We start from the raw sequence: 71,307 nt of genomic DNA on the forward strand, positions 1-71,307 counted from the left end.
CATTTGAGAGAGGTTTGCTGAAGATGAAGCTAAGCAAACTATTCAGTGGATACAATGTGATATTTTATTAACATAAATCAAATATATCTTATCAACTATGATAATGTAGAGAGATAAACAAAACAATCCAAAACAGAGTGAATCAAACTAACATGGTTCAAACTCAATGTTTTATAAATCATTTCCTAATTTCAACATCAGCCAATGCACACACATTGCGTAAAAATCCAAACATTTGATGTAAAACCCAGGCTTCTCTCCACCTTCCATCATTGAACATAAATTGCAATGGTCTAACAGTGCATGATGAATCTATTTCACTTGACTGCCCATTAATCTTGTAGAATACACAGACAATTCACCCATGGTGAATGAGTGATTGAAGTGTGATCCGTTTCTTACCTTTGACTGTAGCGTTGGGAGGGTGTTCTGCTATATCTTGCTCTTCTCTGGTGTTCCGTCAAATATCTACACACTCACTGAGGTATACTGTTGCCAACCATCAACGCTGGATCCTCTTGGGAAAAAAACTGATACTGAAATATATAGGTTTAGGGACATGAACCCCAAAAATATGTCAAATGTAAATAAATAACAGGGTCTGTTTTTGTTTTTGAAATATTAAACAGCCTGTGATTGTATGGTTGTCTGGTAACAGTGGAGAGGTGATTGTGTTGATGGATAAGAGAGGAGCCCTCAGCGCAAGAGAGAGAGGAGAGAGAGGAAGGAGAGAGAGGGATTAGGATTGAGAAGACACCCCAGAGGGACCCTTATCGTCATGTCGGAACCCCATGCAGGCAGCAGATCGCTCAGCCAGGCGAGGCAACGACACGATTGTGCCCAGCGATAATGAATCTGTTGACGGGGATTAGGGCTCCGTCCACTCTCAGCTCACACAAATGATGATGCTGCTGGGCGATACAGACACAGCTCTAACTGAAACCCCCATCAACACCCAGTCACACACACAACATACCAATCTCTGCACTCTCAGATTAGGAGGCAAAAATCTGACCAAAATCAACAAATCAGCACAAAAAAATCCACGATTGTCTAAATGCAAACATACAAAACGAGAAAAGGTCCAATTATTCGAGTTTGAGTCACATTTCAGATTTCTGCACAAAAAATCCACAAAATATTTGTTGAAGAAATCTCCTGTGTGGTTAGGCAGGGCAGTGTTTGGCTGTGTTGTGCAGAGAGGAAGGGAGAGGGAGAGGTAGAGATGCACATATATTTAGGCAGAAGCAAATAAGCACACCACTTAGATGGATACTGAGAGCAAGAGAGAAGGGGAGGGAGGGCCGGATGGAGGGTGAGCGATGAATAGAGGGAGAGGGAAGTTGCAAAACCAGTTTGTGAAGTGAAGACTGCAAGTGAAGACTGCAAAATAGTATCAACACCATGATTCAACAACAAGCAGAAAAAGCAGAGATGGAGAGAATGAGAGTGATGGAAAGATGATCTTCCATGACCGTGGGTGATTGGACTGAAAAAGAGGGGGATTACAAATAAACAATAAAAACAAAGAGAGAGCGGGTGGAATGAGAGACCAGGGTGTTTATGTGCCATTGGAGGATGGGGGAGAACGAGAGGGAGGGGTGGCGTTTGTTTTTCTGTGTCACTGAAAGGGAGTGGGGGAAGGGAGTCAGAGAGATAATGCGAGCAAGGGAGCGTACGGGAGTGAGAGAGAGAACACACTAGTGTGCGTGTATCTAGGAGGAAAAGGGGGGAGAGACAGAAAATTGTATTACGTATGCAAGAGTTACTCAGAGAGAGTTAACCGTGCCTCCATGGCTCTCATTCAGACCCAGCACTATACTGTAGCAGCCATCCTCTCCCCTCTATCTTATCCTCCCTTCGTCCCTCTTTCTCCTTTATCATACATCCTTCTTCACTCTCCATCTCTCGCTCCTCTCCATCCCCCTCTCTCCATCTCTCGCTCCTCTCCATCCCCCTCTCTCCATCTCTCGCTCCTCTCCATCCCCCTCTCTCCTTTGTCCATCCCTCTCTCCATCCAGCTCTCTATCCCTCTCCTCTCTCTCTATCCTCCCTACATCCCTCTGCTGTTACACAGAAATATCACCACTCAGACATTCACAAAAATTACAAGTTCAATATTTAATGTCCTTGGCAATTCAAATCCAAAGGTCATAATTCTTTGTAAAAGCAGACATTTTACATGATCAACGTAGCAGCGATCAGTGGGTTTCTGTTGGATTATATTAAAATATTCATATTAAATTAATCTTATTACAATTATAAAATCATCTATGTAGACGCAAAGTAAGAAAAGATTGGTTGAGATGCAGTTACCCTGATGGAAGTAAAAGACACAACAAATCATTGTTGCGTCTTTTACTTCCGGTTTTGTACACCAGCTTCAAAAAGCTGAAAATACAATATTTTGGTTATTGAAAATATATTTTACGGCGGTTTAGATGGTACAATGATTCTCTACACAAAACCAGGAATGATTGCTTGTTTGGTTACAAACTGAAATTAGGCAAACTATTTGAATTTCAGCAACCAGGAAATGGTGGAGCGATTTCTGCATATTGCACCTTTAAATGTAAAACTATGGAGACTGTGAGGTGTGGAAATGTGGGTTCTGTGCTTTGTAAAATAGCACCTCCATACCTAAACAAACACACACCTACATCTCACCGAAGATTGACCAAACACAGTGTCTCATAAAACCCATCCCCAGTCATCCCCATGCTACACAGGTGTAGCCTATTTATAGGCAGTCGCCCAAAATTCACCCCCTTCCCCACCTTCAGCTCCCCCACCCCCTCAAAAACCCTCGCCCCCTCCCGGTCCTTCACCTTGGCCAGGGTGAGATGGTAGCGTGGGTTGAAGGAGTCCCTGTGCAGCCAGCCCTGCTCTCTGAAGGCCTCCTGTAGGCCAGCATTTAGCTGCTGGAGGTGGGGCTGAGGCTGGGGGCTCAGGTAGAGAACCTTCCCACCAAAGTGCTTCAGTTTCAGGGGTAAGGAGACGGCCACAGTGGGGTTGCGGTCCAGGTAGGCGAAGCGTTGGAGCATCTCCCCAGCGGCAATGACCTCGGCTGGGCCGGAGAGGACCAGGAGACAGAGGTTGACATGGAGGGAGGAGGGGTGCAACCAATGAGGGGCGGATGAGGGGAGGAGGGAGGTGAGCTCCTCCTGAAGGTGCTGGAAGGAGGAGAGGATGGAGGGAGTGTTGGCCCGGAAGGTGATGAAGTGGGTGGGCTTACGTTTGGAAGGCCGGCCTCCACCCCTCTCTGTTCTCTGCTCCACAGGCACAGGCACAGACGGACACTGGGCTAGGTCTGGGCCATTCTCTCCATCCCAGTAATCTTTCCATTCTTCCTCCTTCTCACCTTCCTCCCCCCTGCTCTCGCTTTCTCTCTGGGATAGAGACATCTGGTCTGCTATGACGACTAAAACGGAATTCTTCCCAACTTCCTCTTCCGAGGGTTCTGATTCTCTTCCTTCTTCCTGTTGGTTCAGTGGAGTACTTCCTGTGCCTGGTCTGGTCGACTCAGGCATCTGAATACTTGTCTTGCTCTGATTTCTTTCTTCCAAGTGTCCGTTTTCAACATCCTGTTTTATCAGGGATTCTTCTCCCTCCTCTGTAGTGATGACGCCATCTTGTTCTTCTCTTGATTCACGGTGGTCGTTTTTTTGGTCTTGTTGTTCAACATCTTGTGTCCCTGTCCCTGCCAACAAGCAGATTTTGAAGCTTAACCAAACATTATGACAAAAACATGTTATAGACTAACAAAGTGAAGTAGAACAATATGTTAATCCAGGTTCTAGAGCTGTGGAAATCCCTCCCTTCCTCCCTCCCCCTCTCTCCCTACCGCCCCTCCCTCCCTCCCCCTCTCTACCTCCCTCCCTCTCTCCTTACATTCCTCGCACTCTCTCCCTACCTTCCTCACCCTCTCTCCCTACCTTCCTCGCCCTCTCTCCCTCACCCTCCCTCGCTCTCCCTCGCCTTCTCTCCTTCCTTCCCTCCCTTCCTCGCCCTCTCTCCCTACCTTTCTCCCCTCCCTCCCTCGCCCTCTCTCCCTACCTTCCTCCTTCGCCCTCTCGCCTTCCTTTCCCTCGCCCTCTCTTCCTCCCTCGCCCTCCTTTTCCTCTCCCTACCTTTCTCCCCTCCCTACTTTTCTCCCCTCCATCCCTCTCCCTCTCTACCTTCCTCCCTCCCTCCCTCCCTCCCTCCCTCGCCCTCTCGCCTTCCTTTCCCTCGCCCTCTCTCCCTACCTTCCACCCTCCCTCGCCGCCTCCTCGCCCTCTCTCCCTACCTTCCTCCCTCGCCCACCTTCCTCCCTCGCCCTCTCGCCTTCCTTTCCCTCGCCCTCTCTCCCTACCTTCCTCCCTCGCCCTCTCGCCTTCCTTTCCCTCGCCCTCTCTCCCTACCGTCCACCCTTCCTCGCCCTCTCTTACCCTGCTCCTCCTCCTGCCCAAAGGGGGGCGCCAGACACTGTCCAGTGGATCCAAACACCCTGTCAGTCCTGTTGTTGCGGTCCCAGACTCTACGCCCTCTATGGGTGAAGTACTGAATCCTGTGTCTGGGCAGGGCTAGCTCAGAGGAGTAGTCACAATCGCAGGGGTCGGTGTCCCAGTTGAACTCAGAGAAGGGCCGCTCCAGCACCCCAAGGAAGCGGTCCACGTACCCCACCACAAAGTCCGCCGGCTCCACTGACGGGTCCCACAGAATCCGAGAGATGACATCATCGGCTGTACGCATGCGGGGCTTCTTGGTTGATCCTGAGGGGAGAAACACTTTGTTAGTTTGTTATACTTAGTTTGCAGTAAACAGGTATTTTAGTGGGTTCTCATATGTTCAGTTAGATTTAATGGAGGGAAATTGTACCTTTTCCCTCTGTGTCTTTTGGCTGGTTTGTTTTATTCCCTATTGCTTTCTTCTTGAGTTTTCCCTCTTTTTCTCCCTCCTTCCTGTTTTCCTGGTCTATAACAGCCTCTGGGTCGTCTAATGTTGGAGTGCTGAGAAAGAGGGATTGTATTCATCACTCTGGTCAATGTAAGAGCTAACCTGTTAGTTCTTCCTCCTACTGATAGGACATTCACCTTCAGATGGATGTATTTTAAGAAGTTTATCTAGATGTCTAAACAGATACATTCATTTAACTCTGCTATTCTACCTCTTCACTTTCTTATCCTATGGAATTAACTACCTATCTATTATATTTCTACTGTGCTACATGACTTGATTCCCACTTGGTTCAGAGGCTCTGTTTGCTGTGAGGGCAGACAGAGCCAATACCACAGATGCTGCTTCTCACAGGAGGAAAAACAATATATTCTTCTGAAGATTCCACTGTCGCCAGGCAGAAGGATTAGCGATGAGAGGGAGGACTCTGAGATTCTGAGGGCCATCTGTTTAGGGCTGGCAGCTATATGCTTTGAAGATTTCTGTCTTTCAGTCTTATTTAGTTGTTCAAGTGGTTAGAAGTCTGAAATATACTGAACATTGAGTAAATATTAGCCCCTAACACCTGGGCATTTTCAGTTGTTCTAGGGCTGCACAAACATTATGCATCAGACAATTTAATTAATGTTTGTTAAACATTGCATGAATGTTAAAGGCATGTTTAGACATCCCAGTTTTATTTGATTTTTATTTCACCTTTATTTAACCAGGTAGGCTAGTTGAGAACAAGTTCTCATTTACAACTGCGACCTGGCCAAGATAAAGCAAAGCAGTGCGACACAAACAACAACACAGAGTTACACATGGAATAAACAAGCGTACAGTCAATAACACAATAGAAAAAAAGAAAGTCTATATACAGTGTGGCGTGAGGAGGTAGGCAATAAATAGGCCATAGTAGCGAAGTAATTACAATTTAGCAGATTAACACTGTAGTGATAAATGAGCAGATGATGATGTGCAAGTAGAGATACTGGTGTGCAAAAGAGCAGAAAAGTAAATAAAAACAATATGGGGATGAGATAGGTAGATTGGGTGGGCTATTTACAGATGGACTATGTACAGCTGCAGCGATCGGTTAGCTGCTCAGATAGCTGATGTTTAAAGTTAGTGAGGGAAATATAAGTCTCCATCATGGCACCATCAAAAGTTGAAATGCAATGTTACTTAGCCATTGCCCTGTCATAGTTTCTGGTATATAACATAATTTTCTTACAGGTCGGTGGTGATCGTGTTAGCTACAGACCTGTGAGATCGACGACACCTGTTTCCAAAACGACACTTTCCCAACAGGAAGAACTGACAGACACCTGCTCCCTCCTCCTGGCCTGGTACATCAGAGAGGGGGGGGGGGGGGGGGGCAGTTATTTAGCAGCATGCCTCACCCAAAGTCAGTTACAAAACAACATATAATATCTGTATGGCCTTATATAATATCTGTATGGTAGTTTGTCCTTCCCAGTGTTCTCTGTGTTATCAGTGTCCTTGGATTTACCTAGTTTTACATTGAGAACACATTTTAAATTCCCGTGTATTGGTCAAGACCAGTGTGTATATACTGTAAAGTAGGGGACTGAGCCCAGTAAACTAGATTAGTTCATGGGCTCATGGAGAGATTGGAGCAGTCAGGGAGAATGACATCACTCAACAAGGTCATGATGACCCCGAAATGAGCCCCAGACACGCAACTTGCCAGACCAGCCAACCTGACCAAGTCTTTACTGAACTGAAGGAGCTGAGAGAGATGGTGGTGGAACAGAGAGTGGAGCTGAGGAACATGGTGGTGGAACAGAGAGTGGAGCTGAGGAACATGGTGGTGGTGGAACAGAGAGTGGAGCTGAGGAACGGAGAGTGGAGCTGAGGAACATGGTGGTGGAACAAAGAGTGGAGCTGAGGAACATGGGGGCCAGAGTGACAGCTAGTGAGAGCCAGGTGAAGGAGCTGAAAGGAGAGGTAGAGGAGCTGCAGAAAGAGGTGGTGAACCAGAGAGTGGAGCTGAGTCACTAAGACTGAACTGCACTTCCACAAGAACAAGGTGGAGCCAATGCAGGTAAGAAAAATTGATTAGCTAATATTTAAATTGAACAGACAATGAACAAAATAGCATATTGTTCTGTATGTTATTGCAGTCTCTGAAATAAATATTAAAGAGCTGAAAAGATAATATAGAATTTGTATTTATTTATCATTCTAACAGTTTAAGGATCTACAGCTCTCAAAATATGTTCTCTGTTTTTGTTCTTTTTAATTCCAGGCCAAGCAGCAGAACTTTCAGCCATGCAGGCCAGGGACAGCCAGTGAGAATGAGAACTCAGGTACAGTATTCAAAGAGCTTAATGATGACAGATCATTGAAGAGTTCATATTTGCTCTGAAATGTCTCTCTAGCCCAGGAGGCCAGACTGAGTGCCAGTGAGAGAGGTGGAGGAGCTGAAGAAGGAGAATGCAGGTTAGAAAACACACAAATGTAGTCACTGCGCGACATTCACATTTTCTTCACAGGTGTAGGATTACTGTGTATACTATATCATATAATGTGAAATAACATACATGAAACTGTATTCACAGACAGGCAAAAAAGTGTCATTCTACGCTGCTTTGACTTACTCTGGGAGGATAGGACCCTTCAATGCTGACGTCCCACTGGTCTACAGTAAAGTCTTCCCCAACAAATCGGAAAGGCCTACAACTCACTTACAGGTAATAGCTACAACTACCGACCTACCTACATGTATGGACATGAGAGTACATTCTGGGCCAGCTAATGTTACTGAGTGCTGATGAAAATTGTTGATCTCTTCCTGTTTCGGTTTCTGCTCTGGTGCAGATATAAGTGATAAAAGTCGACTAAATCAGATTCACTGCCAGTGATGCCCCTAGCCCAGGAGACATTGGTGTTTACATATACAAGAATGACAAGAGAATCATGTTTAATTATGCACACAGTCCTTGTGGAAATGGTAGATTTGTGGTAAATGCAGTGACTCTAGAGCTGCAGGTGGGTGTGGTCTACATGAGTCTCCCCTCAGGCAGGGGGCTGTATGATGATTCAGATAACCTCAATGTCAACAGTGGCTTCCTGCTCTTCCCTATGTGAGGGGAATCATTTCAAATCATAGGCCCAATAAAACAATGTAACTGTCACGCCCTGACCTTAGCGAGCCTTTTAATGTCTCTATTTGGTTTGGTCAAGGTGTGATTTGGGTGGGCATTCTATGTTCTTTATTTCTAGGTTTTGTATTTCTTTGTTTCTGTCCAAGTGTGGTTCCCAATCAGAGGCAGCTGTCTATCGTTGTCTCTGATTGGGGATCATACTTCTGTGTGGGATCTTGTTCTTTGTTTGTGTGCAGGTAGTTTGCACGACGAAGCTGTTCGGTCATGATATTCTTTATTGTTTTGTTTTTTCTAAAGTTTCACTTCGTTAATAAAATATGTGGAACTCAAAGAACGCTGCGCCTTGGTCTCATCCTTCCGACGACACCCGTTACAGTAACTACCAATGAAAACTCTTAATACAATTATATTTCTAAAAACTGATGGGGGTGATATCTAATCTAAATCACATACCACCACACCTTGAATGATGTCATAGTTGAGGATTTAATGAGCCTGTTGTTGTGCAACTTCTGATTAGGACAACCAGAACTCATTATGTCAGGGGTGTCAAACTCATTCCATGGAGGACCTAGTGTCTGCTGGTTTTTGGTTTTTCCTTTCAATTAATACCTAGACAACAGGGTTGTTAATTCATCAACAAGGGAGGAGTGAAAACCTGCAAACACTCGTTCCTCCGTGGAACGAGTTTGACAAGTGCATTATTGCCTTTCCATTCATAAATCTCCCAACGTATTAGCTGTCACTGATTTCCCAACATGAATGTTACACAGTATATGACACACATCTGCAGTATTACTGGTGTGTAAGGCACATATGTTGTCCTTACAGGAGGGGTTTCCCATAAGAAGTATGATAGTGCATAAAACATTGCACGTGTAATTCCATCCATTCTTGGCACTGACAACATTTGGACTGGACTGACTTGGCTTGCAACCTAATGACACTAGAGGGGGTACACAGACAGTTTGGTTGGATTCTCCCTTTCCCAAAAGTAGGAGTAGGAAGAACCCAGCCCTAGACACTGACCTAGGTTAGTTCTGTGTTTTCCTTAGAAGTTAGCGACAGTGAGCTGATACTCTGTGCTTCAGAACAACTTCTACCAGGAGCTTTCAGAGAGAGTGGAGGGGTAACAAGTGGGAAAAACACTGCTTTCTCCCAAATATCAAATCAAATGTTATTAGTCCCGTGCTTGGTAAACAACAGGTGTAGACTAACAGTGAAATGTTTACTTACGGGCCCTTCCCAACAATGCAGGGAAAGAAAATAGAGAAATAATAGACAGGTAATAATACAAGCAGATCTCAGAGAGATCATACTGTCTGATGAATACACTGTTAGATTCTGGGTTAAACTTGGAACATTGTTATACTCAGAAGTATAGTATCTGAGGAGTGATAGAGACTGGTTTTAACATCAGAAGTTAATGGTTATCTGTAGGAGCCAGATGGCTTTGGAATGTGCTGGGTGGACAGGAGGAAGTCACAGGATTGCTATAGGGGATATGGGTGGAGATCTTTGGATTAGGCATCAAGGGGGCTGAGGTCAGGTCAGATCCCCTTAAGGGAGAAACAATGGTTTGTCACTATCACTTCGTCTCCCTGTCGAACCATAAAATATGTAAGGATTAGAGAGAAGGAGGAGTGCCTAAATTGGAGTATATATACTTGTGTTGGTGGAATCATGTTTTGTCTGATGCAGCTGTATTGATCCTCTGGGAAGAAATAAACTTGGATAAGCTTTCATGGTGTCCGTTGATTTATTTACTCTGAGAATTAGAACCTAACAACACAAATCAAATCAAATTTTATTGGTCACATACACATGGTTAGCAGATGTTATTGCGAGTGTAGCTTAAGATACAATCAGTGTGGAATTTCTGTGGAACATATCGTTACTCAGGCAAACCCAGACTTCCTTTACAGAAGATGAGGATGGGGTGAACACCAGTGGAGGCTGGTGGGAGGAGCTATAGGAGGATGGTTACATTGACAGGGCTGGAACGATATCAAGCACATCGCACATATGAAAACCACGTTTGACTCCGTTCCATGTATTCCATTCAAGCCATTACAATGAGCCCGCCCTCATATAGTTCCTCCCACCAGCCTCGACTGGTGAACACCCAACTTCCTCGGTACCTCGATATTAAAAACGGTCCTTCATAATTTGATCATACCTTGATAAACTTCAGTGTTGTGTAATTATCAAAATATGAACATTCTCTTTCAGCGTCATTTCTGCTCTGCCTCTAAAGAAGCGTATATGCCCTAGTTAGGCCTACATCTCATATGTGTACACATACCAGCAGTGCACACAGAATCCAACTGAATGACAAAACATTACCTGCCGTCACCTGAAGTCCATCTTGGCTGGGACTGGCTGGGACCTCTGTCTTTGGCCCCTCTGTAGCTCGATGCTCCTGTGCTCTCCTGTTCTCCAGGTTCTCAGCTGAGTCCAAAGGCACACCTGTCTCCTCTGACGCCATAGTCAATCAACCTGTGGGTGTAAAAGATTATTATACAAAAGTGTTAACTCTGTTTCTCACTGTTAACATAGCAATACAAGCACAACCAGTTAATAAATCAATCAATTAAGCAATAATTGATTTTGTAAATATAGTAGCTATATATTTAGAAGTAAGTTGTGCTAAAGTAGCTATAGTAGCTACCTAAGCTAAGGAAAACTGAGAGAGGTAGCCTTCCCTAACGAGGATGTAGCTACAACACACCCAAGAGTCAAGTTAACAAGTTATACAATGCCACCAAAATGTTAAACATTAATAAAACGATAATGTAGTACTGTATAATATATGGATTATGATACATTGTTGTTGTTAGTTACCTGAATGTACACCCTCTGACTTACAAACAGATATATAACAGATTCTGTCTGAAAACTACCGTAAATGTGCACTTTAACCTTTGGTATGTTTGTACTGAGGGGGCTTGTGGGAAATGTAGGTCTATGTACCTCAGTGATGAGAACAGGCTTTCTTCTCTTCGTTTAAATAATTATTCAAATCCTCAAAACAATTGATACTATAATATTTTCTATACTAGGCCGTTTATAAATTGACGATAGTTTGTTATAATTTCTTACCGAAGAGAGTATACCAAAACTGTGCGTCATCTGTGCGGTCCTCCTGGATCCAAAGCGCGTGACTCCCCTCATCACATGACGACTACCACTAACCTGGAGAGCGAGCGTACCAGAGCAGTGAAAAAGTATAAACAAAGGCTAATACAGCAACAAGACTACTTTTGTGAATTAACTAGAAATTAGAACTTGCGTGTGCATTGGCGACTTATTTCCCATGCTTTTAAGAAAAATGTTCATGATCTATTTTCGAGACATTTGTTAGTGCTGTGCTAGGGGTTAGCGTGTCAGTAATGTCCTTTTGTGATGTTTTGATGCAATCTGATCGCCTGTAATTTGTTGCAGTGATTGTCCACGCTGCTTTAATCAAGGTAAGTGTGCTTGACTTATAGGTTTCCATTTTGAAAGGTTGTAGGAAACTTTCCCCAGCAATTCAATTTGAGTACACAGAAAGGTAAAACATCATCAATGTTTACACTGAATCCAAAGACAAAGCATTGACAATAACACACCTCTGATCACCAGTCATCTCTTCCCGGGCCAGGTGTTGGCCGTTCTCTCCCGGGCCAGGTGCTGGCCGTTCTGCCGCTATAGGCCAGGCAAAACAAATTGTCGACCTCCTATACCCCCGCCAAACTAGAATGGTCAAAGTAAACAAAATTACGTTAAAAATCCATTTACATATTCATTTTCCAGACGTTGAAATTAGGTTTATTTTAGGTTAGAAATTAAAAGTGAAAAGACGTCTTCGGTGGAGTACATTAGAGTAAAGTAGGGTACAATGCAGTATACTATACTGTGCTCTGCTGTATTGTACTGTATGCTACTTTTCTTTACTGACCAAACTTGTGAAACATAGATGTCTATGATTGGTACAGATTTGGTCTGGTAAAATGTTTGGGTCCGGACCGGATCTAATCTGAACCAATTGTAGATGTCTATGTTTGGGCCAAATATAGGCTGGTCTGGACCATATGTCCATGGAGGTTGAAATCAAGCCTGGACCAGACCAAATATAGATGTCTATGTTTGGTTCAGATTTGTTTTGGTCCATGGATGTTGAAATCAAGGCTGGTTCTAAAAAAATTTTTTTTAAAGATGCTGGTCCGAACAGCAACCAAAGAAGACGCTCAAAAGACATTGGCCCGTGCTTACTGAGGTGTAGCCTACAGTTTAGGCCCCCATTACATTTTAAGAATGCCCATCCATGTGGTAGGCCTACCTTTTGTAAAACAGGCAATTGCATTGGCTTTATTAATCCTGATTCCTGTGACTAATCATTTTGTTTCCTTAAGCTCTGAATATCAACTACCCAAGTTTATCAGAAGTTGTCCTGAGCCTATATGCAATGAGAATCAATGTGTTTACAGAGCGGGAAATGCAGAAGTATTTTATTTTTCGCTATGATCATCAAAAATGTATGGATACAAACATGAAGCCACTGATTATCATGACAATTTAGCTCACTTGGTGAAACTAGACAGTAAGTAGGCTTGGGTGGTATCCAGATTGTCACAACTTTGTATGGTACCGTGTGGCTCAGTTGGTAGAGCATGGTATTTGCAACGCCAGGGTTGTGGGTTTGATTCCCACGGGGGGACCAGTATGAACAAATATGAACATATATGCACTCACTACTGCAAGTTGCTCTAGATTTATTTTATTATTTAACTAGGCAAGTCAGTTAAGAACAAATTCTTATTTACAATGACGGCCAAACCTGGATGACGCTGGGCCAATTGTGCACCGCCCTATGGGACTCCCAATCACGGCCGGTTGTGATACAGCCTGAAATCGAACCAAGGTCTGTAGTGACGCCTCTAGCACTGAGATGCAGTGCCATAGACCACTCGGGAGCGTCTGCACAAAAAAAAAGTTTTTATAAATACCAACCTTGTGCCATTCCAGGAAATTTGGTAATAGCGGCATTGAACACCGGGGGTGCTTTTTTCAAACCACACTGATACACTGAAATCCGAAGGTTAGCGTGTTGTTGGTACTTCTTGGTCAGTTTAGCTTTGAAAATGCCGCCCTCGTCAATCTGCCACCGTCAATCTGCCACCGCCTAATACAGTCTAATGGGTGGGCCGGCCCTGTTCTCTCCCCCTTCAGATGAATGCTCTGGTAGCTCTCTGTCATTTCTGTGAGCTCCATGGCCCCCGGACCCTGTTCTGCACCGAGGCTCTGCACCCCCCATCCCCCACACCCTCCCAGGCTGGTGCACCCATACCCGGGGACAGGGAGTCGGACAGAGAGGGAGAAGGACTCACCATGAGGGCAAACAGCTCAGCTACACAGAGAGGAGACATGTGCGAGGTGAGTGGGAGATGTGTGTGAGATGAGTGAACGGCTGAACGGACAGAATAGAAATGACATTGACTCATTTGTTTTGTCTAATAACTATTCTTTCTGGCCATCTCGTTTTCTCTCCCTCTTCCCCTCACTCTCTCTTACTCACTCACTCTCTCTCTCATTCACTTCCTGTCTCTCTCCATCTCTTTGTCAGGGCTGCCGGTCTCTCCCAGCGTCTCACCCTGGCTTTGTCAGTGTGGACAGTGAGACAGGCATCCGGTTTCTCAGCCACCAACACCCCAGACAACCCCAGCTCTTCAGTGTGGTCCGCCAGGCCTGCGTACGCAGCCTCAGCTGTGAGGTAACCACCTGTGTGTTCGTGTGTATGTGTGAGCGTGCGTGTTGCCATTTTTCTGTTTGTCAATACACAAGCCTTTAGTTAAGGGCGGCAGGTAACCTAGCGGTTAGAGCATTAGGGCAGTAACGAAAAGGTCACTGGTTCCAATACCCAAGCCGACAAGGTGAAAAATCTGTCAATGTGCCCTTGAGCAAGGCATTTAACCCTCATTTTCTACAGGGGTGCTGTACTATGGTTGACCCTATAAAACAAGACATTTCACTGCAGCTATCCGGTGTATGTGACAATATATATCAGGGGTCTACAACCTTTTCTAGCGTGAGAGCTACTTAAAAAATTAAATAAAAATTCTAGCTTTCAAATAGGCACATTCTTCTTCTCTCCCCTGGAACTCTTCCCCGGGTCCTTTGTGTACAATAGAAAGTTGTGCACTGTGTTTTCTGTCAATATACCTGGTAAAATAATGGTTAAACAACTCTAAGGGGGGCCCTATAAAATATTTTATATACAGTTGAAGTCGGAAGTTTACATACACTTAGGTTGGAGTCATTAAAACTCATTTTTCAACCACGCCAAAACGATAGTTTTTTAAACAAGAAATTTGTGGAAAGTCGGTTAGTACATCTACTTTGTGCATGACACAAGTAATTTTTCCAACAATTGTTTACAGACAGATTATTTCACTTATAATTCACTGTATCACAATTCCAGTGCGTCAGAAGTTTACATACACTAAATTGACTGTGCCTTTAAACAGCTTGGAAAATTCCAGAAAATGATGTCATGGCTTTAGAAGCTTCTGATAGGCTAATTGACATAATTTGAGTCAATTGGAGGTGTACCTGTGGATGTATTTCAAGGCCTACCTTCAAACTCAGTGCCTCTTAGCTTGACATCATGGGAAAATCAAAAGAAATCAGCCAAGACCTCAGAAATAAATGGTAGACCTCCACAAGTCTGGTTCATCCTTGGGAGCAATTTCCAAACACCTGACGGTACCACGTTCATCTGTACAAACAATAGTGCGCAAGTATAAACACCATGGGACCATGCAGTAGTCATACCGCTCAGGAAGGAGATATGTTCTGTCTCCTAGAGATTAACATACTTTGGTGCGAAAATTGCAAATCAATCCCAGAACAACAGCATAGAGCCTTGTGAAGATGCTGGAGGAAACAGGTACAAAAGTATCTATATCCACAGTAAAACGAGTCCTATATCGACATAACCTGAAAGACCGCTCAGCAAGGAAGAAGCCACTGCTCCAAAACCGGCATAAAACCAGACTACGGTTTACAACTGCATATGGGTACAAAGATCATACTTTTTGGAGAAATGTCCTCTGGTCTGATTAAACACAAATAGAACTGTTTGGCCATAATATCCATTGTTATGTTTAGAGGAAAAAGGTGGAGGCTTGCAAGCCAAAGAACACCATCCTAACCGTGAAGCACGGGGGTGGCAGCATCATGTTGTGGGGGTGCTTTGCTGCAGGAGGGACTGGTGCACTTCACAAAATAAATGGCATCATGGAGGCAGGAAAATTATGTGAAAATATTGAAGCAAAATCTCAAGACATCCGTCAGGAAGTTAAAGCTTGGTCGCAGATGGGTCTTCCAAATGGACAATGACCCCAAGCATACTTCCAAAGTTGTGGCAAAATGGCTTAAGGACAACAAAGTCAAGGTATTGGAGTGGCCATCACAAAGCCCTGACCTCGATCCTATAGAAAAATTGTGGGCAGAACTGAAGAAGCGTGTGCGAGCAAGGAGGCCTACAATCCTGACTCAGTTACACCAGCTCTGTCAGGTGGAATGGGCCAAAATTCACCCAACTTATTGTGGGAATCTTGTGGAATGCTACCTGAAACGTTTGACACAAGTTAAACAATTTAAAGGCAATGCTACCAAATACTAATTGAGTGTATGTAAACTTCTGACCCACTGGGAATGTGATGAAAGAAATAAAATCTGAAATAAATCATTCTCTCTACTATTATTCTGACATTTCACATTCTTAATATAAAGTGGTGATTCTAACTGACCTTAGACATGGAATTTTTACTAGGATTAAATGTCAGGAATTGTGAAAAACTGAGTTTAAATGTATTTGGCTAAGGTGTATGTAAACTTCCGACTTCAACTGTATATTCCCAAATTATGGTCTCAGTTTGAATTTTCACTCTGAAAATTACAATTGTTCATAGAGAAACAATGAAATTGGATGTGCTGAGCCCATGTCAATGCTTAAATCACAGCAGAAGACAATTTTTGGGGGGGTCTGGAAGAAAACAAAAAACAAATTATTTTGGAGTGTAGTTCCACTTTGCGCCTCTGGCCCTTTTAATCGTGCATCTAGGGAGTGAGGGATGTGCCGGTCTAGCGATGGTTCTGTGCTGCTGCTGCTCATTTCATGGTAAAGTTTGCAAATAACCAAATAATAGATACAAATGATATACTTACTCATGATATACTTCTGCCAGGTAAGCCTACTTTGCAGTTAACATTTAATTGAGAAGGTTTTGTGGGAAGTGTTACTATCAACCCACGAGATGGTTATCACATCAACTGGCTACACGCGGAGTGATGAACAAATGTGTGCCCCACACAGACAGACAGGTGCAATATTGCTGGAAATTCATTGGCAGCTATTGGGTGTGGCTTTTTAAGCCAACTAGGCATAACATTTACTTTTTAAGCCAACAGAGCATAACATTTACTTTTTAAGCCAACAGAGCATAACATTTACTTTTTAAGCCAAAAGGTATAACATTTACTGTTTGGGCCACCAGCCACTGTGGCAGGTAGATAAAAAAAATCTACCAGCCACTCAGAATTTTTACCAGACAAAATATTTTTCCCCCGCTAACATTACACCAACAAAACACTCAAAAAGAGAGCGCGCAACAGGACACTGTACTGTCTACACTCAGTTTGTTGTTTACATAAAAAAAAATAAAAAAAACGATTTTAATCCGAACTAAAGTTTTGTTACTAAGGATTCCACAACGCGGTTAGCCTTTACGGCTGGGACTGCAAGTTTGTGTTCCTTTTTTTGTTGTTGCGTGGATTACGCGAGTGCTAGCTGGCTGTATTACAGACACCTGTCGTCGTCGTGGGAAAGACTCATTGTAATCTTTTCGTAAAACAACTGGTTGCAGTATAGAGCCAATCTGGATACCAAGCAGATCCTGAGGGAAATCGACGAGTACCAACAGCTTTACGCTATGGAGGAACAACATACCCCTTCGTGGAAAGATCCTACCACACAAAATAACTTTAACCCGACAAAAAAAGAAAAACAGATTAATCTACAGACACGGACGATTTACTTATCATTGAGGTAGAGGCTAGTGCTCTGGCTGGAATCCATGCAACAATGGAAAAGTTGTGTGAGGCGGTAGCAGGGCTGAGGGGGAGTTTGGAGTTCAGCCAGAGTGAAATTCTCAAGCTCCAAAGAGAAAACAAGACACTCACAGCCAAGGTAAAAATACACGATTCCAACATGGATTGTCTACTCAGGGAAAACAGGGCGATGAAGGAGACTCTACTAGACATACAAAGTCGTAGCATACGTGAAAATAAAAAAAAAATCTGGATTCCTGAGGACGCATCCAATAATCCAGAGGGCGCGATCAGAGAATTAATGTAATTGAAACTTCCTATAGAGACTAAACAAGGTGGCTTTCCACCGAGTACACAGACTTGGAGCTCGGAGCGACAAGACCAAGGGTCCCCGACCGATCATCGCAAAATTTGAACACTACCAACAAAAGGAGCTGATCAAAAGCAGAGGAAGGGAGCTTAACTTCTCTAGGATAGGGGGCAGCATTTTCACGTTTGGATGAAAAGCATACCCAAATTCAACTGCCAGCTACTCATCCCCAGAAGATAAGATATGCATATTATTAGTAGATTTGGATAGAAAACACTCTGAAGTTGTTAAAACTGTTTGAATCATGTCTGTGAGTATAACAGAACTTATTTAGCAGGCGATACCCCGAGGACAAACCATTCAGATTTTTTTATTTTGAGGTCACTCTCTTTTCAATGTGTTTTCTTTGGGAATACAGATTTCTAATTGACCTTCTTGCAGTTCCTACCGCTTCCACTGGATGTCAACAGTCTTTAGAAATTGGTTGAGGTTTTTTCCTTTGTGTAATGAAGAAGTACGCCATCTTGAACGGGGGGTCACTGGAAGTGTCCTGTTAGTTAGAGGCGCGTGACCAGAAAGCTAGCTACAATTTGTTTTAATCCTGTATTGAACACAGATCATCCCGTCTTCAATTTTATCGATTATTTACGTTAAAAAATACCTAAAGTTGTATTACAAAAGTAGTTTGAAATGTTTTGACAAAGTTTACAGGTAACTTTTGAGATATTTTGTAGTCACGTTTCACAAGTTGGAACCTGTTTTTTTCTGGATCAAACGCGCCAAATAAATGGACATTTTGGATATATATCAACGGAATTAATCTAACAAAAGGACCATTTGTGATGTTTATGGGACATATTGGAGTGACAACAACAGAAGTTCATCAAAGGTAAGGCATGAATTATATTCTTATTTCTGCGTTTTGTGTCGCGTCTGCAGGGTTGAAATAGGCTTCTCTCTCTTTGTTTACTATGGTGCTAACACAGATAATAGCATCGTTTGCTTTTGCCGAAAAGCCTATTTGAATTCTGACATGTTGGCTGGATTCATAACCAGTGTAGCTTTAATTTGGTGTCTTTCATGTGTGATTTAATGAAAGTTTGATTTTTATAGTAATTGATTTGAATTTGGCGCTCTGCATTTTCTCTCGCTTTTGGCCAAGTGAGACAGTAGCGTCCCGCCTAAACTCCGATTTATGGATAGAAATATGAACTTTACCGAACAAAACATACATGTATTGTGTAACATGAAGTCCTATGAGTGTCATCTGATGAAGATCATCAAAGGTTAGTGATTAATTTTATCTCTATTTCTGCTTTTTGTTACTCCTCTCTTTGGCTGGAAAATGGCTGTGTTTTTCTGTGGCTATGTACTGACCTAACATAATCGCAAGGTGTGCTTTCGCCGTAAATCCTTTTTGAAATCAGACATGTTGGTTGGATTCACAACAAGTGTAGCTTTAATTTGGTGACTTTCATGTGTGATTTTATGAAAGTTTGATTTTTATAGTAATTGAATTGAATTTGGCGCTCTGCATTTTTACTGGCTTTTGGCCAAGTGGGACGTTAGCGTCCCACATATCCCAGAGAAGTTAAAGGGACCAAATTCGGTCTCAATGACCAATTTCCAAAGGAGATAAACGAACATCGTAAGAGACTGTATCGGTACAAAGACAACAAAGGATGGATGGTAGGCATGCCTTTATCATTGTGGACAAACTCTTTATAGATGGACAGCTATTCCGAGACAGCTCCATCACACCGTGGCTGTACTAAATTCTACAGGGACTTCAGGTTACGAAAAAAAAGAAGGTATGGGAACTGTTTAAAATATCTGAACATTATGAAGTGGATATGAACACACACGTACTCAACTACATGCTTTCTTACACATACGGACTTATACATACACACACACCTGATCTCGCTCTCTTCTCTCACTCTCTTTTCTCTTCTCTTCTCTCTCTCTGTTGTCGAGAACTGTTTTATAATTTAATGTGTTTTATTGTTTGTCTATCCATTTTATGTATTTGTCTACAAGTTTATATATGTTTACAACAAGCAAGGGGAAGATATCAAAATAGGGGCATTGGGGAATAATAACATATTGTACGGAATACATTTGTACTGTAGTGAAGCCGTCTCTAGAGTAATGCAAGGTCTCTTTCATGATCATGTGAAACGTCAATTGCTATGGAAATGCTGGGATGTGTTTTTCAATTATGTTAAAGGTAATTATGATGCAACTATGATGTGGATACGATATGGATTACAATTATGAATATTAAGGATATACGCACTACATGTTACACACATAGACACTCAAACATGCAAATTGGCAGAGTTATTATTTATTTGGACATCACACATTATAGTCTTACTCTTATACAGACATCATGCACACTCTCATTATATCATATCCAATATCATACACATCAACCTACTCAGATTTGTTACACACATAATTTGTCTCAATTTTCTAACATCTGTGGCATTGGCTCGCTCACAGGCAAACAGGCAAGGGAATAAACAAAATATTGCTAGAACCTATTTCTTGAATTCTAAATATCAGACATTTGAAAGCTCTAGTTTTGACCTTCATAATACCTAGATAGCAATAGAAATGATACTACAGAGATACAAAATAAGTTAGAGGAAAAACAAAAAGAACTTGAGGAACTTATTCAAGAAGGATCTAATGTAATCTATTACAAAAATAAAGCAATGGATGGAATATGGAGAAAAATGCACAAAATTCTTCCTGAATCTCCAATACAGGAACGCTAACAAAAATAATTTACAGAAACTCGTTACTGAAGACGGAGTCATCTATGATTCTCCAAATGATATTTTAAAAGAGGAAGCTAATTATTTTAAGCAGATGTTCTCTTTTCCGTCTCATCGTCTCCCACTGAATGAAGATTACGGTAAGGAATTCTTTCCAAATAATATAAAACATGGAAAATTAACAAATGGACAGAAAGATTAGTGCGAAGGCCAAATTACAGAGGAAGAACTTTTTGAGGCTATTAAATCCTTTCAGTCTGGAAAAACCCAAGGGCTTGATGGCATACCGGTAGAGGTATATCAAGTATTTTTTTATATACTAAAAGCTCCATTGTTAGATTGTTTTAACTACTCCTATACAAATGGTAGTCTGTCAGGTACTCAGCAGGAAGGTCTGATTTCTCTATTATTCATACAAGACCCAGATGGCAAATATAAAGACTCGGTCTATCTAAGAAAACTGGAGGCCCCTTACACTTCAATGTTGTGATGCAAAAATACTAGCAAAATGCATAGCACTCAGAATTAAAAGGGTTTTACCAGGTATTGTTCATCCTGATCAGACAGTTTTTTTACATGGACGATACATTGGAGATAATATACGATAACTACTAGAAATAATAGAACATCATGAAACATATAAGAAGCCAGGAATGGTATTTATAGCGGATTTTGAAAAGGCATTTGATAAAGTAAGACTGAATTTTATTTATAAATGCCTGGATTTTTTCAATTTCGGTAATTTTCTTATAAAATGGGTAAAAATAATGTATAGCAACCCCAGGTGTAAAATAGTAAATAACGGCTACTTCTCAGAGTTTTGAATTGTCAAGAGGAGTTAAACAAGGGTGTCCGCTGTCACCATATCTATTCGGTATGTCCATCGAAATGCTAGCTATTAAAATCAGATCCAATAACAACATTAGAGGATTAGAAATCCAATGCTTAAAAACAAAGGTGTCCATGTATGCCGATGACTCAAGTTTTATGTTAAGTCCGCAAGCTAGATCCCTGCAATGTCTCATTAAAGATAACTTTTCTCTACTCTCTGGACTAAAACCTAATTATGATAAGTGTACAATATTACGTATTGGATCCTTAAAAAATACAACTTTTACATTACCTTGCAGCTTACCTATAAAATGGGCTGATGGTGAAGTAGACATACTCCGTCAATACTTATTTTCCACCATAATTTGCAAATAAATTAATTAAAAATCCTACAATGTGATTTTCTGGACAGGCCTCTCATCTTTTTACGTGGGAGAACTTGCACAATTGGTGGCTGACTAAATACTTTTTTGCCCCACTGTACATGTAATAGTGCCAGCCATGTACACAAACATATAAAGTAGGCATTGCTGTTATGATTTCAGTTGTCCTTGATGTCTTTTGTTTTAAATGTATTATTTTTATTTTTTTAAATTTGCATTGTTGTTTGCTGTTTTCTTCTGTCTTTTCCTTTTGTCTCTTTAGTTCATTCTCTTGGTTGTTGGTGCATTGGGGGGTTCTTGGGGGTGGGGAATGGAATTAATTGTTGTTTTTTTCCCCCGGGGGGGCGACTGTGGGAGGGGTCTCGAATGGTTGAGAGACAGCTATTGGGGAACTGTGGGGGGGATCTTGGCGGGATCGGGTTTCACAAGATTGTGATCATGAAAAAGGAAACTATGACATATTTTATATCACTATCATGCACACGCACCCTCACACATAAGGATGGCTCTGTGGCGGAAAGACTGATACATATTTGATAGTGTCTTGATGCTGTAGTGTTTGTCCTTCATGTTCTAATACGTTAATGTTACCCCTTGTGTTTTTTGTAATAAATAATTATAAAAATTTTAAAACACTCAAACAGATGACATGCTTTTTAATGTTTGTAAAGCAATAAATGTATTACTAGTAAGAAGCAATTCAATTGTTTAATTTCATTATTTTAACCAAAATATCACAGATGAGACAAAAATGTTCACCTGCACATTTAGGGTAACTTGACTTTAGGCCCTGGTGACTACCGTAATTGCTGGACTATTAAGCGCACCTGAATATAAGCCGTACCCACTGAATTTTTTACAAATATGTATTTTGTACATAAATAAACCGCACATGTCTATAAGCCGCAAGTGCCTACCGGTACATTGAAACAAATGAACTTTACACAGCCTTTAAACGAAACACGGCTTGTAACAAAAATAAATAGGCTTTTAAACGAAACACGGCTTGTAACAAAAATAAATAGGCTTTAACGAAACACGGCTTGTAACAAAAATAAAAAATAAATAGCAGTAAACAGTAGCCTACCAAGAAAGTCAAACTTCATTGCGGTGGCGATTGTTATGGCTTTCAGTCGGATCTGCACAGTTCCAACGTCTTATCATCGACTCATTAAGGCCAAGCTCCCGTGCAGCAGCTCTATTTCCTTTTCCAACAGCCATATCGATCGCCTTCAACTTGAAAGCTGCATCATATGCATTTCTCTGTGTCTTTGCCATGATGAGGGTGACAAAATGACTACCGTAATCAGAATGATGGCAAGTTTGAGCACGCTCGATTTACGTCACATTATGTGACGGTGCTCAGTTTTTTGGCGGCATGAATCTTGTGAAAAAAATAAAATAATAAATTAGCCGCGTCATTGTATAAACCGCGAGGTTCATAGCGTGGGAAAAAAGTAGCGGCTTATAGTCCGGAAATTACGGTAACCAGAGGTGGGATAATGTCAATGTTGCGTTGATTAGATAGTAGCTGGGAGCTTGCAGTGCCTGAGTCTACTTGAGATTTGTTTGCGGTGGAAAATTGCATGTACTTTCAGAATTGTTTGGCGTGCTACTCATTGGTGGGCTGCGAGCTACTGCGTGATCTACCTGTTGGAGACCCCTGATAGATAGATAGATAGATAGATATCACAGGAGGTTGGTGGCACCTTAATTGGGGAGAACGGGCTTGTGGTAATGACGGGAGCGGAGTCAGTGGAATGGTATCAAATACATCAAACATGATTTCCAGGTGTTTGATGCCATTCCATTTGCTCTGTTCCTAATGTCTGTTCTCCCCTCAGTACCCTCCCTCTCTCATCTGCCTCTCTCCCTCCCTGCCTCTCTAGGTGTGTCCAGGTCGTGAGGGTCCTATCTTCTTTGGGGATGAGCAGCATGGTTTTGTGTTCTCTCACACATTCTTCATCAAGGACAGCCTGGCCCGGGGCTTCCAGCGGTGGTACAGTATCGTCATGGTAGCCATGGACAGGATCTACCTCATCAACTCCTGGCCCTTCCTGCTGCGCCACCTCAGACTCACTATACAGAGTCTACAGAGCACAGCACTGAAGGTAAGGACACACACACAGACTAACACACCATGTTAAATGTATGGGACATAGATATATACACACACATTAAAACATGCTTACTATTCATAACGTGAACATTAAACATAAGACAAATAAACATGAATACTAACTCTTACTACCAGACAGAATAGGGGGGCCATGTTTGACTTCTCTCCCTCTAATTTCTCCCCCCTCCCCCTATCCTCTACAGGTGTTTGACAGTGAGCAGTGTGTGTGTCCTCAGAGGGCGGTGAGGATGAACAGTGTGTTCTCTCCTGCTGTCTTCCCCCACCAGAGGAGTGGTAACGCGGCCCGCTCCCTGCCCTCCCTCACCCAGCACACCAACCTCTGGGCCAGCCTACACTCCTCCTTCAGCTGGTGAGACAGCTAACTGTCGCTAACGATCACTAAGGTTACTAATCTAAACAATAGCAGACATACAGTCAACATCAGGGGTAGTCGTACAGTGTTCTATCTGTCTATCCCAGTTGTTTGATACACTCTCTTGTGTTTTCTCCTCTACTGCAGGTTACTGAAGGCCTGTGGTAGTCGTCTGACAGAGAAGCTGCTGGAGGGAGCTCCCACAGAGGACACACTGGTTCTTATAGAGAGACAGACAGGTACACACGGGTGCTCATAGAGAGACAGACAGGTACACACTGGTTCTTATAGAGAGACAGACAGGTGCGCACGGGTGCTCATAGAGAGACAGACAGGTGCACACGGGTGCTCATAGAGAGACAGACAGGTGCGCACGGGTGCTCATAGAGAGACAGACAGGTACGCACGGGGGCTCATAGAGAGACAGACAGGTACGCACGGGGGCTCATAGAGAGACAGACAGGTACGCACGGGTGCTCATAGAGAGACAGACAGGTACGCACTGGTGCTCATAGAGAGACAGACAGGTATGGGCTGGTGCTCATAGAGAGACAGACAGGTCGCCCGAATGTTAAACGGTTAGACAGGTACACGCTGGTGCTCATAGAGAGACAGACAGGCAGACAGACAGGATAACTCTAGAGGTGGGAGACACCGTGAGACCAGTTTAACACTAGTCAGAGAGACATATTACCCCATATGGCTCAAGTTAAAAGAAGTAAATAAAAAGGGTGTAATCTGATATCTGGGTAAAGCATTCCTGACAGCATTATCATGAGAAGTCATGCGTTTGCCCAGTGTGTCAGAGTTGAACAGGAGTCCGTGTTTACAGTAAACGTGTGATTAACACGGTTAGACCATGAGGACAGAGAGCTACAATGTGATTCACTCAACCATATCACACAAATTCCATTCTGATTACCATTTTTGGGACAAAAATGTTTCCATTGCTCCCCCCTGTTCAGCTCTGATATTGAAAGTCGCTATGACACTTGAATACTTCCAATCAGGAAAATAGTTGCAATTGTTACTTTGTTCACTATCCTGGCTAAATCAATTTAAATAAAATAACAGTATATATACAGTATATATCTTGGGATAAGTCCCGATATTGGGTGTTTTGTATGTCTTTTTAACAATGTCCTGTTGTCTTCTCAGAGCAAGAGGAGGAAATGAGTTGCTGGGAAGGAGCAGACGGGGGCGGAGCTAGACCCCAGTGCCACCAATCGGAGAGCGAGCTGTACAGAGACTTCTTGTTTGACGAGGGGATAGCAGAGGGGTATCCTGGTCCAAAGTTCAGGTCCTTGAGACATTTAAGACAGGTAAACATTGGTGTGCCTTTCTCCCTACCACATCATGAACACTTTCATTTCTAGCACATCATACGCCATACTTAATTCTGTTAACCACTTGGTTTCAAAAGAAACAACTTTGTGAACCAATTGGTTATAGAGGGAAACCAATATCCTCTTATTTTGTGAATGCATTTCTTGTCTGTTTCCTTGTGATGATATCTGTTATCTGATTGGTACACAGGTGCTCGGGACCACTGATTTCCGCCAGCTAGCATGGCACGTGCTCATGGGAAATCAGGTCATATTGAGAGGGGCTGACCCATGGCTCATCCATTCAGCATTCACCATGTTGAAGGTCAGCCAATCAAAAGTTTACTCATCGTATCCCCCTTTAAAGAATATTCCTCCTAACATTCATCGCTAATCACATGGTTTGGTATATATCCCATCAGGCCTTGCTCCCGGTGGGCTGTGTCCGCTCTGTGACGTACAGCGCCCAGTATGAGGAAGCATACCGATGTAACTTCCTGGGCCTCAGCCCTGACGTGCCCATCCCCACACACGTCAGCTCCTCAGGTACACAAACCCAGAATACATCACTGTGGTTACTGCTTTATTTGAAGGTCTGCTTATAATCACTATTACGTATGATAGTAATATGCTAATAATAAAATACTGTATGATAATGATATTAGTTATAAGTGCGAACAGAACAAATAACAAATAAAAGGTTTTCATAAGGTTTCGAATCCTAAAATATCCATAAAATATGTCCATCTTGCTGTGTCCCTTCCCAGAGTTCTCAGTGTTGGTGGATGTGGTCAGTGTGGAGAGGGGCTCTCTGTACTCTGCTGCTTGTGGTGAAGACATCCTCTCACTCTACCAGTTCAACATCAGCAGTACCAACTCACAGCCTACAGATAAAGGTGAGGATATACCCCATCTGGACAATATACTGTATACATCATCAACATGAAGGTATACATTATACATGTCTTCTTCAAGGCATCTCTAGTTGTTAACAATCATGGCAAAGGTCAAAGAGATGCAATTAGTCGTGTGAAATTTCCCTCCATTAACTTTCCAGTTTCAATCTATTGACCTGCATCTCTCGTGCTCTCTCCCTGTCTCTCTTCACCCCTGTCTCTCTTCACCCCTGTCTCTCTTCACCCCTATCACCCCCCCTCCCTTGCTCTTTATTCCTCTCTCTCTTCCCCCCACCCCTCTCTCAGGTCCCACGTTGTTGAATAAGATCGAGGTGGCGTTGTCCAATGAGAACCTGTCAGTGGACGTGGTCTCTCACTGTCTGCTGTGTCTGAAGGAGGAGTGGATGAAGTGAGTAACAACAACCCCTCTGATAAGCAGGGAATTTCCCTAAACTTTGACGTTTCATTTCTTTGGCTTTTTCTAAACAGAGGTATGTAGGTATGCAACTGTAGATAGTGGCATTAAAGAGTCAAATTAAAGAGTCAAACAAGTCCCCCTATGAAACCCCCCAAAGCCCCAGCCTGGTTACATTGGCTGTGCAGTACAGGATGATGTGGAATGCTTAATGTAGTCCAGAATCATTGGGAAATTCCAATAACTCCTCTCCCTCCCACTTCTATCCATACCCATCCTCCCCTTAACCCCCCCCTCTATCCCTTCAATTCCTTAGTAAAGTGAAGGTGCTGTTTAAGTTCTCCAAGGTAGATGGGCGTGGGAGGGAGGACACCCAGAAGGTGTTGGCCCTGCTGGGTGCCACGGGGCCTGGGGAGGAGGACAACGTCAGGCTGCTCAAGTTCTGGATGACGGGACTCAGCAAGACCTACAAGAGCCATCTGATGACCGCTGTCAGAGGAGGGGAGAGGCCCCTTAGCCAGTGAGAGAGCAGTGGAGGAGAAGATGAGAGGTAGCGGGAGAGACCATACAGCTGGAGTGAAATATACTGTACCTCAGTATAGGAGGCTGGTAGGCGGAGGTATCTTAGGGTGGGCTCATTGTAATGGCTGGAATGGAATAAATGGAAGAGAATCAAACGTGATTTCCATATGTTTGATGTGTTTGACACCGTTCCATTTATACCTTTCCAGCCATTACAATGAGCCCGTCGATTAGCTCCTCCTCCCAGCACCCTCTGCGTGTATCTACTACTGTATTTGGACAGACAGAGAGAAAGGGAAAGAAAACGAGTGTGAATGAGTGAGTAATGACAGATAGACTGACTAAGGGATATGTGTGTGTCCAGGTGCTGACTTGATTAAAAACCATCCTTCACCATAAAGAACAAAAAGCCACTTCATGGGTCAGTTTTAAATTAATAATTTATTCAGATACTAATTACTTATTACGTTTTACATAATGTATCTTTTTTTTTTTTTTTTTTATCAAATGGAATTATTATAGGAACACTATCCACAATTTTATGTCTGACTTATTATAAAAATTTCAATAGTTTGTTAACACATTGTACAGAGATATTCAAATAAAATAACTGCTTGAGCTGAAACTGAAATATTGGTGTGGCATTCATCCTTTTTCCCAACTGGCACCATCTTTTGGAGAATCATTAAATCAAAGAAAGATGGGAGAACAAAAAAGAGTGGAGGGGAAAAAACTTGTGTCCTTTGCCAGTTCCCTCACATGCTTTTTTTTACAATGAGTGGCTGTCAGCCAAGAGACCTCAAGTGGTGTAAAACAACAGTTCTAGGTCTTCGGTGACACGCAAAACCCTTGCATAATGAGATCTCAGTCCCTCAACATATCATTGTGTTGTACACTACCACATCAGCAGGGGGCTTCTTCACTGACGAGCTAATAACTCATTATTAAAACTAAATTGTTGTTTTCGCAGTTATTTGATCCCTTTCGAAAGACTTTTGGTGAATTCTGCAGACTTGTAAAATCCACTGGCACGAGGCTTTGTTTTTATTATTTTTACCTCGTATGTACAGTACCACTCAAACGTTTGGACACACCTACTCATTCAAGGGTTTTTCTTTATTATGACAAATTATGAAATATAGATTTTAGATTCTTCAAAGTGGCCACCCTTTGCCTTGATAACAGATTTGCACACTCTTGGCATTCTCTCAACCAGCTTCACCTGGAATGTTTTTCCGACAGTCTTGAAGGAGTTCCCACATATGGTGAGCACTTGTTGGCTGCTTTTCCTTCACTCTGCGGTCCAACTCATCCCAAACCATCTCAATTGGGTTGAGGTCGGGGGATTGGAGGCCTGATCATCTGATGCAGCACTCCATCACTCTCCTTCTTGGTCAAATATCCCTTACACAGCCTGGAGGTGTGTTTTGGGTCATTTTCCTGTTGAAAAACAAATGATAGTCCCACTAAGCGCAAACCAGATGGGATGGCATATCGCTGTTGAATGCTGTGGTAGCCATGCTGGTTAAGTGTGCCTTAAATTCTTACAAAGACACGGCGGTTGGAACCAAGAATCTCAAATCTGGAATCATCAGACCAAAGTACAGATTTCCACAAGTCTAATGTCCATTGATTGTGTTACTTGGCCCAAGCAAGTCTCTTCTTCTTATAGGTGTCCTTTAGTAGTGGTTTCATTACAGTAATTTGACCATGAAGGCCTGATTCACGCAGTCTCCTCTGAACAGTTGATGTTGAGATGTGTCTGTTACTTGAATTGTGAGGTGCAATCTGAGGTGAAGTTAGTTGCCAATTTCTGAGGCTGGTACCTCTAATGAACTTATCCTCTGCAGCAGAGGTAACTCTGGGTCTTCCTTGCCTGTGGCGTTCCTCATGAGAGCCAGTTTCATCATAGCGCTTGATGGTTTTTGCGACTGCACTTGAAGAAACTTTCAAAGTTATTGACATTTTCTGGATTGACTGACCTTCATGTTTTAAAGTAATGATGGACTGTCATTTCTCTTTGCTTACTTGAGCTGTTCTTGCCATAATATGGACTTTATATTTTACCAAGTACCACCCCTAACTTGTCACAACACAACTGATTGGCTCAAACGCATTAAGAAGGAAAGAAATTCCACAAATTAACTTTTAACAAGGCACACCTGTTAATTGAAATGCATTCCAGGTGACTACCTAATGAAGCTGGTTGAGAGAATGCCAAGAGTATGTGTGCAAAGTTGTCATTAAAGCAAAGGGTGGCTACTTTGAAGAATCTCAAATATAAAATATATTTTGATTTGTTTAACACTTTTTTTGGTTACTACATGATTCCATATGTGTTATTTCATAGTTTTGATGTCTTCACTATTATTCTACAATGTAGATAATAGTAAAAATTAAGAAGAATACTGAAATGAGTAGGTGTCCAAACTTTTGACAAGTACTGTATATAATGATTGTGCATATTATAACATACATTTTTGTGTGTATTTCTACTTATATTATAGTTCTTAAAAATAGTGGGAGAAATTTGAGAGCTTGTTTTTATTTATTTTTATAAATGGTATGTACCAGTGAATCATACTTACTTAAAGTGTGTTTTCAACACAGAACAAAGGAATACAGTTGGTTACACATGACCCAGTCAATGTTTGATTTGATATTGTAAACTGTAGGCCAGCCCGCTGGTGGAACGTTAGGTCTTATAATATAGTAGAGTAGACAAAACAAAGTTACAGACGCAGAAATATCATACCCCAAGACATGCTAACCTCTCACCATTACAATAACATGGGAAGTTAGCATTTTGGGGGGGTATGATATTTTTGAGTCTAACTTTGTCCATCATTATTTACGATTAATTCAGGACTATCCGTAATCATGGTAGCATCCACATTAATGTAGAAGTGTTTAGAAACATGTTATATTCTTATTTACAATAAAAGTGACTCCTAGTCACAAGCTTGATGTAATCATTGCGTGCTAGGAATATGGGGCCAAGTACTACACTTTTGACTACTTTAATACACATATAAGTGAATTTGTCCCAATACTTTTGGTCCCCTAAAATGAAGGGACTATGTACAAAAAAGTGCTATAATTTCTAAACTGTTCACCCGATATGGAGGAAAATACCTTGAAATTAAAGCTGCCAGTCTGCACTTTAACCTCATAGTCATTGTATAATTTCAAATCCAAAGTGCTGGAGTACAGAACCAAAATAATTTTAAAAAATGTTTCGCTGTCTCAATAATTACAGAGGGCACTCTGGGTAGAAGCTCTTACACACAGATCTCAGACCATCTTATCCTTCCCACTTCTTAACCTGAACCATAAAGGAAGAATATGCTAAACTGACCTGAGGGATCAGGGATCATCCTACTGCCCTATGCAGAGGACCAAGGTGAAAAGAGTTAGGACTGAGGGTGAAGAATGTTGGTCTGTTGGACTGCAGAACTCTGTCTTCCTTTTCCTTTTGGATCTCTGGAACATTCACTGTTTCTCTTGGCCCATGTTCAAAATTGATGTGACACAAGAAGTAGGACTACAACAATTACTATGTAAAACTTGAACATGACAATGTACTAATTGATCTACTTCTGATCCCCACTCACTTTCTCAATACTAGTTTGTCATAACAAAAAGTCAAATGTGAGGAAGTATCTAAGCTTGCACACTTGAATGACTTGCAGCGTATGTCAGTCAGTGTTGCAATCCTTTTAGCCTAAAAAAAATACAAGATAATTCTGGATTTATGAGATTCCCTCTGTGTGGTGACTCAACAGGATGAGTATTACTAACTGGCTCACTGGAGACAAGGAGGCATGCACACAAGCTCATGGGTGTGGGAGGTGGATTGAAAACATATGGCATGACTTAAGCCTTCTGAGGCCTTGTTTGGATTGGGGGTGGGGGGGGCAGAGAGAAAGTGAGAGAGAGGAAATTTTGTGAGTGTAATGTTTACTGTTTATTTTTTATTTCACTTTTGTTTATCTATTTCACTTGCTCTGACAATGTAAACATATGTTTCCCATGCCAATAAAGCCCATTGAATTGAATTAAGAGGGAGAGGGGGCTTGGTCAGTCAATAGGGAAGTGAAATGACTGGTGGTGGGAGGGGCTGAGAGATTTACAGGGAGCAGATATCAAGCACTTTCCCTTTCAGGCTAGCCTCTGTCTGAGCTCACACAGACAGACTGCCCAGAGGGCGAGAGAGAGATAGCAGGTCTGTTTCTCTCACTCTGTCCATTAGCCATTTAAAGGGTGAGAAGAGAGTGAGGTCTGTAATATACTGGGTCAACAGGGAAAGGGAAAGGAGAGTGAGAGAGAAGGAAAGGGAAAGGCTGCAGCTTGACAGGCTGAGAGGTCGGGAAATCCAAAGTGAGAGCGCAGTGCAGATTGCGTGAGAGAGAGAAGGGGGTGAGGAGATTTGGAAAGTACCAGGGAGACAAAAGGAGGAATTCTAAAAAAGAGGTCAACTAAGCTGGAGTCTCAACAGTAGAGGAAAAAGAAAAGACTCAGAGCTCTCGCTCTCTCTCTCTCTCTCTGTGTCACACACTTGAAGGAACCGCTGAGGAAACTTTGCCTAGTCAGACCAGAGGATTTATTTGAGCTGCGAATTGCATGCTTTCAACCACAGAAATGGAGAAGTGGCCTTTCTCATGAAGATAAAAGGATGTCACGATCAGGTAAGAGGAATTCAGTGATGACATCAATTCAGAGTATACAAAAGTTAATTGATTGATTCGTGTATTTGTTTGATTAATTTGACCACATTACAATTGTACTGTAATTCATATAGTGGTTCTGTAATTTAGGTTTGTAGTTCATTTTCGCAAGTCAACATGAAGTCATGATGTTTCTCATTAAGCATGTGGCTGGAACCACATGGGCAGGACACAGAAATGTTCCATCCATTAACCTGCTGCATCTCACTATCTCTATACTTCGATCTCTCTCACACAGTTTTACTGTTGCTATCAATATTGACACTCCAAGGTAGTGGATGTGATGACTTTTTGAGGGAGGTTGTCAAGAATCTTCAAACCACCCTTAACTCAGACCACGCTGGATTTGTGAGTTGAACGTTGTGGCTATCCTTTTGTACCTGCATGCACCCTGAGTAATGACAGTGGTTTAAACAAATATGCTTTCACTTCCTAGTGGTTACATGTTTTATCAATTTGATGTTTTGTCTATTGGCATAGATGCTCTTGTGTATACTGTAATTCCTGAACCAGTTTTTTCCTCCAAGCGTAAGGTGTTCCCTAAAGACTATTGGATTTCCCACCACTACAATGTCAACCTGCTGTGCAACACAGATCCGGTGAGGCACTATCTATTGATTAAATGACACCATTTTAGTAAATTATTTATTCTCGTGTTTTATACAAACATGTCACACTTAGTGTATCTGCTATGTCTATCATTAAATCCTTCATTCTGATTCTCTGTTGAGCAATGCGGGAGGACCGGCTCATGGTAATGGCTGGAGCGGAGTTTGTGGAATGGTATCAAATATACAGTATCAAACACTGGTTTTCCATGTGTTTGGCGCCATTCAATTCGCTCCCTTCCAAACATTATTATGAGCCGTCCTCCCCTCGGCAGCCTCCACTGGTTCCAGTACTCTGAAGTCTAAATTTGTGTTGTTGTCAGCGTTACTGGGCAGGATAATCAATAACCTCTGATTAGCACAATGATGATCAGCTCTGTGTTGTGCTCCGTTTATTCAAATCATCAGCGTAACCTCTGTGTCTAAAATCCTACTTCTGCCTCGGCTGTCCCTCCAGTGTTGTGTGTTCCGAGCTGCGACTGTTCTCTCTGACTCCTGGCTCCAGCTCCGCAGCCAGCTGTGGCCAGAGCACCATAGCTTCGAATTCATCTCCAACCTTATACAAGCCCTGGATGACAGGGGTATGACAAGAGAGGTAGGTATAACTTTACAATGTCGTGGACATACTCTAGTCATTGTCGCGGGAAGTATGGGTGCAGCACCCCCCCCCCCCCCCCCCCCCCTCCTACTAAAGTAGTGCATTGGTCCTTTACTAGTCAAGTATTAGCGAAACAATATAGCTGTCTGTATTGCTGGTAAAACTGTCTTCCCCAAACTACTTCCAGAGGCTATGACTCTAGTAGTCTATATGAACTGTTTTGGAAAGAGAGAGTGTACTGTAGGTTGCCAGAGGGGTTGAACAAGTAGCAGCATGTACTCAAAAGAGATGCAGCAGCCTTAAACATTTTGGACTAAGTACTGTAAAAATAAAACATAACTGTGCCCCTGCAAATGCAACAAAACACTATAAAGATGCCTTGTTGTTATAGTCAAAAAATGACAGAAAAGGGCTAAAACGGGGGAGAATAAAGGTTTTTTTCCTGACCATGTGGCTTGACTATGCTATAACCAGTGCATAGTTTTCCTGTTCAGGTCACCTATAATGTACGCAATGTATATCACAGAGGTTAACTCCCCAGAGAAACGGCTATCAATCAATGACAGTGCTTGCACTGTATGTTTTTTTAATAACAACTCTTCTCCTCCCTTATCCACCTTTCCTCTCCTCCCTTATCACATCCCTCTCTCACAGAGATTTGAGGATCCTGACCCTTCAGTTCTTCCCTCCGTCTCCTCCTCTCCGGAGAAACTTCTCAACTTCACTTCATCTGTTTTCTCCAAATGGCTGGAGCTGGGGTGCTCGACCCCGGTGTACACTTGTCCCTTCCCCACTCTGGCCTCTCCTGCTGGGGAGGAAGAAAGGGCAGCTCTGGAAAGTAAAAAAGTGAGGTTATTAACCACACGAGCAGTTCACAGGGAGAATGAAGGGGAAACAGGGATGAGGTTACACACACCTCCACCAACCAATAGGAGCCCAACATCCAAAGGTGGGCTCCTATTAGTTCTTTCTGGGTCTTTGTTTTTGTTAAACCTTTATTTAACTAGGCAAGTCAGTTAAGAACAAATTCTTATTTACAATGACGGCTTACATTGGAGCCTCCTGTTATGTGGACTGCTACTGTGGATGCTACTGTGGAGCGGTTGCTATAGTTACTGAAGGGGATCTCTTCAATGGTGCACACAAAATGCAAGAAATAAAATTAAAAAGATTCCCTGCTTTTGAATGAATACATCCTTTTCTTTTTGCAATGTGTTTTGGAGCACTGGTTGGCTTTTTCTTCTCAATCTGTCCATTCTAGCTGTTCTAATGCAGTAAGCTTTGTCAATCAAGTGACTGACATGCACACGTAATTGTTGCACTGAAAGTACAACTGAAGTCAAGATTATGTATAGAATAACAACCTTTTAATTTACTGTCTGCACACCAGAGTTCTATTATTATAGCTATAAGAAACCGTTACGTACCTATACAACATACCCATACAACATAGCCATATGTATAAAAAAACATATTCTTCGCAAGCTAACTAAACACTAACAAGTGTTTTATATTGAGCAAGCTACAGCACATAAATTATTGTCCAATATTTCTGATCAAATTCATATGATGTTTACAATGCAGTGGAATGTGAATATTTTTTTGTTTGTCTGCTGGTCTTCAATTAATGTTGTTGTTTTTTTCTATGAACTTTTGTACATACTGCATCTTGTAAATAAAAACCATGCAGCCATTATGAGTTTCTCTGATGTAGTCTTGTGTAGAGATCCCTGAGTGCTGACTGTTACCATCCCCAGTGTGGGGAGTATTGTGCAGAGCTGCAGAGCTGCACTGCTGTCTGATTCTCAACAGCTATCCTTTTTCTTTCTGTCTCCTACAGGGAGACTTCTGTCAAAAGTAAGTTGTAGTTCAATAGAATTTTTATGTCTGCAGTTACTGGGTAGGCCTACAACTGAGCCAAATCACTCACATTAATCACACACATCAGGTATATGTACAGTTGAAGTCGGAAGTTTACATACATTTAGGTTGGAGTCATTAAAACTTGTTTTTCAACCCCTTCTCAAATTTCTTGTTAACAAACTATAGTTTTGGCAAGTCAGTTAGGACATCTACTTTGTGCATGACACATGTAATTTTTCCAACAATTGTTTACAGACAGATTATTTCACTTATAATTCACTGTATCACAATTCCAGTGCGTCAGAAGTTTACATACACTAAGTTGACTGCCTTTAAAACAGCTTGGAAAATTCCAGAAAATTATGTCATGGCTTTAGAAGCTTCTGATAGGCTAATTGACATCATTTGAGTTAATTGGAGGTGTACCTGTGGATGTATTTCAAGGCCTACCTTCAAACTCAGTGCCTCATCATGGGAAAATCAAAAGAAATCAGCCAAAAAATTGTAGACCTCCACAAGTCTGGTTCATCCTTGGGAGCAATTTCCAAACGCCTGAAGGTACCACGTTCATCTGTACAAACAATAGTACGCAAGTCTAAACACCATGGGACCACGCAGCCGTCATACCGCTCAGGAAGGAGAAGTGTTCTGTCTCCTAGAGATGAACGTACTTTGGTGCGAAAAGTGCAAATCAATCCCAGAACAATAGCAAAAGACCTTGTGAAGATGCTGGAGGAAACAGGTACAAAAGTATCTATATCCACAGTAAAACAAGTCCTATATCGACATAACCTGAAAGGCCGCTCAGCAAGGAAGAAGCCACTGCTCCAAAACCGCCATAAAAAAGCCAGACTACGGTTTGCAACTGCACATGGGGACAAAGATCGTACTTTTTGGAGAAATGTCCTCTGGTCTGATTAAACACAAATAGAACTGTTTGGCCATAATGACCATCGTTATGTTTAGAGGAAAAAGGGGGAGGCTTGCAAGCCAAAGAACACCATCACAACTGTGAAGCACAGGGGTGGCAGCATCATGTTGTGGGGGTGCTTTGCTGCAGGAGGGTCTGGTGCACTTCACAAAATAAATGGCATCATGGAGGCAGGAAAATTATGTGAAAATATTGAAGCAAAATCTCAAGACATCCGTCAGGAAGTTAAAGCTTGGCCGCAAATGGGTCTTCCAAATGGACAATGACCCCAAGCATACTTCCAAAGTTGTGGCAAAATGGCTTAAGGACAGCAAAGTCAAGGTATTGGAGAGGCCATCACAAAGCCCTGACCTCAATCCCATAGAAAATTGTGGGCAGAACTGAAGAAGCGTGTGCAAGCAAGGAAGCCTACAAACCTGACTCAGTTACACCAGCTCTGTCAGGTGGAATGGGCCAAAATTCACCCAACTTATTGTGGGAATCTTGTGGAATGCTACCTGAAACGTTTGACACAAGTTAAACAATTTAAAGGCAATGCTACCAAATACTAATTGAGTGTATGTAAACTTCTGACCCACTGGGAATGTGATGAAAGAAATAAAATCTGAAATAAATCATTCTCTCTACTATTATTCTGACATTTCACATTCTTAAAATAAAGTGGTGATCCTAACTGACCTAAGACAGGGAATTTTTACTAGGATTAAATGTCAGGAATTGTAAAAAACTGAGTTTAAATGTATATGGCTAAGGTACATGTAAACTTCCAACTTCAACTGTATGTATGCCAATACATGCACACGCACACACACACTTTAGACAGAACACTTGCAAAATCTTTGATACAAAAAGGAGCCCCTTTTTTCTTGCTGTTTAAGACAGAACTTCCATTAAACTCAGCCAGGTGCTTTCTTTAATGCACACAAACTTTAAAAAGCAAGGCTCAGAGACCGACAACAATACCCCCAAGGCATGTCTCACTTCCTTTTGTAAATGTAGAGGCAGCAAAATGAGCATCAGCCTTTCTGAGAAACTATGATAAACCTCTGCAGACACAGTTGAGAGAGAGACACAGTTGAGAGAGAGAGACACAGTTGAGAGAGCGAGAGAGAGAGTGAGAGAGAATGTTACACAACATCAAAACAGACAGTGAGAGTCAAACAAACATATGCACACAGATAATGTTTGCTGTCCTATTATGAGGAGAGGACAACCACAGAGAGGACAGAGAGAGTTTTCAGTTTTTCTTTCTGTTTTAATTAACTGCTTCATAGCCCCGGGTGTTGGGAAATAACATAAGACAGCAAAAATACACATTTCCTATGCAAATTTGACAATAAAGTTGTAGTGTCAAGGGACTTCAGGGGGACTGCAGTAAAAACCATAGAGATAGATAGAGGACTCGTCTTTGTATCTGTGCAGTTATAGAGTCTGTGACAGCATGGGCAGCTCCATTGAGGAAATCTCCATTTTGAAATAGTGAATTTTCTTCTTCAAGGTTGACTTATCCCTCCTGATGATCTGGTTGAACATGACTCCAACAGGGTCACCAGGTGGGATGAGCAAATGAAGTTGGAAGTCCCACCCAGTTGACTACATTAGAGAGAGATAGGGGGCGGCAGGTAGCCTAGTGGTTAGAGCATTGGGCTAGTAACCGAAAGGTTGCTAGATCAAATCCCCGAGCTGACACGGTATAAATCGGTAAAACCTTTCGGTTACTAGCCCAATGCTCTAACCACTAGGCTACCTGCCGCCCCCTATCTCTCTCTAATGTAGTCAACTGGGTGGGACTTCCAACTTCATTTGCTCATCCCACCTGGTGACCCTGTTGGAGTCATGTTCAACCAGATCATCAGGAGGGATAAGTCAACCTTGAAGAAGAAAATTCACTATTTCAAAATGGAGATTTCCTCAATGGAGCTGCCCATGCTGTCACAGACTCTATAACTGCACAGATACAAAGATGAGTCCTCTATCTATCTCTATGGTTTTTACTGCAGTCCCCCTGAAGTCCCTTGACACTACAACTTTATTGTCAAATTCTGCCCGGCAACAAGGCTGTCATTGTAAATAAGAATTTGTTCTTAACTGACTTGCCAAGTTAAATGAAGGTAAATAATATAATGGTGTCTTCTTGTAGGCATTAACTCTGCCATGTTGGACAAAGCCTATGGGAAAATTAATGTAGTTTTTGGAGGAAATGCCGAAAATAAGGTCTGTGGTTTTGTCTTCATCAGCTAACGGCATTTTTTGTGAATTTTGAAGCATTTATGTAATCAAAAACGCACTTAAAGCACATAAAAGGATTCATAATTCATAAAGGTCATGTTAACTGACTGATATTATCTCATAGAACAAAATGTATAAGATCTCAGATCTTCAAAGCTTGTGTTAACCTTATTTTCGGCATTTATTACAAAACCTTATCCTTTCCCCATTCATTTTCCCAATAGAAATGGCTCAAGGAACCTGAGGTAACTCATTTCTGTTTTTGAGGACTACAAGCTGGCGAGCTCTATAGCGCTGCCTATGTTAATACGACCTTTTGGCCACTAGAAGCCTCAATCATTCTCTATGGTAAATACCCATCACCATTACACCAGAGGTAAACATGATGATATGTGGTATAGTATTGATATTGCATGACTGAAATTGCAATGATAATGCTCAGGCTCAGCAATGCAAGTGGCTGGAGTTTGGACAGTAGGCTCAGTGGCGATTTTAGCATGTTAATCTTGGTGTGGCAAACTCCCCCAAAATGTTTTTGATGCATGCCAGTAAAGCCACTACACAACACAAGACAACACTAACAATACATTCATTCCACTGTAATGGTAACAAACGGTGCCACAAAAACTGTTAGTGCCTACATGAAGCTGTCCCAATAGCAGAGCCTTCCTTTCAGCACCATGGAGTGAATCCTTACCACTGCTACACCTGGCTATCAGCAGTGCCTTGTCTGGCAGCAACAGTTAATTCAGCCTAATTGACTGCCTTTTTTAAAAACATGCTGATATGGCTGACTTGTTTAAACAAATGTAGTTTCTACTGACAATTGATATGTACAAACTATGGCATAAGGGAACGATAAGCGGATAAGAGGCAATCCTTAATATCGATTAAGACATTAATGAGTGAGCTAAGACGGATGTAATCAACATAACTATTTGTTCAGCACTTTTGAAATGTAGAGCCAAAGAATTCAGAACATGGGCCGTTCTTACAGTATTCTCCCTGTACACCAAGTCAGAACTGTAAGATACATTTTATTTATTTAAAAAAAAAAAATTTAACCTTTATTTAACCAGGTAAGCTAGTTGAGAACAAGTTCTCATTTACAACTGCGACCTGGCCAAGATAAAGCAAAGCAGTGAGACAGAAACAACAACACAGAGTTACACATGGAATAAACAAGCGTACCGTCAATAACACAATAGAAAAAAAAGAAAGTCTATATACAGTGTGTGCAAATAGCATGAGGAGGTATGGCAATAAATAGACCATAGTAGCAAAGTAATTACAATTTAGCAGATTAACACTGGAGTGATAGATGAGCAGATGATGATGAGCAGATGATGGTGTGTAAGTAGTGATATTGGTGTGCAAAAGAGCAGCAAAGTAAATAAAAACAATATGGGGATGAGGTAGGTAGATTGGGTGGGCTATTTACAGATGGACTATGTACAGCTGCAGCGATCGGTTAGCTGCTCAGATAGCTGATGTTTAAAGTTAGTGAGGGAAATGTAAGTCTCCAGCTTCAGTGATTTTTGCAATTCGTTCCAGTCACTGGCAGCAGAGAACTGGAAGGAAAGGCGGCCAAAGGAGGTGTTGGCTTTGGGGATGACCAGTGAGATATACCTGTTGGCGCGCGTGCTACGGGTGGGTGTTGTTATTGTGACCAGTGAGCTGAGATAAGGCGGAGCTTTACCTAGCATAGACTTGTAGATGACCTGGAGCCAGTGGGTCTGGCGACGAATATGTAGCGAGGGCCAGCCGACTAGAGCAAACAGGTCGCAGTGGTGGGTGGTATAAGGAGCTTTGGTAACAAAACGGATGGCACTGTGATAGACTGCATCCCATTTGCTGAGTAGAGTATTGGAAGCTATTTTGTAGATGACATCGCCAAAGTCGAGGATCGGTAGGATAGTCAGTTTTACTAGGGTAAGTTTGGCGGCGTGAGTGAAAGAGGCTTTGTTTGCGAAATAGAAAGACGATTCTAGATTTGATTTTGGATTGGAGATGTTTGATATGAGTCTGGAAGGAGAGTTTACAGTCTAGCCAGACACCTAGGTATTTGTAGTTGTCCACATATTCTAGGTCAGAACCGTCCAGAGTAGTGATGCTAGTCGGGCAGGCGGGTGCGGGCAGAGAACGGTTGAAAAGCATGCATTTGGTTTTGCTAGCGTTTAAGAGCAGTTGGAGGCCACGGAAGGAGTGTTGTATGGCATTGAAGCTCGTTTGGAGGTTAGTTAACACAGTGTCCAAAGAAGGGCCAGATGTATACAGAATGGTGTCGTCTGCGTAGAGGTGGATCAGGGAATCACCCGCAGCAAGATCGACATCGTTGATATATACAGAGAAAAGAGTCGGCCCGAGAATTGAACCCTGTGGTACCCCCATAGAGACTGCCAGAGGTCCGGACAACAGGCCCTCTGATTTTACACACTGAACTCTATCTGCGAAGTAGTTGGTGAACCAGGCGAGGCAGTCATTTGAGAAACCAAGGCTATTGAGTCTGCCAATAAGAATACGGTGATTGACAGAGTCGAAAGCCTTGGCCAGGTCGATGAAGACGGCTGCACAGTACTGTCTTTTATCGATGGCGGTTATGATATCGTTTAGTACCTTGAGCGTGGCTGAGGTGCACCCGTGACCAGCTCGGAAACCGGATTGCACAGCAGAGAAGTTACGGTGGGATTCGAAATGGTCAGTGATCTGTTTATTAACTTGGCTTTCAAAGACTTTAGAAAGGCAGGGCAGGATGGATATAGGTCTGTAACAGTTTGTGTCTAGAGTTTCACCGCCTTTGAAGAGGGGGATGACAGCGGCATCTTTCCAATCTTTAGGGATCTCGGACGAAATGAAAGAGAGGTTGAACAGACTGGCAATAGAGATTGCAACAATGGCGGTGGATAATTTTTGAAAGAGAGTGTCCAGATTGTCTAGCCCAGCTGATTTGTACGGGTCCAGGTTTTGCAGCTCTTTCAGAACATCTGCAATCTGGATTTGGGTGAAGGAGAAACTGGGGAGGCTTGTTCAAGTAGCTGTGAGGGGTGCGGAGCTGTTGGTCGGGGTTGGGGTAGCCAGGAGGAAAGCATGGCCAGCCGTAGAGAAATGTTTATTTACATTTTCGATCATGGATTTATCGGTGGTGACCGTGTCGCCTAGCCTCAGTGCAGTGGCCATCTGGGAGGAGGTGCTCTTGTTCTCCATGGACTTTACAGTGTCCCAAAACTTTTGGGATTTAGAGCTACAGGATGCAAATTTCTGTTTGAAAAAGCTAGCCTTTGCTTTCCTGACTGACTGTGTGTAATGGTTCCTGACTTCCCTGAACAGTTGCATATCGCGGGGACTATTCGATGCTATTGCAGTCCGCCACAGGATGTTTTTGTGCTGGTCAAGGGCAGTCAGGTCTGGAGTGAAGCAAGGGCTATATCTGTTCTTAGTTTTACATTTTTTGAAAGGGGCATGCGTATTTAAGATGGTGAGGAAATTACTTTTAAAGAACGACCAGGCATCCTCGACTGACGGGATGAGGTCAATATCCTTTCAGGATACCTGAGCCAGGTCGATTAGAAAGGCCTGCTAGCAGAAGTGTTCTAGGGAGCGTTTGACAGTGATGAGGGGTGGTCGTTTGACCGCGGACCCATAGCGGATGCAGGCAATGAGGCAGTGATCGCTGAGATCCTGATTGAAAACAGCAGAGGTGTATTTGGAGGGCAAGTTGGTCAGGATAATATCTATGAGGGTGCATACTGTATAAGTAGACAATGAAAGCTCTTAAAATATTAAATGATTACATCTCTCTAAAACAGGCTATATGCTACATGTGCACCACCAAGTCAGAACAGTAGGCTAAGTTATGAGGGGGAAAGGGACCAAGTTATTAGTGTGAGGCACATGGGCTACTAACAGCTTACTACACAACATACACTTAGTATTACTTTCTTAGCTACAGTATACATATCTCACTGGCATATTACTTCATTTATGCAGCAGCATACAAGACATTTTTGGACTCACTGTTGTGCTGTGCTCACTTGAACAGGAAGGTGGCACGGGGATCCTTCTTGTGGGCAAATTTTGTCTGGCATTCTCTGGATTTATGGTGCTTTCAAGACAACTGGGAACTCAGAAAAAAACAAGGTTGAATCATGACGTCAGTGATCTTCAGGTCGGAGCTCCCGACTTGGAATTCCGAGTTGGATGACCGTTCAAAACGTATTTTCCCAGTCGGAGCTTGTTTTTTTTCAGAGTTCCCAGTTGCCTTGAACTCCCTAAAGTCTGAGATTTCCCAGTTCCGAGTTTCCAGTTGTTTTGAACACGGCAGAAGTAATTCTGGATTGACAGCATGGACAATGTATTCAACTTTTTCTTGCCTATTGTGTTGCGTGTGAATGTTTATCCGTTTAAGCTTGAAAAAAAAGACTCTAAACCCAGACTTGGACCACACAACCTCTCCACCGAATAGAAGGCTAGTGATTGCTTTGCAACACTTGCAGTTAGCCACTGATTCCTTCCAAACCACTCATTGTTGAATTTGCGATTTCCAACTTTCTGTGTAATGTTTATGTCCAACGGCCGATGAGCACCGATACGTTTTATCTATAATTTATCTTCATATGACAAGAATTGAAAAGGATTTGCCAGTAGATTGTCGACTTGATTCATGATGATGACTGCTTGTCTAGTTTGCTAGCTAAGATTTTTAAAGTATGATGTTGATTTTTATCAGTCCAATCAAAGCTACGGTAGATATAACGTGATTTTACGTCATTTTATCTGTGGCCAATGACCTTGAGTCTTCTTGGATGGGCACTTTTAATGTAAATTTATGGCAGCACCCAAGGGGCTTGAACTTTCTACCTCTCCCTGTAGATTTTGTGGTGATGTAGTGTCCCCATGAGTGACAGAACACTGAGCAAATCATGGCACAACTAGAGAAGATTACCAACTCCTACACTCTGTATTTTTCTGGCTGCCCCTCCACCACACAAAGCACTGAGCTACGCTGAAACACCTGCGTTTCTGATCTGCCTTACTCAAGAAAGCAAAAAAGAGACCATGTTTGTATTCGGCTTTATTAACCCAATATTTTTTTTTTTACATTGTTTGCAAACTGATATGTGACACGCATTAATGCCAAAATAACATGCGAAACAGGGGGGAAAATATTTTAGCTAAACAGGTGGGGCTCAAAACCCCACCTGCCTTAAATGGGTGGCCACAATCAGCTATTTTCAAATCTTGTTCACTTTAGATTTTGTAATACTTTTTGTTTATCCATAAGATTACAGTAATTCCTTCCTTGGTTAGATGTTTATAGAATTAGTGGACTTTACTGGCAGTAGCAAGGGTCAGGCAAAATTCCAGACTGTCTGTCAAAGAGGTCAGGAATAGAGGGGGCACATCAGCTGAATTATCGTAAATGAGCGAGAAAGAGCGAACGAGAGACAAACCACGTGACCAATCCACCGGAAGTAAGCAAAGCCTGGCCCCTTTCAAAATGTCGGCGCCCGGAGAAGACACGCTTCCGAACGAAGATGGAGAGATGGAGGAAATGGAAGGGGGTGGCAGCGACGAAGACGAAATGGAAGAAGAGGGAAAGGTTGGAGAACAGGAAACTCAAGTTTATGTCCCCGGAAAACAGCCTCTCCAACCCGGAGAGGAGCTCGAGATGGACCGGTCGGCTTACCGCATGTACCACGAGTGTCAGACAGGTTGGTCCAGCAGTTAACTAGCTAATATAGTTATTTTATTGCCCATCAAACAAATTAATTTCAATGTTTTAAACTGACAGGTGTTCCTTGCCTGAGCTTCGACGTGTTGAGAGATGCGAATGGAGACGGCAGGGAACAGTATCCCCTCTCTATGCTGCTCTGTGCAGGCACACAGGCTGACGCTGCCCTCAGCAACAGGTAGCTGTCACACCCACCGATCCATAACAATGACACTCAGCATACCCTCAGACTGCCTTCCTATTGTGAGGCTGATGTGAAGGGATCCCCAAATACTCACATTGAATATACTTTTTGCACTCCCCGCTATTGGTAGTCCTTCATTGCCCAGGCCCTATTGACTTATCCTACCATACCTTTTCTCCTCCTTCCTTCCTCTAAGACTGCTTCTCATACGCATGCACAACCTCCACGGTACTACAGAGAAAGTGAAGGAGGGGGACGAGAGCAGTGATGGAGAGAGTGATGAAGAGGATGATGATGAAGATAAGAAGCCACAGATGGAGTTGGCCATGATGCCTCACTACGGAGGGATCAACAGAGTCCGAGTGAGTTTAACTGTTCTCATTGTCTGAGAGTATCTGAATATCTCTTGCACCCTCAGTTTGTTCTTCTGTACATGCACCCTGATTGGACTGTGTGTGTTGTGAGGCAGCAGTATACTGTGATTTGAAAGGCTCAATAATAACGTCTGTTTTCCCACCAGGTGACCCATCGTGGAGATCAGTCATTGGCTGCTGTCTGGTCAGAGAAAGGTCAGGTGGAGATATTTGACCTCCGATCCCAGATGGAAGCCGTCCACAGTTCAGCTGCCATGTCAACCTTCGTCAAACAGCAGAAGGAAGCCACGCCCCTCTTCAGTTTCTCGGGTCACATGACTGAGGGCTTTGCCATTGATTGGTCGCCCAAAGTACCCGGTGAGTCGGTCCATTGCCACGTCTGATGTTTTGGTGCCTCTAAAGCAGAGTGCATATTCCTCACCATCCGCTGTGTAGATACTGTTCTATGTATAAGGGGACGTCTACTATGTTGGCTTCCATCCCAAATTAATGAGAATGACTGGCTCAATCCAAATACCTTGACGATAAATTTGATTTTGTTGTACAGGACTAGGCTTAATGTGGTTCTGGGAAACTGTCCCTAAATAAATGTGAATACATGAGTAGAATAATAAGCTCATTTATTAGTATGTTTTGTCTAAAAGGTCGGCTTGTCAGTGGCGACTGCAAAAAGAACATCCACGTGTGGGAACCACGGGAGGGAGGGACTTCCTGGCAGATCGACCAACGGCCTTTCAGTTCTCATACCAAGTCCGTGGAGGACCTGCAGTGGTCACCCACAGAAGCCACGGTATGATGGGAGAAGCAGTGGGATGTTAGGCTGAGTGACAATATCAATAGATGTAAAGAAACTTTAGACTTTTTTAATGTCAGTTGAAGCAGACATGAAATGAGGTCAGTTGTAGAATTATAGCTAAAACTGCAACTTTCTGTCTCATTGTCCTCTTTCTTCCTCCTCCCTCTTTTCTTCCTCCTCCCTCTTTTTCATCATACCCCCAAGGTTTTTGCGTCCTGCTCTGTGGATCAGTCCATCCGGGTCTGGGACACCAGAGCCCCGCCCAACTCCATGCTCTGTGCCAAAGAGGCACACTCCTCGGACGTCAATGTCATCAGTTGGAACAGGACTGAACCATTCCTCCTATCCGGCGGGGACGACGGACTTCTGAAAGTTTGGGACTTGAGGCAGTTCCAGGTAAGAACTGCAGTAGGGTTAATTTGCCTCTCGACCTAGACATTAGTCTAAGGTTGGGATTTAGGGAGGGTCATCTGATCCTATGGTACGAACCAGGGCAAGTTTATTTTAAACTGAAGGCTAAGTTAATCGTTAGAACCTTCGTAGGAGCATCATCATTAAATCTCAGAGCTGTTTCCCAAAACCATCATTGCTAAAGTTGCACTTGAAAACATTTGTTATTTAGCATTTAAAGGCAGAGACCGTACAGGTGCATTAAAGCTGAGACTGAAAAGTAGCTGCTCCCCCTCTAGGCCATCAGACTGTTTAAATAGTCACCACTAGGGTTGCACATTTTAGGGAATATTCAGAGGTGGAAACTTTCCGTGGGAATTAACAGAAATTAATATTAATACCATTTAAATGTAGATGTTTTTGCATTGGATATAAACTACCGTTCAAACGTTTGGGGTCACTTAGAAATTTCCTTGTTGATGCTGGCCTTCTAGGCAGAGTTGCAAATAAAAATCCATATCTCAGACTGGCCAATAAAAAGAAAAGATTAAGATGGGCAAAAGAACAGACACTGGACAGAGGAACTCCGCCTAGAAGGCCAGCATCCCCGAGTCGCCTCTTCACTGAAGCTGACAATTGGCCTCAGTACGCCTATGTAGATATTCCATTAAAATCATGTTTCCAGCTACAATAGTCATTTACAACATTAACAATGTTTACACTGTATTTCTGATCAATTTAATGTTATTTTAATGGACAAAAAAATGCTTTTCTTTAAAAAACAAGGACATTTCTAAGTGACACAACTTTTGAACAGTAGTGTATTTTCCATATCATATGGAGACAAAAACATATACCTTTTACCTTATCATAAGTAGACATAATCGTAAATTATTAAATACTTCCAATAGAAATTTAAATGATTTAGTTATGAATTGAACTTTTAATTAAATGAGTTCACTGAACAACAAAAGAAAAGGAATATTGAATGATCCCAATGATCCATTGCAACCAAAAATGTTTTCAGCGTACATCTGTAAAATGATATTCTAGAAACAAAATCTTTGGTTGTCTTCCTCTCAGGCTTCCATGTATTCTCCCTGGACCTCAATGTTCACTTCTTGAACATCAGACTCTGAGGCCTCATCTTCACTGTCACTTTCCAACCTTGTTGAGGGTGGTTCGTTGTCAGGCTCAAAAAGCCAAAAATTTGCCCGGATGGCACCAATTTTTCAACCCTTTTATTGGTCAGCATGTTGTGTGCTTTGGTGTGTGTGTTCCCAAACAAGGACCAGTTGCGCTCTGAGGCGGCAGATGTTGGTGGGATATGGAGCATGATGGAGGCAACAGGGGAAAGAGCCTCAGATCCACAAAGTCGCTTCCACCAGGTGGCTGATGAGATATGTTGGCACGACTGCCATATTGCATCTCCATCCCAAAGCCCTTGCTTGGAAGTGTACTTCGCCAGACTGCCAAGAACCTTGCCCTCATCCAGGCCAAGGTGGCGAGACACAGTAGTGATGATACCATAGGCCTTGTTGATCTCTGCACCAGACAGGATGCTCTTGCCAGCATACTTGGGGTCCAACATGTACGCTGAGGCGAGTATGGGCTTCAGGCAGAAGTTTTCATGCTTTTTGATGTATTTCAGAACTGCAGTTTCCTCTGCTTGGAGCAACAATGAAGGGGGCAGGGCAGTATGGATTTCTTCTCTTACATCTGCAAGCAGAGTCTGAACATCAGACAGGATGGCATTGTCTCCCTCAATCCGTGCAATGGCTGCTGCTATAGGTTTCAGGAGTTTCAAGCTGTTACCACCCTTTCCCAAAATACATCATCCAGCAGGATCCTCTTGATGGCGCTGTCCATATTGGCAGACTGTGATATGGCCATTTCATGGAGAGACTCCTTCCCCTCCAGGAGACTGTCAAACATGATGCCAACACCACCCCAACGGGTGTTGCTGGACAGCTTCAATGTGGTGCTCTTATTCTTCTCACTTTGCTTGGTGAGGTAGATTTCTGCTATAACTTGATGACCCTTCACATACCTAACCATTTCCTTGGCTCTCTTGTAGAGCGTATCTATTGTTTTCAGTGCCATGATGTCATTGAGGAGCAGATTCAATGCATGAGCAGCACAGCCATTGGGTGTGATGTGAGGTTAGGACGCCTCCACTTTAGACCAAGCAGCCTTCATGTTCACAGCATTTTCTGTCACCAGTGCAAATACCTTCTGTGGTCCAAGGTCATTGATGACTGCCTTCAGCTCATCTGCAATGTAGAGACCGGTGTGTCTGTATTCTTTTAGAATACTGATTGAGGGGTGGAGATGATGTAGTTAATTGTTCCTTGCCCACGAACATTCAACCACCCATCAGAGATGATTACAATAGTCTGCTTTCTCAATGATTTTCTTGACCTTCATTTGAACTCTGTTGAGCTCTGCATCCAGCAAATGAGTAGATAAAGCATGTCTGGTTGGAGGGGTGTATGCTGGGCGAAGAACATTCAGAAATCTCTTCCAAGACACATTGCCTGTGAGCATCAGAGGTGAACCAGTTGCATACACAGCTTGAGCAAGACATTCATCAGCATTTCTCTGACTACGTTCCTCCATTGAGTCAAAAAAACATGATTCCAGGAGGACCATGAGCTGTTGCTATCGATAAGGTGTCTGATTCATCATCTTCACCTCGAATAGAAGTAGAGGGACTTTTGTCAACGGTTGCTTGTTGTGAGCGCTGAGGGAACTTTATACACTTGGCCAGATGATTCTGCATCTTCGTTGCATTCTTCACATATGATTTGGCACAGTATTTGCAAATGTACACACCTTTTTCTTCTACATTAGCTGTAACTTTAAATAGCATTTCTGGGTTAAACAGGAATACCAGGATGGTTGCAATTTTCTCAAAGGTCTTTTTAAAAGATTTTCTGGAAAATAGTAAACCCATAAAAAGGAATGGAAGCAATGCAAATACCGTAAATACCATCGTTGCATCATTATTGCACCATCTGGGTTGGTTTGTTTGGGTTTAAAATGGCTGCAGTCCCAACACTCTAACAGATGAATCCTCACTGCACGCCACTGCTGCCTAACAGTCACACACTGCCATCAATCTCTACCTGTGTTTTCTGTACATCGGACAATAATCAAATCAAATGTCATTGGTCACATACACATGGTCAGCAGATGTTAATGCGAGTGTAGCGAAATGCTTATGCTTCTAGTTCCGACCGTGCAGTAATATCTAACAATTTCACAACTACCTTATATACACACACAAGTGTAAAGGAATGAATATGTACATATAAATATATGGATGGGCGATGTCCGTGCGGCATAGGCAAGATGCAGTAGATGGTATAGAGTACAGTATATACATATGAGATGAGTAATGTAGGTTATGTAAACATTATATAAAGTGACTAGTGATACATTTATTACATCCAATTTTTTATTATTAAAGTGGCTAGAGATTTGAGTCAGTATGTTGGCAGCAGCTACTCAATGTTAGTGATGGCTGTTTAACAGTCTGATGGCCTTGAGATAGAAGCTGTTTTTCAGTCTCTCGGTTCCTGCTTTGATGCACCTGTACTGACCTCGCCTTCTGGATGATAGCGGGTGAACAGGCAGTGGCTCGGGTGGTTGTTGTCCTTGATGATCTTTTTGGCCTTCCTGTGACATCGGGTGCTGTAAGTGTCCTGGAGGGCAGGTAGTTTGCCCCTGGTGATGCGTTGTGTGATAAGTCCTCTTGTCACCCCCGTTCCTTCTCTACACCCACGGTGTCCTTTCCTGTATGATGGTATTTCAAGATGTGGGTGGAATGTAGAGGAAAGTTGGCTCTCGCACGCACACTGGACCTCTTTTTATTTATTTTTTTTAGCTTCGAGGTTTAGAGATTTGATATTACTCTGATGTGCTGGAGGAGCACCAAATCAACAGTGGGTACATGGTCTGACTCGTATTGCGCTTTAGAACCCTTAACTTGGGAGGTCGCCCATAGGACTGGTCTGGGGTCAGTATGTGTTTGACAAGGCAGATCTTAGACATGGTTATGCAGTTATTCTAAACCAGAATGCTCACAACAGAAGTGAGGATAGATGATGCTAAACCGTAATATTATCTACCTGTGCTTTCAGTCGGGCCGGCCGGTGGCTAACTTCAAGCAGCACAGCGCGCCAGTGACATCAGTAGAATGGAACCCTGTGGACTCCAGTGTGTTCGCCGCCTCTGGAGCGGACGACGTGGTCAGCCAATGGGACCTATCGGTAGAGTCATGTGATGTGGGTGCGAGGGTGGAGGGGGTGAAGGACCTGCCCCCCCAGCTGCTGTTCCTGCACCAGGGTCAGACAGAAGTCAAGGAAATCCACTGGCACCCGCAGATACCCGGGGTGATGGTCTCTACTGCTCTGTCAGGCTTTAACGTGTTCAGGACCATCTCTGTATAGTTGTGTGTGTGTGTGTGTGTGTGTCTGTGGGAGAGGGTCTAAGTGTGTGTGTGTGCCTGTGTTTTTTACTTATCAGTCTCCTCACTGCTCTGTTGGCATGCATTTACCATGTACTGTGCATGTATGTTATTCCTTCTGGCCTTCACATGTAGCATGTGTACCAACATGTTCAAAATAAAACACTTTACCAAATTACTGTTTTGGTGTACATTCTTTCTCAACCCAACAAAATGCCTTTCATTTTGGAAAAGCCTTTCAAAAGAGGACATTGTATTCTCTTTTTTTGTACTCCCTGACGAAGGCCATGTAGCCGAAATGCGTCGTTTAAAAAAAAAAAAAACTTTGTTTCTATTGAACATGCCATACTAATAAAGGCATTTTAATTAATTATATGAAGAGTGCCTTGGTCCTCCTTTCTTTTTGATGACCAATTTACCCCTTTTACCAAAGAGCATCTTCTATCTACCAAAATATACTATAGTGTACCTTAGTAGCGCTTCCCTTCCTCCTCTTTCTACTAGTTAAACAGCACTTGGGTGGTGCTTAGAGGAAGCAGCTCCACAGTTGTTTTTTGAGGACATTTCACAACTCAAACTATGGATTTTACCCAAGAAGCTACAAGATTTTCCTATTCCCATGAAGAGGGCCAAAGGATTATTACCACTACCTCATTGCTAGATGAGATGACGGCCACAGAGAATACTGGAATGGACTTAAACAAGGCTTACAGAGACTTGCAACACCTTATGGAGAAAGATACTAAACTTGACCTCAATTCTATCACCTTGTCTGATTATTGGAGGAAAGGCCTAATCCCCAGAGGACTCTGTATTATGAAGTTTCCAGCTAATGGAGCACAAGGTAAAACTGAATTTAGAGATAAATGGGAGGCTATTCTCAACAAGTGTTCTTTTGACCTAATGCTACTTCTAATAGAAGATTCTAAAAAGGACAGACAAGTAGTCCAAACAGAAATTGAAGAAGTAAAAAGGAAAACTACAGAACAGTGACAATTCTAACAAAGCACAATGTGATGAGATCTTGAAAGAGAAAGTAGACACATTCACTCTGACATTAAAGCAAGACAAGCTAAGAAAATTTAGAAGAGATGAAGTAGATTATAGAGATGGCAAGGTCTTTGCCTGGAGAAGACCAACACGCAAGAATTCAGAATCACAACTGCAGAGAAGGAAGCCTAGATCTGTTTCTTTCAACTTCACAAGCAGTGCCGATGAGGATCACCTCAGAGGCCAGCTCCTCCCAAGATATTTTAGATCAGGAAGAGGAGTCACGCAGATTCCTCAACAAGAGAGGGAGAGGACACGGAAGAGGCCAACACGGGGGGGGAGGAAGAAATCAAGACTATCCAACCACACGGAGCAGAACCAGAACAAGGCTGTGATCAACATTTCTGGAGAACCTCTTTCTAATGATTGCATAAGGGTCTTGTCTAAAGGACTGTCCTTTGCCCCCACATATTCAACTAATGAATTTAATACAAAGATTGACCTATTTCGTTTCTACAGGAATCTACATCTGAAGGCCTGGTACAAGCAAAACATCTCTCCAACTACAGACGCCAGTGTCTCAGGTCAGGCAGTTTCTGTTCCCTCAAAAACACCTTTTAAGCCCAAGTCCACTTTTTGTCCCATCGTCCAGAATGCCACACTAAATACATTTGCCAAGAAAGTTAATTTTGATGTGGAGAATCTGTTTAAGGGTAAAATTGATTCCAACCAAACACGACGTAGTCTTTCTAAGACAGAGAGGGATGCAGTTGAATCATTGTCCAAAAATGGACAGATTGTGGTTAAAAAAAGCAGACAAAGGTGGCGCTACAGTAGTGTGGAGTAAAGACAAATATGTGACAGAAGCCTACCGTCAATTAGACAATGACGAATTCTACCAATCTCTTACCTTCAACCCTACAGAGGACCTAAAAACTGAATTGAAAGGGATCCTCACAGAAGCTAAGGAGAATGGCTACATTTCAGACAATGAGTTCAAATTTATTTTCAATTTCAGTCCGCGTATGGCTTCTTTTTACCTTCTTCCAAAAATCCACAAAAATCTTGAAAATCCCCCAGGCAGACCAGTCATTAGTGGTAATGAAAGTCTGACAGAACCCATCTCTAAGTACATTGATTACTTTATTAAGCCTTTTCTGATGTCACTTCCAGCCTATCTTCAAGATACCACAGATGTGTTGAACAAAATTAAGGAATTGAACAATATAGGTACAGCTTCCTTTTTAGTCAGCCTCCCGGGTGGCGCAGTGGTCTAGGGCACTGCATCGCAGTGCTAGCTGCGCCACCAGAGTCTCTGGGTTCGCGCCCAGGCTGGGCTGGGTTCGCGCCCAGGCTTTGTCGCAGCCGGCCGCAACCGGGAGGTCCGTGGGGCGACGCACAATTGGCATAGCGTCGTCCGGGTTAGGGAGGGTTTGGCCGGTAGGGATATCCTTGTCTCAGTATGTTAAAAATAAAAAAATAAAAAAATGTAATAAAAATGTATGCACTGTAAGTCGCTCTGGATAAGAGCGTCTGCTAAATGACTAAAATGTAAAATGTAGTCACCATGGATGTGGAGTCTCTATACACCACCATTGAGCATCAACAAGGTTTGGCAGCGATGCACCATTTCTTGAGTACCCGGCCTGAAACTGAGATGCCTCCTACAGAATTCATTGTATCACTGACTGAATGGACTCTTAATCATAACATCTTTATCTTCCAGGACCGTATTTTTAAACAGGTCAAAGGATGTGCCATGGGAGCTTGCTACAGCCCTTCCTATGCTGGTTTGTACTTGGGTAAATGGGAAAATGACTTCATTTTGGATCCATCTAATAACCATTTCTTTGACCGGATTATATGGTGGGGACGCTATATTGATAATGTTTGCCTGTTTTGGTCCGGCTCAGAAGATGAACTTATTTCCTTCCACCAATACCTTAACAGCATTAACCCTAACATCAAACTAACTATGGAATACAGCAAGGATAACATTCATTTTTTGGACCTCGACATTAGTAAAAATGACAAAGGTTGTTTGCACACATCAATGTTTAGGAAGCCTACAGATGGGAATACCATTCTGAGGGCAGACAGCTTTCCCCCCAAAAGGCTAAAAGAGAATATTCCATATGGCCAATTCCAAAGAGTCCGCAGATTTTGCGATCAGGAAACAGACTACAGTGTCAAATCTGCTGAATTGGAGAATCGCTTTTTGAATCGGGGCTACAGCGTTCAGGTCCTGAAAGATGCAGGTATAAGGGCTGGATTACTTGACAGAGAGAACTTGTTACGAAGAGGAGTGCCTCGTGATACATCAGAGAGTGTATTTTGTTACAAAATACAGCACTGAAGCAGAGAACATTAAAATAATCATTAAAAATAATTGGGGAATCATCCAAAGTGATACGCTACTACGCTAAGTCTTTCCTGAACCACCAGTCATAAGCTTTAAGAGATGTCCTACCCTAAATGACAAATTAGTCCACAGTTATCTTCCGGGTGACTCTCAAAAAACTTGGCTTGACCACAAACCCAAGGGCTCTTTTAAATGTAACCAGTGCAACCATTGCAGAAATATTGCACAGAAAAAGTATTTTGTTGACACAGCTTCCAAAATGGAGTATTACGTCAAGCATTTCATTAACTGCAAAACCACTCATGTCATCTATAGATTGGAATGTCCACAGTGCAAGGTGTTCTACATTGGACGGACAAAGAGATGCCTTCAAGATCGCTTGGCGGAACACAAGTACGCCATACGGGTAGGCAATGGAGACTACCCCATGGCAAGGCACTACAAGTCCTTACACCATGGCAACCCTGCCTCCCTACAAGCTATGGGTATTGATCATATTCCGGCCTCTATTAGAAAAGGGGACCGTCTTAAACAGTTAAACCAAAGGGAAAGTTTTTGGATTTACAAACTACAGGCCACTAAATACCCTGGTTTAAATGAAGATATGGATTTCTCACCCTTCCTGTAGGGTCGTGATAGGTCCATTTGCTGTCATCTAGTGGACATTTTGCTCAATTGCCCTCAGCTATGTTTAGAATGTTGTTCATGTTTTGCTGTGTTCTAGTGTACTATGGAATATATTGCTTTCTTATTCTAGACACTTCTCCCAGTCATATTTAAGGTTAGAACTACCTTTCTAAGTGTTCTGATACTTCTAGCTTGGAGTTGTATGCTTACGATAACATAGCTACAGTATTTCACCTTTTAATGTGTATATTATTGCTTACTAGGTGTGTCCAATTTGGTAACCACTCCCACTTCTAATTAGGGCTAATTGGAAAAGCCTTTCAAAAGAGGACATTGTATTTTCTTTTTTCTACTCCCTGACGAAGGCCATGCAGCCGAAACGCGTCGGTTTAAAAAAAACTTTGTTTCTATTGAACATGCCATACTAATAAAGGCATTTTAATTAATTATATGAAGAGTGCCTTGGTCCTCCTTTTTGATGACCAACAAAATGCCTGTTGGTTGACATGAAGGAATGAGATCATGAGCTATTCATTTCCATTGATGTACACCCCCCTATGTGTATTTGTAGAGTGATGCTAAAATTACATTTTGCTTTTAGATCAAAAGGTTTAGTACAGTGTCACCTTTTATTTGAGGGTATTTTTATATACAGCTGTGGAAAGAATTAAGAGACCAAAAATGATCAGTGTCACTGGTTTTACTATTTATATATATGTGTTTGGGTAAAATGAACATTTTAGTTTTATTCTATAAACTACTGACATTTCTCACAAATATAAATATTGTCATTTAGAGCATTTATTTGCAGAAAATGACAACTGGTCAACATAACAAAAGATGCAGTGTTGTCAGACCTCGAACAATGCAAAGAAAACCAGTTTGTATTCATTTTTAAACACCATACTAATGTTTTAACTTAGGAAGAATTCAGAAATCAATATTTGATGGAATAACCCTGATTTTTCAATCACAGCTTTCATGTGTCTTGGCATGCTCTCCACCAGTCTTTCACATTGATATTGGGTGACTTTATGCCATTCCTGGCACAAAAATTCAAGCAGATTGGCTTTATTTGATGGCTTGTGACCATCTATCTTCCTCTTGATCACATTCTTGACCTGGTGGTCCTCCATCCACACCTTGATTGACCTGGCTGTGTGGCATGGAGCATCGTCCTGCTGGAAAAACCAATCCTCAGAAACCAATCCTCGCATCACCAATACTCCACCAAATTTCACAGTGGGTGCGAGACACTGGCTTGTAGGCCTCTCCAGGTCTCGCACCCGCTGTGAAATTTGGTGGAGGAATGGTGATGATCTGGGGGTGCTTCAGCAAGGCTGGAATCGGGCAGATTTGTCTTTGTGAAGGATGCATGAATCAAGCCATGTACAAGGTTGTCCTGGAAGAAAACTTGCTTCTTTCTGCTCTGACAATGTTCCCCAACTCTGAGGATTGTTTTTTCCAGCAGGACAATGCTCCATACCACACAGCCAGGTCAATCAAGGTGTGGATGGAGGACCAATTTGGGAGAAATGTTGTCAGTAGTTTATAGAATAAAACAAAAATTTTCATTTTACTCAAAAACATACCTATAAATAGTGAAACTGATCATTTTTTCAGTGTGTCTTAATTTTTTCCAGAGCTGTATATGTTGAGTTTATTTTATTTTTACAGGGACAGTGCACATTAATCAACGTTTCAGTAAAAGTGCCGGTTTTAGCCAGCCAGCTAATTTTCAACCGCAGTCCCTGGGCAGGTTATTAAAAACAATTACAATATAGACAATCATTGAGCAGTGAGCACACGCAGAGCAACATAGGACAAGCAAGACAGCATACAGACAGAGCAACATAGGACACACAGTGGTCTTCTCCAAATACCCATACTAGCATACTACATACTTAAACTCCATACTATTCCCTCACCATCGCATTCTATTTAGCATGTACCATTTAGTAAAAAGTATGCCACAGCTGCAACTCAGTAGCGGCTCCTGATTGGCTGAGTAGGTGGGCGGGGCAGAGTGGGTGGATTTTTTCTAAATTGAAGAGACATGCATTACATTAACCAGCCTGATAATAGTTCATTTCCAATTCCATTCATTTCTCTAAACTCTGAATAAAATAGGAATGGAGTTATAGGCCTACTCAGGCTGGTTATAGGAAGATTATCACATTTGACCTACACCATACTAGACCATATAGCTCATCTATCCTATTTAAGGACTGAAGACAAACTAATTTGGTTCCATTTCAACAAAGTGCTGTAACATATAATAATGAAATCAAACAGCCTAGTAGTACACACAAACGTTTAAAATTTTCAAATCAAAGGCCTATTGCACATAAAACGTGGACAGTTGGGTTCCCAATTAATGATTGCCTAGTTTTGTTGGAAGAGAACTAGGGTCTTATCACTCGCAGCCCACCTCTTCCAATGCATTGTGGAAAAGTGTGCATCGAATTCTACGATATGAAGAGCCAGAATTAGCATAACATCCTGGCATTTAAACCATACACGATTTAAGAAAATTCACATAATATAAAACGTTCTATTTTCGCATACTGAGAATGCGTCATGCTGGACTGCATGGTTTCGCATTATTGACTAATTTCGGTAGCACATCCCTATTGATTATCAGCTGTTGTCAAAGCCGAAATGAGTATGACATTTGCACATTTAAAGTATACTCGATTTTTGAAACGTCACATACTATAAAATGTTATATTTTTTTGGCATACTCAAACGGCCTATTAGCAGTTGTGGAAAACGTACCCAATAGTCACACTTGGGTAAAAGTAAAGATACCCTAATAGAAAATGACTCAAGTAAAAGTGAAAGTCACCCAGTAAAATACTACTTGAGTAAAAGTCTAAAAGTATTTGGTTTTAAATATACTTAAGTATCAAAAGTAAATGTAATTGCTAAAATATACTTAAGTATCAAAAATAAAAGTAGAAGTAAAAATAATTTCACATTTCTTATATTAAGAAAACCAGATAGCACCATTTAATTTTTTTATTTACTGATAGCCAAGGCACACTCCAACACTCAACAGACATAATTTACAAACGAAGCATTTGCATTTAGTGAGTCTGCCAGATCAGAGGAAGTACCAGGATGACCAGGGATGTTCTCTTGATAAGTGTTTGAATTGGATAATTTTCTTGTCCTGCCAAGCATTCAAAATGTAACGAGTACTTTTGTGTGTGTCAGGGAAAATGTATGGAGTAAAAAGTTAATTATTTGCATTAGGAATGTAATACAGTAAAAGTTGTCAAAAATATAAATAGTAAAGTACAGATACCCCAAAAAACGACTTTAGTACTTTAGTCCACTGCTTATTAGGACACAAGTATGAGTATTCTGACATGACCACTAACTACATCAAGCTTGTGACTACAAACTTCTTGGATGCATAGACCCTTTTCCAGTACACGACACACTGACGTCATGCACAGATGCGCGCTACTCTTGGCGGCAATAAAAAAGCAATCGCCATCTGCCCATTCGACATACCCTAGATTTACGTTTTTATTACTTATAAACAAAATCACTTTTGGGGGTTCTCATACGCTTACAATTACGTTTTGAACCTTGCTTGAACAGTCGTTAAGGTCATATTTGGGTTGGGATCATTGCAAAATAACTAATTTTGGATGCAGCAGTTTTTGGCTAGAATTTTTTGCTGGTGTTCTATAAGAACTCCCCCTTGTTCTGCCACCAATTTGCACAGCTTGCGCACAGCGCCCTCATGCGGCAATATTTGTAAGCACAGAAAGGGGTCTATTTACAGCTTGTTTTGGTTGTGTTTCGGATGATGTTTGTCCAATAGGAAGTGAATGGTGAATAATGTACTGTCATTTGAGACACTTTTATCGTAAGAATAGGTGTTTGTGAACACCTACATGAATAAGAATGCTACTATTATAGATAATCATAAATGATTTGTGAATGATGAGTGAGAAAGTTAGAGGGATAAAGATCATACCCCCCCAAAAAATGCTCATCTCCCCCATTATTGGTAATGGTGACAGGTTTGCATGCTTTGTTGGAGCCTAACTTTCTCACTCATTATTCATGATTTTTCTTAATCATGGTATTATCAGGAATTATTTAGAAGTGTTCAGAAACATTGTATCTACTCACTTAGAAAATTACTCAAGTCATCATTCAGTTTCTATTGGGCAAAACATAAACAAAACAAACTGCAAATGCATCCAATGAATTTGTAGTCACAATTTTGATGTAGTCAATATGTGCTAGGAATTTGGGACCAAATATTAAACTTTTGACTACTTTGGTAGACTAGAAGCTAAATTTGTCCAAATGCTTGACATCTTCAAATGGGGGGAGGAACTATATCTATAAAGTGCTTTAATTTCTAAACAGTAAAATACCCTCAAATAAAAAGGGGACATTCTGTCCTGTCATCTCATATGAAACATTATCTCAAATCCAAAATGCTGGAGAATATAGCCACATTTTAAAGGTTGGCATCCCTGTCCAAATACAGACGTGGGAGAGTGTATTCTCGCATTCATATTCCTGCCATCTTTCCACATAAGTTAAAGAGTACACTGACACAAGGAAACACTTTGCTGAAACATTACGCTGTAAGGAAATATGTTTATTGAAGTAACCAGCATATCCAAGAGGATCCATCACAAGATAAAGAACATGTCCAGAGGCATTTCTTTCCGGACCCCCTCCTCTTCTCCTTACAGCATTACTTGTAAGGGGAAAGGGGATACCTAGTCAGTTGTACCCCTGAAATCATTCAACTGAAATGTGTCTTCCGCATTTAACCCAACCCCCTTGTACAATGTTGGTCCAAAAGAAGCATTAAATATAAGGTCATACATGCTTTGCAACTGAAATTCAAAACATGAGATGAAGCACATCAATTTCAGAGATAGTATTGTTTTTAACAACCACTGACAAAGAACTTTTGTAATTTGACTACACAGGCTAAATGCATTGAAATAAAAATAGGCCTACATTGGGTGTAATTTAGGTCAGAAAAATTCTGACTTGAGAAATTAAATATTGGAATGTGAACAGTTCACAGTTAAAAAAAAATAGGAATGATAGATTTATTTCATAAAAACACCAAAGATATTAAAGCTCTAAATAAGAGGAAATTCTTAAAATGAGGTATCCATAAACAGAGTAGGGTTGTTCCATGAAATGAGTTGCTTTTGCATCCTTTGATATTTTAAGTAGAAATTGTGCACCAATATTGGATTTTAAAAGCCTGTTATATTAAATGAAGTAGACCACATGGAAAATTCTATAAATCAGATTTTTTTTATATGAATAAAATTCAGCATTGACATGTCCCTCTGTGCACTGACTTCTCAGAAGATTTTAATCCGCTTCTCCCCAAAATTGTAAAACCCTAGTTATTCTGTTGCTTTGACAGTCATTTCTGAATATTTTTTTTTTTTTCATGAGATTAGTGATTCATTAAGGTAAAAAAAAAAGTTAAATAAAAATAAAGCAAAGTCCCTCATTTTAAGGTCAACCCTGTTACGTGAACCGAACTTGTCTTAATATCATGAATCATAGTGCAAACGCAGGTGAGCTGGTTCTACTCTTTTTGGACATTTTCTGGTGTTGTGGTGGAAAACTGAGTGGGTCGAGCTTTAACTCGTCAACCCTGCTATTCATTGCTACAGGCTAATAATGTTTAATTTAATATAATGTTTTGAACCTTGCATTCAATTGCCCCTCCCTGTTGCACGCAACAAGCTTCCATTCCCCCTGTCACAAGGGGATTTATGACTGATTTAAGATGAAATCATTAACCCTGTTACAGTCAACCCTGTTACTTTATTTGGCAGTTATAGTATTTTAAAAAAAATTGAACCTCTTGAGATGGAAAAACATGTTTTTTTAAGTTGAAAATGTGCTCAAATATATATATTTTTAACCACGTTACACTACCTAAAAAGGACTCATTTCGTAGAATAACCCAGTGGCATTTAACAATAAAATCGCTCAGAAAAAAAAACTTCCATTAATTAGGTGGAGAAACAGGTGGCAAATAATTCAATATTTGTCCTAAAAAGGCTGGTTCATTTAGTTTGTTTCTAAAGAGCATTAAGACGCAATGCAAAACGGACAACAAAGCAATTTGCTCTGAGCAATACATGATATGAAAATACAACATAAAGAAGGAAGACATGGCTATAGTGAGTTAAAGCACAGGGATATGAACAATACAACTCCCTTTAAGGCACCTTCAGCATAAGATACTAGTCTTTCTGTATCGTATGCACTTTCTCTTAAACACCTTTGACCTGGTAAAAACTAAAACATGTTAGTTAAAACATTTCCACTTGCCTTAATCATTGTCATTTAAAAAACTGTCATTATCTTTTACTGAGCACTGATTTAACAGTAAAGCTTCCAGTTTCTTGAAATGAATTAAAGTGCTGCAAACTAGGCTATTTATTCACTGAAAAACTGCTTGGCCTAAAACAATACTAGGCTATTCTTTGTGTATTTTGAATTGAGACATAATAAATTGAAGTACAGTGTCTGTTAAAAATGTAGCATTTCAAATCTGATGTCAATACTAGGTGGCTATTTCAAAGGTCAAATTTTTTCTGTCCATTAATTGGACCTTATAAGATTGATTCAATGAAACGGATTCCTGTAGTAACTGTTTACTAACTGCATGTCTATGACTGAGGATACAAAGGAGCAATTTGGTCCCAAAAACATTTCAACAGAGACTCTTCAAATATCCAGTTGTTGTTCTGAAATACTTAGCTTTGCTTAAACCTCCCTTTTGAATGATAATTTACAGAACAATGCATAGAGGAAGTAAACTGTACATAGTTCACAACCCAACGAGGAACCATTTTATCCTCTGATTGATTGACGTAAGATGCCCCGTAGCACTCTTATAGGCCGATTTCATCATCAAACTCATCTTCAAATGTGTAGCCCCGTCCATTGTCTCCCCCTTCCTCAGAATCAGTCTCTGAGTGACAGTTGTCAACCCTCCTCCTGTCCAATGGGGTGACACCCTCATACTCTGAGCTGTGTGAGGAGGCGGGACTGGAAGGTGAATCCGCCTTGTGATTGGTGGGCTGTACCTCTATTCCCGCGATTGACACGCTGATGACGTTGTTCCCTCTCTCTCGATCTTCCTCGGTGGGACTCACACACTCTTCCTCAACATCTAACCCCTGACCTTCCTCCTCCGACGCTTGGCGAATGATCTCCTCTCGTTTGTCGCTGAATCTCACCTTCGGCCTCTGGCCTTTGGCCTTGATCCCTCCAGTCCCCTCTATTATCCTTCCATCTCCCATCTCATCTCCCTCGATCCCTAAAAGCTTCTTCTCATTCAGCTCGTTCCTTATGCTGACAGACTGATCCTCCGCCGCCATTTTAAAATGCTCCACTTCAACGACAAGACTTTTGCTTGGACTGAAGACGTCTTCCTCATTAGCGCGAGTCCTAGTCCAGTCTGAGTCCAGCCCCAGTCCATCCATCACCCCCAGCACATCACCCATGATGGATGGGCCCAGGTCGAAATCCATATCGAGTGTGAAAGACGACACCGACTCGGAATGCTGAAGCTCACTGTTCAGTGGGCTTCCGAAGCCATCCGTGACATCATCAGTGTGGTTAAGTGGCGTCTCGGAATCAACGGGCGCCATTGAGTCGTTTGTTGCCGTGGCACCCGGAGACCCAGGGTCAGGGCTGGGGCCGACAGTAGCCAGGAAGGAGGTGTCACCGAAAGCATCTCCGCCCCTCCCGATGTGCATGGTGTGGCGGAAGTCCCCCAGCGGAGCTGAGATCATGGTGGGGTCCAGGCGAGGTGCCTTGTGGGACGACTTGTGGAGTGGCATGACAGCTGAGAGAGGGAGAAAGAATTATGGAGAAAGGAGGCAAGAGAGAGAGAAGATGGGGTTCAGATGGAGAGAAAAAGTGGTGTAGAGAAGAGAGCATGGGAAAACATGAAAGAGTGACAGAAAGAAAGAAAGAAAGAAAGAAAGAAAGAAAGAAAGAAAGAGGCCAAAGACATGGAGAAAATAAAACCAGTTGGATGAGACAACACATCAAGCAGAAACATGATCTTCTATGCATCAGAAAACACACTGGCAGACTAAATGAAACTAACAAACTACCTCGATGTTCTTACTTTGACGTAATCTATTTATGCGGACACTGAGCCAAGTTCAGTCAGTGTGAGACAAATATCAACTCAATAAACCTATTTAGAAGACACATAACAGAAATAAAATACCTTCACAAAAAGGTATTTTGCCAGTATATAAACCTACAGTGAACAGAGAAGTCCATTCTAGACTGTCAACATAGATAACAGAGAGTAAGTGAATATGAGGGGCCCAGAGCCAAGCTGTCACTGAGGGGCCATTTCCCTTGATTAGTGTCACTGTACAGGGCAGACTTCTATGGTCTTATATACAGTGACCTGTCATGACAGGCCTACCTAAAAACATCACTGTTGTGCAAGAGTGTGAGAAACCAACTAGTCGTTTGGCATTGATATTTATGCCAAGGCCATGCTGTGACTTGCAAGTGAAACATACTTCTGCCTGGATTCCTTCCCTCGGGGTAGGATACTTTAAAGCCATAGACAAACACTATCTAGGGCAATACTAAAAGCAATTACAATGATTCCCTATTGCATTGAATTTAAAACTATATTGAAAATGGGCTCAAACCGGTGTTACTGAGCTTTTAAAGACAATGAGGTAGCCTACATTTAAAAAGCAGTCTGACATTACTGTCATTTGTTTACTATTTACTAATAACTTTCATCAGAGGATTAAACAGTAAGCGGTTGAAAGTTCATTAGACCCTATGTGAGTCCCCTTGTCCTTGCAAGTGATATGCCTCATCAAAACAAAATCAACAACTCCTCATAAAACTGATCGCTTTTATGCGGCAAGGCAGGCTACATTGTGTCAAACTTACTGCCAGCCATAGCTCGGGACCCCATTTCAACAAATAGCGAATGTCTGCGAATTGAACTCAAAAACGTATCATATAGATTGCCTAGCAGTAGTAGTCTATGGAAGGCCATAATGAGTGGTGTCAATGCGGAGGAAAAGGGCAAAACTTGCGCTCCGCCGATCAAGTTTCTGAGTGGAGTGTTTTCAAAACAGAAAAAGTATGGGGAACTTACTTTGATTACGCTCGTGTTTCGCTTCCTCCCGCCTCACTATCCCTCTTTTCATCGGTCTATTCTTCTTTATCTTCTCTTCTGGCTTCTTCTCGCTCTTTCCCAGCGTCGTTCGCCCTTTCTAATATTTATTTTTCTAAGGGATTGGCAAGGAAGTGACGCGGTATTTTATTAGGGAGTGTTTTACGGAGGGAGAATGACGGGGTCTAGGGTCCACATCAAGTGCACACAAAATCAAACATTCAATAACTAATGTTTTTGATACAAGGTTTTTGTTACAAGTATGTAGCATAAAGGGCTCCCGAGTGGCGCAGCGGTCTAAGGCACTGCATCTCAGTGCAAGAGGCGTCACTACAGTAACCTGGTTCACTACAGTAACCTGGTTCGAATCCAGGCTGTATCACATCCGGCCGTGATTGGGAGTCTCATAGGGTGGCGCACAATTGGCCCAGCGTCGTCCGGGGCAGGCCGTCATTGTAAATAAGAATTTGTTCTTAACTGACTTGCCTAGTTAAATAAATAAAATACAAATAATTAGGCTATATTAATGAGAGAGCTTCTCTCTGTCTCTCCCTCAGGTTGGTGTCATTCCTGTACATTACTATGGGCGTAAGAAATTGGCTACAATTCCTCCCTTTTTGGGAATGCTGTCAGGCAAGTCAGTCGCTCTCTAGGACATGCTTTGTCCACTGCCTGTGGGGTCTAACACTCAGTTCCTCTTGCTAATTTGGATCAGTCCTTCTTGAAAGGGGACTTTGAGGAAATCCTGGATCTAGGTAATCAGAATTCTGCCCGCTGCTGTAGGAAGACCTGTTTGCTGTGGGACAGGAGAAACTATCTCTCATCTTCCTCCCCATTCAGCCCCATATCACTCATACTTCAGGGAATCACACAATGATGAGGCATGGAAGTGACTCACTGTTTTGTGGGATATCATCACCCAAGGTTTACATAGCTGTGGGAGGATGTGTCCAAAGGTTCAATTGAATGGCACACCGTGGGAATAGAATTCAATCAGGGAAAAGTAAAGTGTCTTCTACTACCCATCAAGTCCCAAATACAACCCCTGGATGAACCAGTAGACTAACAGGAACCAGTGGAGGTGCTTGTGGTCACACTGATGAGTGCCTATGGGAATGTTTTTATTTTTTTATTTAACATTTATTTAACTTTATTTAAATATTGATATAAGATATTGCATCTGAGTCCTTGCTCTCTATCTCTGTCTCTCTGTGTCACACACACATTATACAATAGTAAGATATCCTCCTTTGCTTACCATTTGTGTGCGTGTGTGTGTGTGTGTGTGTGTGTGTGTGTGTGTGTGTGTGTGTGTGTGTGTGTGTGTGTGTGTGTGTGTGTGTGTGTGTGTGTGTGTGTGTGTGTGTGTGTGTGTGTGTGTGTGTGTGTGTGTGTGTGTGTGTGTTTTGCGAAGACACTGTGCTTAGGGTTGTGAGTATGAAAAGACGTACATCCTGCAGCAGTCGAGGTGCAGGGCAGGAAATAAAGGGAACAGCAGGGGGAAGGAGGAAAAGGGGAAATTAGGTACAAATGTATGTATGTTTATTACGCCATATTACTCACCTCTCCTGGGCTCTATTCTGTTTGCCAAACATCACCTCATAAATAGAATAGAGCCAGTTGGGAAATCAGAATTTGCTCAGTAATAAAAAATATATAATTATTTGCTCTTATCTGACAGAAGTTGGACTTCAAATAATTATATATTTTTTATGAAAGCCATGGGATTAGTGGCCCATAGAAGAAAAAAATAAATAATCGTGTCTGTTGTTCAGTTCAATGCCACATGAGGACGCTATTAATCTTTTATAGTGCTTGATTCCACCCGATTTTATTTTCTACTATCACTGTAAATCAACTATTATGGTTCATGAGTCAATGCATTTAAGACACTAAAACATAGTATCAATGTGTCTGATAAAACAGTGTAGGTTACGCATCAGTCATAATTTTTCTATGTCTGTCCTCACATTGTTCATGTGTGGCTCCGTAGACGGGCTCATCGCTATTAAGACACCGATGTCTTGCTCCCAGACAAATTAAACAACTTCTTTGCTCGCTTTGAGGACAATACAGTGCCACTGACACGGCCCACTACCAAAACATGTGGGCTCTCCTTCACCGCAGCCAACGTGAGTAAAACATTTAAACGTGTTAAACCTCGCAAGGCTGCCGGCCCAGATGGCATCCCTAGCCGCGTCCTCAGAGCATGCGCAGACCAGCTGGCTGTTGTGTTTACAGACATATTCAATCAATCCCTATCCCAGTCTGCTGTTCCCACATGCTTCAAGAGGGCCACCATTGTTCCTGTTTCCAAGAAAGCTAAGGTAACTGAGCTAAACGACTATCGCCCCGTAGCACTCACTTCCGTCATCATGAAGTGCTTTGGGAGACTAGTCAAGGATCATATCACCTCCACCCTACCTGACACCCTAGACCCACTCCAATTTGCATACCGCCCCAATAGGTCCACAGACGACACAATCACACTGCTCACTGCCCTAACCCATCTGGACAAGAGGAATACCTATGTAAGAATGCTGTTCATTGATTACAGCTCAGCATTTAACACCATAGTACCCTCCAAACTCGTCATTAAGGGTCGAGACCCATAGTACCCTGGGTCTCGACCCCACCCTGTGCAACTGGGTCCTGGACTTTCTGACGGGCCGCCCACAGGTGGTGAGGGTAGGAAACAACATCTCCACCCCGCTGATCCTCAACACTGGGGCCCCACAAGGGTGCATTCTCAGCCCTCTCCTGTACTCCCTGTTCACCCATGACTGCGTGGCCACGCACGCCTCCAACTCAGTAATCAAGTTTGCAGACGACACTACAGTGGTAGGCTTTATTACCAACAACGACGAGACAGCCTACAGGGAGGAGGTGAGGGCTCTGGGAGTGTGGTGTCAGGAAAATAACCTCACACTCAACAAACTTTTACAGATGCACAATCGAGAGCATCCTGTCGGGCTGTATCACCGCCTGGTACGGCAACTGCTCCGCCCACAACCGTAAGGCTCTCCAGAGAGTAGTGAGGTCTGCACAACGCATCACTGGGGGCAAACTACCTGCCCTCCAGGACACCTACACCACCCGATATCACAGGAAGGCCAAAAAGATCATCAAGGACAACAACCACCCGAGCCACTGCCTGTTCACCCAGCTATCATCCAGAAGGCGAGGTCAGTACAGGTGCATCAAAGCTGGGACCGAGAGACTGAAAAACAGCTTCTATCTCATGGCCATCAGACTGTTAAACAGCCATCACTAACATTGAGTGGCTGCTGCCAACATACTGACTCAAATCTCTAGCCACTTTAATAATAATAAATTGGATGTAATAAACGTATCACTAGTCACTTTAAACAATGTCACTTTATATAATGTTTACATACCCTACATTACTCATCACATATGTATATACTGTACTCTATACCATCTACTGCATCTTGCCTATGCCGCTCAGCCATCGCTCATCCATATATTTATATGTACATATTCTTATCATTCCTTTACACTTGTGTGTGTATAAGGTAGTTGTTGGGAAATTGTTAGATTACTTGTTAGATATTACTGCACGGTCGGAACTAGAAGCACAAGCATTTCACTACACTCGCATTAACATCTGCTAACCATGTGTATGTGACCAATACAATTTGATTTGATGTGTAGGGTAACGTGAAGGTAACTAGCTCCCCTAAGAACAAAGTCCAATTGCTGACACAAAAAGCAATGTTTTTTGTTTCAGCAAAAAAATGATCTCCAAATCATGTCAAAATCATCCTAAAGTATCGTAATTTTTTTTTACTGCGTAACTCAATGAAGTGACTTGTAGATTATTTGGACATGATTTGGAAAATCCTAATTTGGAGCAAGTTGCCGCATTGGAGGAGGGGCCAATTGCCCCCAACACACTCACCTTAAATGTTAGTGCTCTATGAAACATTTATTAAAATGTGTATTTCTAAACAAGTGGATTGTTTTTTAGGCTCCCCTAATGATATATATATATTTAAACATTGATAGATCGAACTTAATTAGATTATATACAGTATATATAACCTTTTGTAAATGACAAAATATTAGATAAACTTACCTCAGAATCGTTATGTTAGATAGACTTAAATTTTCCGTATGAGACAGAGAATTTATTTTAGTTAAGCAAGAGTACTGGCAGACAGGGAAAGTGTTGGGAAAAAAATTGTGACAAAGTGGTTTCTGTGAGAATTACAGGGGGGGGGGGGGGGGTGCAGTTACCCCACGTTACACTACCGCAAGTTTTTGAAGCACACAGTGTTTCAACATGGGATCGATTTCAGCAACAATGTTGGGAAGACAAACAATCAGAGTGCTAATTATGGGAGGCCCAGGGTGGTCTCCCGAATGAAACATGACCCAGCTAGCACATACTATATGTTTCTTAGAGCTCGGTGAGAGTATGGTTGTCCCACAGTTATTTTGCATACAACCTTCCCACAACCTTCTAGCAATGGTGCATGATTATTATTATTTTAATTTAACTAGGCAAGTCAGTTAAGAACAAATTCTTATTTACAAGGATGGCCTACCCCAGCCAAACGACACTGAGCCAATTGTGCGCCTCCCTATGGGACTCCCAATCACGGCCAGATGTGATACAGCCTGGATTTAAACCAGGGACTGTAGTGATGCCTCTTGCACTGAGATGCAGTGCCTTAGACCGCCTTAGGGGGATCCGCCACTCGGGATACCCAGCTAGCACATAACGTTCTGAGAACCATATGTTGCTTAGGTGGGAATTTCAGTACTTCAGTATAACGTTTCCCACAGGTTTCCTCGTGCTCTTATTTAAAGTAATGTTCTCAGAACGCTCAGAGAACATTAAGAAACAACTTTCTTCTGTGGGAATTTCAGTACTTCAGTATAACGTTTCCCACAGGTTTCCTCGTGCTCTTATTTAAAGTAATGTTCTCAGAACGCTCAGAGAACATTAAGAAACAACTTTCTTCTGTGGGAATTTCAGTACTTCAGTATAACGTTTTCTGCAGGTTTGAAATCAAATCAAATCAAATTGTATTGGTCAAATACACATATTTTGCAGATGTTATTGCGGGTTTAGTGAAATGCTTGTGTTCCTAGCTCCAACAGTGCAGTAGTGTCTAACAATTCACAACAATACACACAAATCTAAAAGTAAAATAATGGAATTAAGAAATTCATAATTCCATTCCATTCTAAAACCTTTTAGAAGTAAGCAAATGCCTGCAATCATTACATCGTAGCGCAGCAGGAGATAGTGGTTTAATTATGGTAGCACATTCAGAGATCGATTAATAGCTATTAATCTAAAATAATTTATAGATTTTAAACTAAACTCACTCTGTGTGTCATAGACGGACAATATTAATATGAAATGAAAGGCGAGTTCCTAATGAGTTTAGGAAGCTAAGCTAGAGCTCTGATACATTCACAGCGATGGGGGCAGACGTTTTGATCAAGAGAGACCTTTAGAAAATATGCACATTTTCTCTAACACTAAACATACAAATATGCATTTCACAGTTACAAGGAAGGTGGAATCTTATAGTACTTGATTATGCTGTATTTAGAAAGCATATAAGTCATTTTAAGCCTTCTTCATACAGTTTTGCTGAATAGGAAATACATCACATAAAATAGGTAATATTTCTATCATATTTGTACTGTGTACTTGAGCTTGTATCCTCAAAAGTGACTACACCTCAGCAATTTACAGCTATTTTAACCAGAAAGGTGAGATTTAAATCTTTCTTTGAATATGCAGAACTACTAGTTATTGTTTATGGCCCTCTCATGATAAATAATTACTTTTGGGGCTTACATTACTTTTTCTGATTGATTTAGTTACATTTAACTGGTTAAAGTCATGTTCTCAAAATGTTCGGAGAACATTAAGAAACAGCGATCTTCTGTGGGAATTTCTGTACTTCAGCATAAGGTTTTGTGCAGGTTTCCTCATGTTCTTAGAACATTAAGAAAACGTTTCATAAAAACTACAAGAAAACATTAGTAATGTTCAAAGAAAATTCTAAGAATGTTATTTAAAAAGAACAGAAGTGAACATTTTGCCTGTTCTGGGAACTTACATTTTTAGTTTGCAGGGAGGCTCTGAGAACGTTTTACTATGGTTCCCTGGAAGTTTTCGTAGGAGGTTTTATTAATGTTCTGAGAATGTAAATTATAGGCTATTTGGAGGTTTTTGAACTATGTCCTTAAAACTTTCACAGATTTTTTTGTCGTTGCATAGGGCAACCAACCCATCATCAGCATCTGGCTCTTAGGCACATTCCTCTGAGACAAGGCCATAACTCAAACTATTCAATAAAATTGACATCTGTGCCCAGTACGGGTTGTCATCTCCGGACAGTCCCATATCTCAGACCCTTTTCAGGTGTCCCAACTTTTCTTTTTATCAAAATTTTATTAATTCAGGCTACAAGAGCAAAGACCCAATGACAATCGCTGAATGTCATTACACTTTTTGTTGTTTTGTAACAGATTCATCAAATTGCGTGAGTGCACAGTGCATTGTTTCGATGCTTGAGTGGATGAACATGCGCAGGTAGCCTACTTTTTTAAGTGATTTGTTTGACAATAAGATGAAAACATCATGACTGGTTGTGTTCATGCTAAATAAAAAACAGACAGTTAAATATCATGTCTTTACTATTAGGCCCATGCATTTTTTTGTGTGTGCACACATAGGAGGTCCCATGAAATAAATAGAGACCCCCGAATGTCACAGTATAATTCGCCCTCTGCGAACAATGTTGCTATGACCCAAGTCAAATATTCAAATTGAACTGGCTGTATGTAGACCAGAGTTTAGACCAGGGATGGGCAACTGGCAGCCCCCTTTTGTAGGCCCATGTTTCCAGGACTAGGAAAGGCCCAGTGGGCTAAAGGCCCAGTGCACTACTTTTAGACTCCAACCACCCAAGCCATAGACTATTTTTTTCTGCTGCCGCACGGCAAGTGGTACCGGTGCATCAAGTCTGACACCAACAGGCTCTTGAACAGCTTCTATCCCCAAGCAATATGATTGATAAATAGCTAACAAACTTGCTTCATGGACTATCTGAGTTAACCTTGTAACTTTATTGACTTTATTGTCTCTATGCACATTCACAAGACCCTACACACTAACACACACTGTCACTCCAACACATTCACAAATACTCACTCCATCATTTGCTTGCTCACACATAATATGCACAGACATTTATACTGACTCCACACACTTGCACACCCACTCACATACAAACTGCTGCTACTCTGTTTATCTTATATCCTGTTGCCTAGACCCCTTAACTTTTTACATATATTCCTCCATCACTCCAGTATCCCTGCACATTGTAAATATGTTATTGGAACTGACTTTTAAAAATATTCCCTGTATATAGTATGCTTACTTACTTATTTTATTGTGTATTTCATATTTCTTATTCTTATTTCTTGTGTGTTTAAAAAAAATAGTAATACATTGTTATTGATTATTGCATTGTTGGGTTTTGAGTTTGCAAGAAAGGCATTGTACCATACTTGTGCATGTGTAACAGTATAACTTTAAACCGTCCCCTCGCCCCGACACGGGCGCGAACCAGGGACCCTCTGCACACATCAACAACAGTCACCCACGCAGCGTCGTTACCCATCGCTCCACAAAAGCCGTGGCCCTTGCAGAGCAAGGTGCAACACTACTTCTAGGTTTCAGAGCAAGTGACGTAACTGATTGAAACGCTAGTAGCGCGTACCCGCTAACTAGCTAGCCATTTCACATCCGTTACACATGTGACATTAAAACATATAACTTTTGTAAAAAAAAATTATATGAATACTTTTTTACTTTCAGATTTTTCAGGGGGCACCCTCGGCATACCTACTTCCCACGGCTATACGCGGATCAATTTCCCAAAACGTAATAATTATTATTATTTTTTAATTCAGGAACTCTGTCGAGGTCTCGAATTACTGTTTAGAGTTAGAATAGTAGAATACACAAGGTGCAATTTTTGGTTGTGGATCAGCAGTTTTTTGTTTATGTCAGTCACTACACAGTCACTCAATTAGCTCATGTCAGATAACATTTTTTAGATTGGTAAATTAGT

The 71,307-nt window shown here is 41.8% G+C and overlaps 5 protein-coding genes across 8 annotated transcripts; 3 read left to right on the forward strand and 2 right to left on the reverse strand.

Annotated features, from left to right (window-relative positions):
- Positions 1 to 2,106: 2,106 nt before the first annotated feature.
- On the reverse strand, positions 2,107 to 11,242 carry LOC120030824 (leukocyte receptor cluster member 9-like). Of its 4 annotated transcripts, none has more exons than XM_038976282.1 (6): positions 11,154 to 11,242; positions 10,398 to 10,550; positions 6,185 to 6,266; positions 4,861 to 4,991; positions 4,431 to 4,754; positions 2,107 to 3,700 (listed from the first exon to the last, which is right to left on the reverse strand). In XM_038976282.1, the coding sequence occupies exons 2-6, from the start codon at positions 10,537 to 10,539 to the stop codon at positions 2,664 to 2,666; spliced, it is 1,716 nt and encodes a 571-aa protein (XP_038832210.1). In that variant the 5' UTR covers positions 10,540 to 10,550; positions 11,154 to 11,242; the 3' UTR covers positions 2,107 to 2,663. The 4 variants fall into 4 exon arrangements, with proteins under 4 accessions (XP_038832210.1, XP_038832212.1, XP_038832209.1 ...); XM_038976284.1 differs by lacking the exon at positions 11,154 to 11,242 and adding an exon at positions 10,896 to 10,986 and having other exon boundaries at positions 2,107 to 3,694; XM_038976281.1 differs by lacking the exon at positions 11,154 to 11,242 and adding an exon at positions 10,896 to 10,986.
- Positions 11,092 to 27,729, forward strand: LOC120030825 (folliculin-like). The gene is made up of 13 exons (XM_038976286.1): positions 11,092 to 11,278; positions 11,496 to 11,521; positions 13,263 to 13,466; positions 13,657 to 13,803; positions 23,344 to 23,565; positions 23,777 to 23,943; positions 24,094 to 24,185; positions 25,105 to 25,268; positions 25,483 to 25,596; positions 25,694 to 25,817; positions 26,039 to 26,167; positions 26,474 to 26,576; positions 26,899 to 27,729. Coding segments are annotated over exons 1-13 (1,701 nt in total). The 5' UTR covers positions 11,092 to 11,277; the 3' UTR covers positions 27,107 to 27,729.
- Positions 27,730 to 31,285: 3,556 nt separating this feature from the next.
- Positions 31,286 to 34,733, forward strand: LOC120031541. The gene is made up of 5 exons (XM_038977342.1): positions 31,286 to 31,792; positions 32,070 to 32,179; positions 32,359 to 32,430; positions 32,897 to 33,034; positions 33,692 to 34,733. Exons 1-5 carry the CDS (start codon positions 31,780 to 31,782, stop codon positions 34,055 to 34,057), a joined length of 699 nt encoding a protein of 232 aa, XP_038833270.1. The 5' UTR covers positions 31,286 to 31,779; the 3' UTR covers positions 34,058 to 34,733.
- Positions 34,734 to 43,534: 8,801 nt separating this feature from the next.
- Positions 43,535 to 50,181, forward strand: LOC120031048 (glutamate-rich WD repeat-containing protein 1-like). Its single transcript, XM_038976591.1, has 7 exons — positions 43,535 to 43,771; positions 43,852 to 43,969; positions 44,172 to 44,337; positions 44,496 to 44,706; positions 44,994 to 45,139; positions 45,350 to 45,541; positions 49,681 to 50,181. Exons 1-7 carry the CDS (start codon positions 43,558 to 43,560, stop codon positions 49,987 to 49,989), a joined length of 1,356 nt encoding a protein of 451 aa, XP_038832519.1. The 5' UTR covers positions 43,535 to 43,557; the 3' UTR covers positions 49,990 to 50,181.
- A 10,465-nt stretch (positions 50,182 to 60,646) lies between these two features.
- LOC120030816 lies at positions 60,647 to 63,302 on the reverse strand. The gene is made up of 2 exons (XM_038976269.1): positions 63,161 to 63,302; positions 60,647 to 61,861 (listed from the first exon to the last, which is right to left on the reverse strand). Exons 1-2 carry the CDS (start codon positions 63,210 to 63,212, stop codon positions 60,903 to 60,905), a joined length of 1,011 nt encoding a protein of 336 aa, XP_038832197.1. The 5' UTR covers positions 63,213 to 63,302; the 3' UTR covers positions 60,647 to 60,902.
- Positions 63,303 to 71,307: the final 8,005 nt, after the last annotated feature.

The sequence above is a fragment of the Salvelinus namaycush genome, chromosome 37, assembly GCF_016432855.1.
Source record: "Salvelinus namaycush isolate Seneca chromosome 37, SaNama_1.0, whole genome shotgun sequence".
In the NCBI taxonomy this organism is placed as follows: Eukaryota; Metazoa; Chordata; class Actinopteri; order Salmoniformes; family Salmonidae; genus Salvelinus; species Salvelinus namaycush.

Bases quoted from the DNA above. Each gene is read 5' to 3' on its own strand.
- LOC120030825 (XM_038976286.1), top strand. The intron at 23,944-24,093 runs GTGAGACAGCTA...CCTCTACTGCAG, and splicing joins CTACACTCCTCCTTCAGCTG to GTTACTGAAGGCCTGTGGTA. The intron at 26,168-26,473 runs GTGAGGATATAC...CCCCTCTCTCAG, and splicing joins CTCACAGCCTACAGATAAAG to GTCCCACGTTGTTGAATAAG.
- LOC120030816 (XM_038976269.1), bottom strand. From the start codon at position 63,212: ATGAAAAGAGGGATAGTGAGGCGGGAGGAAGCGAAACACGAGCGTAAT. The intron at 61,862-63,160 runs GTAAGTTCCCCA...TCCCTCTCTCAG, and splicing joins GAAACACGAGCGTAATCAAA to CTGTCATGCCACTCCACAAG.
- LOC120031048 (XM_038976591.1), top strand. From the start codon at position 43,558: ATGTCGGCGCCCGGAGAAGACACGCTTCCGAACGAAGATGGAGAGATG. The intron at 43,970-44,171 runs GTAGCTGTCACA...CCTTCCTCTAAG, and splicing joins GACGCTGCCCTCAGCAACAG to ACTGCTTCTCATACGCATGC. The intron at 45,542-49,680 runs GTAAGAACTGCA...CTGTGCTTTCAG, and splicing joins GGGACTTGAGGCAGTTCCAG to TCGGGCCGGCCGGTGGCTAA.
- LOC120031541 (XM_038977342.1), top strand. The intron at 32,180-32,358 runs GTGAGTTGAACG...TTTTCCTCCAAG, and splicing joins ACTCAGACCACGCTGGATTT to CGTAAGGTGTTCCCTAAAGA. The intron at 32,431-32,896 runs GTGAGGCACTAT...CTGTCCCTCCAG, and splicing joins TGCTGTGCAACACAGATCCG to TGTTGTGTGTTCCGAGCTGC.
- LOC120030824 (XM_038976282.1), bottom strand. From the start codon at position 10,539: ATGGCGTCAGAGGAGACAGGTGTGCCTTTGGACTCAGCTGAGAACCTG. The intron at 4,755-4,860 runs GTACAATTTCCC...TTCTCCCCTCAG, and splicing joins AAAAGACACAGAGGGAAAAG to GATCAACCAAGAAGCCCCGC. The intron at 3,701-4,430 runs GTAAGAGAGGGC...GCTTGTTGGCAG, and splicing joins TGGGCAGGAGGAGGAGCAGG to GGACAGGGACACAAGATGTT.